General features: G+C 38.2%; 1 protein-coding gene and 2 long non-coding RNA genes across 3 annotated transcripts; 2 read left to right on the top strand and 1 right to left on the bottom strand.

Moving 5' to 3' along the window:
* Positions 1–9,155: 9,155 nt before the first annotated feature.
* LOC133832175 (protein FAR1-RELATED SEQUENCE 5-like) lies at positions 9,156–14,516 on the bottom strand. The gene is made up of 5 exons (XM_062262553.1): positions 14,331–14,516; positions 13,612–13,713; positions 9,469–11,208; positions 9,248–9,367; positions 9,156–9,197 (listed from the first exon to the last, which is right to left on the bottom strand). The coding sequence occupies exons 1-5, from the start codon at positions 14,514–14,516 to the stop codon at positions 9,156–9,158; spliced, it is 2,190 nt and encodes a 729-aa protein (XP_062118537.1).
* A 20,222-nt stretch (positions 14,517–34,738) lies between these two features.
* Positions 34,739–36,051, top strand: LOC133828958 (uncharacterized). Its single transcript, XR_009891413.1, has 3 exons — positions 34,739–34,827; positions 35,004–35,093; positions 35,732–36,051. It is a non-coding gene; the product is annotated as an uncharacterized LOC133828958 (long non-coding RNA).
* A 25,294-nt stretch (positions 36,052–61,345) lies between these two features.
* On the top strand, positions 61,346–66,941 carry LOC133828959 (uncharacterized). The gene is made up of 3 exons (XR_009891414.1): positions 61,346–61,414; positions 66,723–66,817; positions 66,903–66,941. It is a non-coding gene; the product is annotated as an uncharacterized LOC133828959 (long non-coding RNA).
* The last annotated feature ends 5,148 nt before the right edge of the window (positions 66,942–72,089 follow it).

The raw sequence follows: 72,089 nt of genomic DNA on the forward strand, positions 1-72,089 counted from the left end.
CTTCACCAACATACTGCAAGCTTCTCCAAATGAGCTCACTCAAATGACAAGTCCTTGGCCCTTCGTAGTCTGGGGAATTGACCTTATCGGGCCCTTACCCACGGGAAATGGGTTGAAATATGCAATTGTGGTCATCGAGTACTTCACGAAGTAGGTCAAGGTCCAACTTATTGCTACCATCACTTTCAAGAAGGGGCTAGAATTCATCATCAAGAATATCATTTGCCACTACGGGCTCCCGAGGAAGATAGTCTTCGACAACGGCTTATAGTTCGAGTAGCGTCCTACAAGCAAAAATTTGCAGATATTTTAACTCTAAAGTGAAGGATAGAAAATTTGGGGTCAGATATTTGGTGTTGTGAAGAGTATTCTTAGCCACCCGAGATCCTGGTGCTAGAGTGATGGGTTCTAACTAGGAAGGTTCGTACCAAGTCGAGAGCATTGTATGTCCAGGGACGTACAAGCTGGACCGGCAGAGTGGGGAGTTAATATCCCATTCCTGGAATGCTGAGCATCTCCGCCAGTATTACCAGTTATATGGGTAGTGCATTTTTGTTAAATTTTGTAATCATTTTGTAGCCTCTTAGCACATTTAATGGAAATCGTGTAGACAAAACACAGTAGAAATTTAAAAGAATCTACTGATATTTTAGTTTCCTTGTTGTTCTATTTGTATTACTCGTAGAGCACCTACTCGTTGGTTTGGACAAGTGAATGCAGAGTAGTTTTTGATCACTTTGGGGACATAGGGTTAGGATTTCCTCGCTGAGCATAGTGTCTCACAGAGGATGACCTAGGAAGCTAACCTTGTCATGAGTAGAGTAGGCCTCGTGTCAATACTCACAGAATAGAAAGATCTAGGGAACTAAGTAAAGTCAGGGAAGTCTATAACGCCCCAACTCCAGGGACCGCTACAGTGCACATTGCAAACAGTGCTAAACTTGCTAATCGAGTCATTTGGCCATAAATGTGTAACTAAGTATGATTAGCGGTTTAGGGATTAAAATTTTTGGTTAAGATATAACGTTTCACTATAACGTTTTCCATATACATTGGGATCCCTAAAACATAATTTCAGAGTCTATTACAAGAAAATATTTACAACAGGTCGTTCTAAGCGGCAAAACAGGGTTTATCCCTAGTTCCTCTTTCAAACCTCGCCCAAGTATTGGTCGAGCAGCTGCATATGTACACGTCATCACATAAGCTCTCCAACTCAAGGATGGTCCAGCTTCCTTTTTCCTTTACCTGCACCACAAAGCACCCGTGAGCTGAAGCCCAGCAAGAAAACTCATATGCTCATAAACAGTCATATCATGATATCAAATCATATCTGGCATGCCTAGCAAACATAGCTTAATTCAAGCATGCAAATGACTTTAAACAATGCTGGGGTATCCAGGATAAGAAATCATGCCCTTCTGATTGGAGAACCCTCAAGTCACACCTAATCAGATGAGTGACTGCCAAACAAGTCACTAGGGGCACAGATAAGAAATCCTGCCCTTCTGATTGGATGACTATCAAGTCAATCCTAATCAGATGAGTGTCGCAACAATTGAGGTTCCGATAAACCATGCTGAGGGACCAACAAGCAAGTCACTAGGGGCCTCAGTGCCTAAAGCCATGCATATGATGATCAAAATGATCATACAGAGCTCATAGCTCTGATCAGATGAGTGAATATCACTTGAGGTTCTGGTAAACCATACTGAGTGACTGACAAACAAGTCACTAGGGCCTCAGTGCCCATAGTCGTGTAACGACACCGTTACCTGGGCTTTCCTGCAATGGCTCTTATCAAATGAGTGACTGACAAGCATGTCACTGAGGGTCGGTTCCCATAGCCATGTGACTTAATAGTCACGGGGCTCGCTGGCCCTGGCTCTAAATGACTAGCCTTTGGCTAGATAAGCGCTTGTTTATATTCATCGAACTTAGGGTCGGTCTTGCATTAATGCTCTTTGAGTCATTCAATGTAGAAAGTCGATTTGATCTGATCGACATGGCTTGCGTGGAACACGCTAAGGCCGTCCTGACTAGTGAGTCAGCCCAATGTGACCAGTGCCCAGTACCACTGCCGAACCTGACTAATAAGTCACAGCTTCACAGTTGATACTAACACCTTTGCCAAATCTGACTAGTTAGTCAGAGCCATGCACAAGTAAGCAATGCTATCAATATGTCATTCATCCAAGAGTATAACATTAAGCATGCTTACCTAACAGTTGTGAGCATAATATTGATCAAGCACAAACACAGAGACTCAAGCTCTGACCAATCTCATATTCATCATTCATAGCATGCCCTAATCACATGTTTCTCGTGCATCTCATGCATCACATTTAACCATCCAGCATGCCTCAACAATAATCATATGCAAATGGGCAAAGTTGCCAAGCATTCATTATGCTATCAATGTTTACATTTAAACATCCAACATGCATCATAAATAGTCATGCATGTCACACATGGGGTGCAGTTTTCTTACCTTGGGTCCAAGCACAGGTTACCAACAAATGAACCACAAGCACGATCCTGATTCCAAGCCTCTAGTGAAAACCTAGTCACAACCACAAATGGTGATCCAATGAGTTCAAGTTCTAAAACCAATCCTTGAACTAAAACTTAGCCTTCAAGACATCAATCCTCACTAATCGGGGTAGTAGGAATGATCCCGAGGCCTAAAACCATGTTCCCGGGGTCAAAACACCCAAACGGGCTCAAAAGCCTACCTGAGCTGCGGCCCCCAGCACAACCAGAGGCAAGCACCGCGGCGCCCAACACCAAGGGCCGTGGTGCCCAGCAAGAGCAAAACAGGGCACCTACTTCATCGAGCAAGGGCCGCGGCGCCCAAGAACAGGGTCGCGGCCCAACTTCGGGGTAGCCATTTTTCTTCATTTTTAACCTTTTAAAACCTCCCAAAAACATGTCTAAACATTCCCAAATCATCAAATCAAATTTCTTAAACTCCCCAATGGTCCAAAATCACCAAAACCCAAAGCTCAAACGAACTAAAAACTCAACGATTCACAAAGTCCAATTCAAGCTTAAAAACTTTTAAAAACTTAAAACTTAAACTTGAATTACCTCCGATTGAGTTGTTTCCAACTAAATCCTCCGGCTAATAAGCTTCTAATTCTCCTTAGGATTGCTATGCCTCGATCCTCGCTTGATTCTGAGTCATAGAACTCAAGATAACTTCGAAAACGCGATCGGGAAACGAGAAGGGAACTTTTAGGGAGAGAGAACGTACTGAACGTTCTTTATATTTCTTAAAAGGTTACTTCAAGCTTAAGTAGCTTCCAATAAAACCTAATGATCGGGGTCCCGAAAACACTCCCGGGGACATTATAGTCAAAACTTTCAGAATTTCCCCCTGATCTTACTAACTCCCAATTTATCACCAAATATTAATTCCCATTACCCAATAACCCGGTAATACTCTAAATACCCCTTGACTTACTCCAAGTCAAGCTTAAATCCTGTTGTGACTTTCCCACTAGCTTACCTCCTAGGATCGTCTTGTGCTAGGTAACCCTGGCATAACCAAACAATAATAAAGCACCACGCCCATTTCACATATATGCCAAAAATGCCCGAAATGGCCAAAATATGAAAATCACCCAATTAATCACAAATGGGTTCACATGCATATTTAATATACCTAAACATGCATATTATCATTAAATAGCATAATAAATCAATTATGGCCCTCCCGACCTCCTAATCTAGGTCCTCAACCTTATTAGGAAATTTGGGACATTACAACTCATTGTAACGCCCCACGTCACTATGGCTGCTTCCTGGAATGACGACTGGCCCTACAAACCAACACGAGTCTTTCCAGCGTGCTTTGTCCTCACTCACACGCTTCCTGGGAAAACTTCCTAGGAGGTCACCCATCTTGAAATTACTCCAGGTCAAGCACGCTTAACTTTGGAGTTCTCAAGTGATGGGCTATCGAAAAGAAGATGCATCTTGTTGATATAGGTAGTACCCATCAATCCATTTAAGCCCTCTTCAACTGTTTAGTCCCATACCTACACAGTCTTAGAATCATCACACTTGACCTTCCCCAGGCGGTGTGGGATTGCACAGCTTACCCGGTCTTTCCCCTTACGGATCACGGGATTATGACTGTCACAATCACCCCGCCTTACGGGCCCGACGTCCCTGTCGGCCACACTTCCGGCTGGGTCAAGGCTCTGATACCACATTGTAACGCCCCACGTCACTATGGCTGCTTCCTGGAATGACGACTGTCCCTACAAACCAACACAAGTCTTTCTAGCGTGCTTTGTCCTCACTCACACGCTTCCTGGGAAAACTTCCCAGGAGGTCACCCATCTTGAAATTACTCCAGGTCATGCACGCTTAACTTTGGTGTTCTCAAGTGATGGGCTACCGAAAAGAAGATGCATCTTGTTGATATAGGTAGTACCCATTAATCCATTTAAGCCATCTTCAACTGTGTTGTCCCATACCTACACAGTCTTAGAATCATCACACTTGACCTTCCCCAGGCGGCGTGGGATTGCACAGCTTACCTGGTCTTTCCCTTTACGGATCACGGGATTATGACTGTCACAAAGTCCATGATTTAGGAAACTAAGCTTGTCATGAGCGGAGTAGGCCTAGTGTCACAGGACTTCGAAGACTAAAAATGTAAGTAGCACTAGAGAATACCTGGGTTACCTCCCGAGGACATTGAGCCCGGGGAGCTATGACAAGATTCCAAAATATCGAGATGCGAACGGAAGCATGAGTCATCCACACTCGAGCCCAAAGCCTCAAGTTGCCAAAATGTGAGCACCGCAATGTTATTTCTAGCACTGGGAATCATTGACCTGGGAAGCTAAGCTAGTCAACGAGCGGAGCAACCTTACTATCATAAGACCTGAAACCTAAGACCTGGAAAAAACCCCAGCGTCAAAAAAATCCAAGTAACGCAAGGATAGACCTAAGGTATTCTTATGAGGACCGCACGCACCCAAGGAATGAAAACCAGATCCCAATCCTCAAGATGTGAACAAAAGCCCAAGTCATTCGTACTCAGGCACAACCCTAAAACACCCCGACGATGAGAAATCCAAGTAACGCATGTGTTGACTTAAGATTATCTCCTTAGGAGTACTAACCATGTCCCTTAACCTCGATATGTGAACGAAAATCTAAGATAATAATGATTGAACATTGCGAGGCCTAGCCTAAGGGCAAAAAAATCGGTTGCATGCTTTGGAGAGTTAGAGCCAAGGGACAACGAGTTCACCACTTCCACATGGCAAAGGCCTTAGTTACTGTACTCGAGGGGGCAAGGGTAAAAGCCCAAAATAACATCACGAGAAGTGACTGTCTAAGTGCATTTGACCTCCTAGAGCCTAAGTTGTTGGGACTCAAGGATCAAGGACGAAATTAAAGTTACTCCCTAGGACGACGCGCCTAGGAAGCGTCGGTACCGAGATAAAATCCTTAAAACCCTTTAGAGAAATAGACCTCCTAGGCCCGAGTGTTTGGTACTCGAGAACGTAGGACCATCGAGTGTTTCATTTGAGAAAGCATTAAAGTTAATCTTGATGACTGCGAGCCTGCGGGCAACACTAAACGCCCAAAGTTTCTAAACACAAAGAGGAAGATCTTCAATCTCTAAGTATGGAAGATTGCCTAAGCCCCAAGTTTTTGGATTTGCACTAAAAGTTATTCTCGAGGACTATGAGCCTGGGGGACAACACTAAGTGCCTAAAATTGTCCAAATACTAAGAGAAGTCGATAAAGACTTGCGCGACCAAGATTTGAGCACAAGACCTAAGTCTCTAAGACTTGAGGCCCACAAATTGTGGGCAAGTTGAAGTTTTGGACTCTCGTGCATTATGTTACGTTGAGTTGCGTTAAAACCCAGCCAAATCAGTAAGACCAAATTAGAATGATAGTAAAGAGGCAATAATGGCAAGAAAAGTAGTGCAAGTTGCATAAAGGTTAAAAGTATTTACAATTGTGCTCGGGGGCTCGAGCATGAAATTCTTTATACCCCAATAAAAAAAAGGCATGCATGCCTACTTAATGAAAACAAAGAAAAGAAAAGAAAAATCACTTCGGGCCTTCCCCCGGAGGAACTTCCGCTACCACCTCAATGATGGGATTTGTCTCGGGAGCCCGACCAGCCGTAGCAACTTCCTTTTCGTGAGCTGCCTTGGCCTCCTTGGATAGAAGACGCTCCCCATGCATCATCTACATGTTTAGCTCCTCCGTGAATGACAAATCCATGTCCCTGTTGCTTTGCCATGCTAAAAACACGGTGTCATCCACCACGATGTCGAGGTCCTTATCTGGCTCCTCTACTTAGAGCCAGAGTTATTTGTTCTCCCAAGTGAGGCTCTAAGCATGGGAAGCGACTTGCGCAGCTTCTTCCTTGGTTTTGGTGGCCTCCTCTTGGACTCTGGCCAGCTCTGTGGCGTGAGCAGAAGACTCCTCTCTGCTCAGGCAGAGATCCTCCTGGCTCAGGCGGAGCTTCTCTCGAACAATTGCGAGGTCCGCTGATAGCTTGTCGTTTGCTTCCTCCACAATTTGAGTCTAACCTGCTATGTCTTCCAGCAGCTTCGCAGAACTGTCCTTGAGCGATGACAACTTTGACTTCTCCGTGGCCAGCTGGGTTTCCAATTTTAAGGCGCGAGCCTTGAAGTTCTCCATTTTCTTATGGAGTCATGAGTGCTCTGCCAACGAGACTGCAGTCTCCTTGAGTTGTGCCATCTCCTTTCGAAGCTCCTTCAACTCGAAGGACCTCATGGTAACGATGTCCTCGATCCATTGGTTGAAGGCTGCACTCTGCACTAAATTAATGCTTGTTAGATCGATGAAGAACTTAGATAAAAAAAATAAAAAATGGGAGTTAAAGATTTGAGACTTACCCTCAGGTAGATGTGGCGATTGGTAGCTATCAGTGAGATCTCATTGTCGCTGCCACAACGAGAAAAGTTGCGGAAGAGCATGTCGTAGAGGGATCCCACCAATCCCTAGAGTAGCTCCACTACAAGCGGAGCTGGCCTTTCTCTAACTCTCCCCACTAGGAGAGGCTCCAGCTCCTCGCAACTGGGAGAAGCGACTAGACCATGCATTTTTTCTTCCCAAAGGTACTCTACGAGGACTTTGAAATCCTGGTTGCCCTCGTCAATATGGGCGTTGAAGTACTCAACCACCCGTTTGTTCCTTTCAAAGTCCTCTCCCTCGTAGTGCTCGGGAAAGACTACAAGCCAAGGTGTCCTAACTAGAGAACAATCACACACTTCAGAAGGGATTTCATTTCCCTTCCGAGAGGACCCCTAATCTCGAAGAGGGGAGACCTCAAGGTCAATGTCCTCATTAGCAATCACTGGCTGCCTAGGAGTGGCCAGTGTAGCTGGTGGAGTTGTAGGAGCCACTAGGGCTGGAGGCATAGCTGCCGGGGACAGAAGCACCACGAACGATGCCTCTAGAGTGTCTATTTGAGAGGGCCCTGACACCCTCTATCGCTTTTGCCTGACCAATTTGGACAGGCCCATGCTTTCTGCACAAAGAAACAAGTAGGGTTAGTCCTTGGAGAGAAAAAAAAAAAGGAAAGAAAATTTGTAAAGGAAAAAAACATGTATGAAAGAAATAAAAGAAGTCTCCTCGGGAGCCCCACCACAATAAGGCTCCTCTGGGTGGAGAACAAAGTTGGAAAACTCATGGATGAGTCGGGCGATCTCCTTGTCGTGTTGGTGTCATATTGATAAAATATTGCGTGCATGGACGTCACCTCGTCCAGAGGTACGAACCCTTGGGTGTTTCCGCCTCTTTGGATGGTGGAGAAATACGTCGATAAGCTCTTGATAGTCATAGTACTCCTCATAAGTCCAAGGGAGCCCCAAGATTTTCCCACACTCAAGGAGTGATGGCGAGAATAAGGAGTGGTTGTGACTAGTTCCCTCCATTAAATTATGGGCATAGTAAACAACGATTGGAGGTTTGCCTTAAGGCATGGAGGATGACTCAATCCTAGCCTCGAGAACTGCCTCAAGCTCCTAGTCCTCTCTCGCTTTTGCAGTTGCTTTAATTGCAAGTACGTTCTCTATGAGCTCCTCGCGAAGGCGTTGTTCATACTTGTATTGAGCCTCCGCTGCAATGTACTCCGCGTGTACTCCATGTGGAGCCTCTCCTCGTGAAGTGACTTATTCGAGTCACAGAAGCTTGTGAAGGCCATGGGGCTTATCCTTTGCCCCTCTCAAAGTAGGCCATACAACTGAAGAAGAGCCTATGTGACGAGGAATCTGAGTCTCATCTCTTAATCGAGGAGGGCATTCATTGTAGGCGTCAATGAAAGGTGTGTTGCGGAAGGGACCTTAAAAGAAATTGTTAAGGATAAGGAGAAACTATGAGCAAAGGTCTAATAAACTAAATGACTCGAGGAGTAACACTTCCAACCCTGGCAAAGTCCAGGAGAAGAGTTGGGTTGGCTCGTGTGGGGAAGCCACTTGCCCAGAAGAATTGGTCCTTGTAGTCCCTCACGTGGTTCTCATTACTGCACGGAGCCTTGTACTTCATAGCCCGGCCAACAAGCGATATCCATTCGAGGATAATAGGAATGGAGCTATTCCGAAAAACTTTAAAAAGTCGACATAGTACTGATGCAGTGGCAAGGTTGCACTAGTGTAACGTCCAACTACCTTAGAGTCCTTACCATGTGATTTATAAATGTGCCATTATCTCACTAATCGAGGTTTTAGGTTGATAAATAAAGCATAGAATAAATGACAGATGTGACAATATAAATACTTCTTTCTGATGCAAGGAAGCTATATTTGCTGATGAAGATGACATATTCTCTTGAAAATAATTAGAAGACAAAAACGGTATTCCACTTCCATTATTGATTTGATCATTTGCTTTTTGTTCATGAAAATCCTATAGCACATCAAAATACGGTTAGAAGAGAGACTATGAAAACAATTATAAATGACAATATTTAAAACTAAGTTAACATTACCTGTTGTGATGGAGAATCTTCCTTAACCATCTTTTTCTTATTTTTGGCTCTCTCAAGTGCACCTTTAATTCTTCTAGATCCACCATGAGCTTTTCTTTTAGTCTTAAACCCTTTAATTTGATCACTTAGTCCATTATTGTTCTTGTTTTCAATATCATTATGTCTGGTAGTAGAAGTTGGAATCTCTTTCCCTTGAGCTCTATCATTTGCATCCAAATCTATAAAAATCTTACTAAACGCAGAAACAACAATTTTGTATGCTTTCTCATCTTCATCGGCTTTTGTTGCTAGCTGAGTTTGCATTCTACAAACTTCTTTGTAATGTTTTGCCATTTTTGCTTTTGCATCTTCAACAGACACACTCTTGCTCTGCATAATTGAAGAAATTCCATTTTTTTTGAATGCATTGTCCATCTTTTTAAAATATATTGAGAACGAATTTTTGTGACATTCCTCCTATATGAATATACCTTCAAAATATGTGCACACAAAATTCCTGCAAAATCAAATTTCTTACAACCACATGTTACTGTATCATTAGAAGAATCATATGTAACAATATGCTCATAAACCTTTCCATGAGGGGTCACTGTATACTCTGACACTGTTCTATTCTCACTTTTAATGTTCATAGCACAATCATAAGCCTTGCAAAATTCTTTCTCAAACATTCTGAATAAAGCTGGAGTGTAAACAATTGATGTATGCTTCAAAATTTCTATTGGCAAAGACAATGACAATGAAGTTTGAGTTGCTTTAAAATCAGCCTTCAACTCATCATATTGACGATCCTCAACTAATCTTTGAAAATGCTGAAAAAATCTTGGTATTTCATGCTTGTAGCTAACATAATTCTTAATTACATTATTCATACTTTCACTCCGCTGAGTAGTTTTCATGTCTGCACAAAGTGTCTCTCTTCCATATACCAATGCCCATTTTTCCTTCAAATTGAACATTTTTTTTAGCCACTTATTGTCTCTAAGATCATATTTCTCAAGCATACTATTCCAAGCTTCAATAAAAACATCCTTCTCATCATAATCATAAATACAACTACTAAAATCCTTTGTGAATTCTCTAAAATTTTGAAAAACCCCACTAAGATTTTTTGCAGCATTCTGCAATATGTGCCAAATGCATAAACGGTGAGTTGTTTCTGGCCATTGAGACTCTAAAGCTTTTTCCATTGCTGCATCTTGGTCAGTAAGAATAGTCTTTGGCTTTTTTCCTGACATTGTTTTAGCAAAAGTGTCAAATAACCAAGCAAAAGTTTCAGCAGTTTCATCGTATAATAGTGCAGCTCCAAAGATAATAGTTTGCTTGTGATGATTCACCCCAAGAAACATTGCGAACGGTCGACACTCTTTATTTTTTTTGTAAGTTGTGTCAAAGGAAACAACATCACCGAAATAGAAATAATCTGTCATCATTCTTCCATCTGCCCAAAAGATATTGGTTATCATGTCATCTTCATCAGCTTGCATGGCACTAACAAAAGCAGGGTCTTCTAATTGCATACTTTGAAGATATTCAAGTATACCACCAGTATCTCCTACTCTCATTTGAATTGTTCGTTTACTCTGCAAATAATTTTGACAATCAACAATAGTATATCCAAGGTTCTCGCACCCACCAACTCGCCTAGCCATTAAATCATAACTTGCCTTAGGAGTAATTCCTGAGATGTTAGTTAAATCAATTTCAACAGCTTGGGCTACAGTCAATCTTCTTTGAGATCTATGTAAATGACTTTTGCTAGGACTTGATGTCACATGTGTATGTTCCATAACAAAATCGACCACACGATATTTACTATTTTGACGAGAATTGATTTTCATTCTTGCCAAACAACCAAATGTCATTTCAGCACGATGAGATTTCACTATAACATCTCGTTTATCTTTTTCTCGATGACCTTCACATGAGCAACAAAATATTCTATCTATTATCCGTCCGTCTAAAAAATCTTTATGCATTTTACTCCTTCTAATACTAAAACCTATCTTATACGCATATGCATTATAAAAATTATAAGCTTCCTCTTCAGTATTAAACTCCATACCAACCTTTGGTATTGCCTCTTCATCAATTTTAGAATGAAGAGATTTTATATCAACATTTGAAGACAATATCCCATCTTGACTTTCAAAATCTATTTTTCGACGTGATTGTAAATCATTCTCCACCAAATTAGTATTGTCCATCCTCTTCAATAAAAAGACAATAAATTTTATAAATTCATGTAACAAATAAAATATTAGACACTATTTTGATAATTTTATTAGAATACACTACATGACTTAACATATATATATATATATATATATATATAAGAACAAAAAGGTTTATACAAAAATCTGATCGGAATTTTAATTTATAAAATTTAGCCATCAACTCAATATATAATAATTTTTCAAACATATCTCTCAATTTCAAATATTCATATATAAGTCTATATTGATGTAAAGATTTACCCTTTAATAAAGAATTTTAATAGTATTTAAAAGAAATATAATATGGTTCTTAGAGTCAAGATTGATTTTTTTTTTTATACATATAATAAATAAATCAAATAGAACAAAAAGTAGAGATATATATATATATATATATATTACTAACCTTTCACAGTATGACCATATATGTAGAATTTTGTGAGTGCAGAGAATTTGCTTTTCGTAAGGGACTGTAAGGCAGAGAAATCTGATAGTTTTTATTGATCAAATTAAAAAGAGAAGCTTAATAGGACTAACAGTAATAAAAAAAGGAAACTGGAATTTGAAAGGGTTTTTGTAAATAATAAAAATATTAATAAAGAGAATTAATTGCAAAGAAGCCATACTGCACTAACGGTGGTGTTAAAAGTATACGAGTTAATAAAAAATCTGTTAAATGTATATGTGGCATTTTAATTGAGTTGTCCACATATAAGTGGTTGGGACATGAATTGGGACATGTAAGTGGGACAGAAAATTTGGTTCCCTCTATCTCTTTGCCTTTTGTTTCCCTTTTTTTTTTAATGTGAACACAAGCGATCATAAAAGAGATTCTACTCTTTTATTTGTAGAATTTTCTAAATAAGGAAAACTCTCCATTTCATGATCTAGTCTAGGTACAAGCCCTTCTTCATGAATGCACACTCTTCTTGTCATGCACACACATGCACACCATCATGCATGCAACACACATTCCCAGACATGCACACACAATATAAAAAAAAATTATTGTCACCTATTCAAATTAACAATTTAATAAAATAAAAAAATCATTCAAATATTCACAACATACACATTTCTATAAAAATAAATAATTAAAAAAAATTTGGTTCGCTACGATTCACTAAGATGTCTATCCACATCATCAATCTGAATCTAGATCACATGCATTTAGAAAATACTTAGCGAACCGTACTAGCAACCATTAATCAAATATTTCATATTTTAATATGTTGCTGACTATTTTATTTATCATTTATGATATTAATCAACTCGTACTTATACAAGATCATACTCTCATTAAAGACTATGTAATTTTTTTTATATTTATAATAATTATTCAGTAGTAATACAAATATTAAATTATACGAAAAATGTATTTTTATTAATTTTCAGTAAATAAAATACTTTTACATATGCTTTTAGGGCATAAACCCTAACAGTTATTGCCGGAGTTATGACAACACCAGCAACATTTAGTGCCAATATCGGCGCCAAATAAAGTGTGCGTTGGTAAAAGTTTATAATTTAAAAAAAAAAAAATTGTTAATTAAATTATTTATGATTGTTTCTAAAACTAAATTTGGAATATTTTTTATTGTAACTCAATTCAAAGCATATTAAAATAACTAATATAGAATATGAAAGTCATTCAAAAATAACAATAAATTGTTACATTGATTGATGTTTTAGTTATACATATATTGATTAAGTTTGCTCTAATTCTTAAGAAAATCTACGATGATAACAATATAAATAAAACGTAAAAATTCCTAGAGGGCAGAACTATTGTCGTCATCATTTACTAATGGGTCTTCAAGAGGGGGTTGAGGTAGTCCTAGTGTGAAATGAAGAGGAATTTGTGCAAGTTGAAATCCAATAACAAGCTAATGAAGTTGCAAGAATGAGCTGCTGAAGTTGTTGCATCTCTTGAAACATGGTCAACATTAAACCGTTTTGTTCATCGAGTCTCGTGTTCTGAATTTGAACTTACATACGAAGCTGAATAACTTCTTCATTGACCTGCTGACTAGAACTCGAACCAGGCTAGTAGTTCATTTTGTGCCAACTGCCTTCAATCTAGGCAAAGACCTATATCATCTTTGATAATGAGACAGATGGCCTGGTATATCTGTCATAGTGTTTATGTCTGGAGGAACACAAGCTGTTGTGGCATCAACTCCGCAAAAAGCAAGAAACTCGACAAATGGGTACTAGGTTGGATTATCAAATCTTATCCGTCTCAACCTAATCAAAACAAAATTGCATAGTTGAAAAAAATTGTAAGTTAAAAATATATATATGAATACTAAATGAAATAATCAAAATAAAATTGCATTTTTATTGATAAATTGTAACTTATAAATATAAAAACTAATTGATATAATGTAAACTTACATATTTAACTTCAACATATTCATTTCTCCATTCATCTTTTCTGCGATGGAGTTTTTCAAAATTGTCTATGACATTTGGCAGCTTGCCAATTTCTGGATTAGCCTAGTAAATATTTAGTTTTAAGTGTAGTAAGTATAATATCTTTCTACATATTTCCGATATATTATAAATGATATAATAATGTAACTGATCATGAAAGTGAGACACAATTGATTTGAATCCCCATCCTCTAGGAATTTGTATTTTCTTTCTATTCTCCGCATTTTGAGTAGAAATTTCCTTTAAAGAAAATCACAGTTAAATGATGATATCAATGTAAATACTTATCACTTTATTTAAATAATTAAATATCTTCATACTTTATGTTATTCGATATTTCAGCAGTAAATTAGGAAAGTCCAATCTTCATGGGTGACCCCTCTGTAAGGTTTTTATTTGTTTTCTTAAGACCTAACTCTTCAATATTTTCTAACCTGAAGTCTTTCGTATCATGTCTCCAATTACGTAATCCATGAAGGCAGAATTTTCACGTAGATAAACAAATTTTGTCACCAAAACATTTAACCATTAAATATTTTTAATATATTAGGAATATTTTAAATTCTAAATAATTGAAATATAATAAATAACTTACACCAAATTTTTCCAAAAATAAATGTCACATCTATTATGGGCAAATCTTTCCAACTAATACACTATGGAGATATGGTATTTCTAACAAAGAAATGGCACATGTTATTAAACATGTTGCCGTGTTTCTTAACAGGCTTTGTTGTGGTCAAGTCAAACTCAACAGTCAACTTCGAAACCTTCAACTTGCATATTTCATCCTTAACTGCCTTCCCACTAAATCCTTCTCCAACCGCCCTCTTGCTAGAACCTCCTGTAGAGCTCGGAGCAAACATACTACATGGACAATATATATTAAATTAGAACTTCTTTACTATAAAGACCCAACCTTACAAGAACAAAATAATGCAGAAAATAACATTTAAAAATTTTAATAATCTCCAAAAAAATCCACAGAAAAAAAACTTTTAAAAAAGTCATGTGTGCACACTTAGACAATTACATTGTTTTCGTCAACTTAAACATTTGCTATGAATAAAAAGAAATAGTGCCCTCCAAAGAAAAAGAGTTTCCCAAAAGCCATTTCAAAAAAAAACTAAATCCCAAAGATCAGGCCACATGTACACTTTAATAAGCAGACTCAGGCGCTCACTGCTGCATCTTGCCCTTACCTACAACATGAACAACTAGGTAAGCAATTAAGCTTAGTAAGATTAATCTTTCAAACAAAAACATATTACGACCCAAGGATGGGGTTCTATTATGAGTAACTGAAGAATAATTCACTAGGGTATCAAATAACTTCCGAACCATATCAAACCGAGTATAAAATTCAAACCAAATCATTAGCTTAGTTGTACTGAACAACCAACTAAATTCAAAATCAACGTGTGCGTGCAGAAAAACCCAGAACAAGCAGATATAAGATATAAATGCATAACACCATTCTACAATGGCTACAAAAATTACTGAAGATCTACAAAATTATAATGAGGTGTTCGAGCACCTCTTAGATCACAACCACTAAATTCACGTGGTACTTACTACCTGTTTAATCATTTCATTGGCTGACCATACTCCCCCTACCACGGTCACCAGTTTGAGTGCCAATATTACCTAGTAATCACTAGATTTACAATAGAGCGGTCCCAGTAAACACACTGGATTTCACAATAATACAACAATTAATCATCCCGGTAGTTAGCCGGATTCACATATCAATAATTAATTCACACACAAACTGGACTCCCCCTGACTACCTTGGTGTAACGTCCCAAGTTTGCTAAATGGCTTAGTGTCTTGATTAGCGTGCCGAGAGGGCAATAATTGACTTAGTTGTATTATTATGTGATTAATTGTGATATATGTGTATCAGTACATGATTACTTTAATTAAATGATTATATGACTAGATATGCATACCTAGGAGAATTAAGCATGCACGTGGGCCCGTTCTTGTTAATAAGGGGATATTTGTAATTTTGGCCAGTTGAGGGCATAAATGTGATTATCTGTGTGTTGTGTTTGAGATCACAATATTGTGGAGAAATATTTGAGATATTCGGCATGAGATGATCCTAGCGAGCCAAGTAGCGGTTTAGTCATAATGGGGTCAAATACCCGGCTAACGGTGAGCCTAAGGGTATTTTTATAATTTAGTACATTACTAGGGTTTATCAGGTAATGGGAAATTCTTTTGATGAGTATTTGTGATGTTGGAATTAATTGGAGAATTATGAGATAGTTTGGAGATTCGTTAGAAGTGGTGGTTGATGACCACTTTGCCCCTTGAGGGCACTAAAGAACCTAAGTGTGACTAGGGGGTATTTCAGACGTTTTCTAGCCTAAGGAAGGATATACTCACAACCTAGTAGAAGCAAAGCTCAAGATTGGGATTTTTATTTTGAATGGGATTTTGATCTAGGGTAAGCTTGGGTTTTGTTGATGTTGGTGTGTTAGTGAAGTTCTGAGGATGAATTTTCAATTTGGGGTGTGTTTAGATTGGATTTTAGGGGTTTGAATTCGAAGATTACGCAGGTGGGAAAACCCAGAATTCTGGGTTCGTAAGGGAATGTCCTAGCACTAGAAGTGGGCACCCCAGTGCTGTGTAGGGGAAGCCCTACGGGGGCTCTCTCACTTGGTTGGCTCCCCACGCTACCCTTGGGCGCCCCAGCGCTATGCAGGGGAAGCCCTAGGGGGACTCTATGACTTGGTTGGCGCCAAAACGCTACTATTGGTGCCCAGCGCTAGGTCAGTCTCACCAAAACCCATTTTTAGAGCTTGGGAAGGCTTGGGGAGTCGGGGGATGGTTCCACCACCCTGTTGGGTGGGATTGGAAGTCCCGAGAGCACAGGATCGGTCCCAGAGTTTGTTTTTAGGGATTGAATCTTAATGAGGTTATTATCTATGGTTGACTAGGTTACCGCTAGGGCTCGGGACATGATCGTGCTTGAGAGTTGTTTATATTTAACTTGTGATTGGACCAAAGGTAAGGAAACTGTTTGTGCCCATAGAGCCGGGCATGGCCCGATTATTCGTGTTTAATGTTGTATATGAATATTTGTAGTTGTTATGATATGTTTGGAAGATTATGATTGATTGGCGAAGGCTGGGATCGACGAATGCTAGGAACGACGATAAGCATCCTGAATGCAAGCTGAACGACAACAAGCATGCTGAATGCAGGCCGAACGGCAACAAGCATGTTGAATGCAAGCTGACATGGCATGGCAATCTAGGGTGTTGTGCTTGTTAGGAATGAGTTTCCTAATACGCAGTGGAATGGTGGTGGGTAGGCCCAGTGTACAATAAATTTTTTGTAACATATTTAAACTACTTTTAAATATGCAGATCCATCAATATACATACATTAATCATAAGCAAGAAAAGAATAGAAAACATACCTCTTGACGCCTATCAAGTGTCCTTGCTAACTTTTTGTAAAATGAATGAACTTCCTATTCAAGCTGCTCCCAGGTACTCACACTAAGATCTTCCACAACGTTCTCTACACCTCAAGAAGTGTGTGGACACTTAGAGAATAAATGATGGTATATTTCTGATTCAACTTGATGTACTCAATACATGAGATCAAGAGAATAGGCCTGAGATTGGTTACATATCTTTTTCAGGGAGAGATAGAAAAGTATCGTAATATTTCTTAGAGCGAATAAATTCTGTCTTCTTTAGAATGAATATTTTTATTTTCTGATAAGTCTAACTTAAATGGAAAATATTCAAATTTAAAAAATAAATATGTAACCAATTTACAATTTATTTTTTAATTAATTAATTATCTTATTAATGAAAATATCAAAAAACTAACTTTTGAATTTTTCATAAATTAAGTAATTAAATAAATAAAAGTAAAAAAATCTATCCTTGATTTTTTACACTACTCACGCCGTGTAGCACCGTATAACTTAGGGATATTTGATTTTTCCACAATTATTTAATTATTTATTCAAGCTACCTTATCAGATAAAATCCAACAACCTGATAATTAATTCAAATTTGAATTAATTATCTTTTTAACTAATTATCAAATATAATTAATTATTTGAATAAATATAAATCTTTTAAATTCAAATCCAGTTTGAACTTATCAGATTATTATCTCCCACTCAAATAAATATATTTAATTAATTTGACCAATTAATTAAAAGCAATTTTAATTAATACTAATTTCGAAAAATTAAATATTAATTTTATTATAATTTTGAAAATTATAATTAATTAATTATTTAATATAATTTCAAAAATTATATATTAATTATTTTTTTAATTAGGACTAATTTGAAATTAATTAATTAATCACTATTATCACATAATTATATATTTGGCCCAAAGAACAAATTTCTTTTTAAATATGTCTTTAAACCATTTTTCCCTTTATATCAACGCTTGCCTTCAATAGTGTTGATAGAGGCGCTATGGGGACCTATGGACCTATAATTCAAAGCTCCAATAAATTTGAGATTATTAATTAAACTCTTTAATTAAATAAACTTACTTTATTAATCTCATGATTACTTCATTATAAATATGAGACTGTACTCTTGTAATTATAGACATTTCATTTACTGAGTAATTTATAATAATAAAGTGTCCATTAATATAATCATTACATACAAATTAACCCTCTAATAATTGTTCATAATTAACTGGGAATAAAATTACTGTTTTACCCTTTTAATTATATCTTGTTTTCTTTAGTACCATTGACTTTACTAGTGAAGGTTAATTCATAACTAAATTATGAATTTGAGCTCAATATCCTTTTCAATCCCAAAAGTCAACCCTTAAGAGAACCATTATTCAATCTCTTACGAGAATGTATAGATTTCATATATGTATACTATGTCCTCAACCATTTACATTAATGACTTCCCAAAACAAATGTTTCTAGCTTGATCATTCTGACAGACCCTGACGAGTGAATCAAAGAACTCATATAACATAAACAGGAGTTCATAGTTACTTCAGGATTAAGATCTATTTGTATATGATCATCAGTTGATATATTGAATTAATAATTTAAAACGGTATTTAACTAAGTATTAATAAACATATCTAGTCCAGTTCTATATATTCTCTAATATATAAAGCACCTCCACTAAAGTGTCCTACTACACTAGTAATCCAAATCTAGATCACATGCATTCATAATACTAGTGGATCGTACTTGCAATAATTAATCTAAAGATTCCATAACTTTATTTTACTGCGAACTATTCAAGTTCATTTATTTCAAACACAATCTTATCGTACCAATACGTGGTTGAGATTACATATATGAACTTAGGAATTTTTCTAATATTTACTTAATATTATGACAGAATAATATAGTCCATAAAATATATGCATAACAAATTCAAAGTATTTATTTATTTCTTAAAATAATGTCTACTACATATGCTTTCAGGAGACAATTCCCAACAGTGCTCACCCGTTTGGTGAAGACCGCAAACCCAATGTCTGGTAAAGCACCTGGGTCGGCATTGGTTGTATGTGAATGGCCTATTATATGTTTAAAGTTGTGCATTTACTGGATTGAATTGTCATACGCTATGTGTGGAGTTTTCTTGCTGGGCCTTGGCTCACGGGTGCTCTATGGTACATGTAAGGGAAAAGGAAAGACCGACCAAGCATGAGTTGGAAGGCATGGAGCGAGGCGTACATGTTTTGCCTACCTGGCCGCCACGGCCGGGGTTGTTTTGAGGGACATGCTATAGACATTTTACTTTGTCGCTTAGTTTGACTGTACCTTAACTTTTGATTTGTAAATAAATTTTGTAACAGTATTTGGGATCCCAATGTATCACTTTTTTTAGCTTTAATGGATGTCCAAACCTTTTATTCTTAATTTTCATTAAATGAGTCTTTATCTCGATTTAATCACATTTTCAGTCAAAAATCTCGATTAGCGAGCCAATGCCACATTTTAAAATCACATGGTAATGAATCTATGGTAGTAGGGCGTTACAACTTGGTATCAGAGCGTACCAAGGTTTATAATTCTTGGAGATTGATTGAACATGTACGCTTGCTGCCAGAGACAAGCTGGACTCAGGGTTGGTCGATATTAAGTGAATTAAATGTTTAATTGCTTGTCTGAGTTGCCATGTTTGCTTGAGTAATGTTTGCTTGAGTAATATAGATAGATCATGAGGAATATATTTGTATATATGATGCCAGGGCGTGGCCCCTTTGATTTTTATATGTTTATGCTATGCGTGCATTGTGGTGATTTGATGGGTGTGTTTGACTGATTGGACTTTGAGGTGGTTTTTAGATGTTATTATCGAGCCTAATGTGCGATGTCATTGATTGCAGGCATATTGTAGTTATGCATCGGTGATCGATTAGAATCCGCGGCAATATGGACGAAGATGACAAATAGGGTCAGGACCCTCCACCTTTCCCACAAAACTGGCAACACATGTTTGCAGAAATGCAAGTTGGACTTGAGCAAGCCCCTCCTTGGGATGTTGGGTTACAGATCCAAATGGCTGTGCCAATAGTGTCAGCCCAGCCTGTGATGGAGAAAAGGTGGGAGCCTTTGTATAAAAGGTTTAGAAAGCAACACCCTCCCACCTTTGAGGGTGGTCCAGAACCATTGTGGGCAGATCAATGGATGAACATGACTCCTTATATCCTAGATTTCACGAGGGTGGAAGGGAATAAGAGGGTGTCTTGTGCCAGTCACATGTTGAGGAAAGACGCACGCTTCTGGTGGGAAGTTGTGACCCAGATTAGGGATGTGACCGTTATGACCTGGGATGAATTTAGAGGTGTCTTTAATGAGAAATAGTACAGTGTTGTTGTTCGAGTTGCGAAGGTGAATGAGTTTACTAATCTGACTCAAAACAGAATGACCGTCACAGAATATGCCATGAAGTTTGATCGGTTGGCAAAGTTTGCGTCGGGGATGGTGCCTACAGACAGGCATGGAGGGATCGTATTGTACAGGGGCTGAATGTGATGATAGCCCGTGGTGTTATGATAACACTAGATCCGAGGACTACCACTTATGCTCAGGTAGTGGAGAAAGCCCTTACAATTGAGGGGGGTTGAAGATCAAATATGGAGATAGGGCGCCGTGAGGCGTGATGCTTGGAGGACTGTGCCTCCCTTCACTGGTTCTAACTGGGGTAGAGGCTCCAGTGAGCAGTAGAGAAAGGCCCCAGATTCTTTTGTTCCTCCTGGTCAAGAAAGGAAGGCATTGAGAGATTTTAGTGGCCGTCACGGTGGGAGAGAGAACTAGAGAGGCTTCCCAGAGTGTCCACGGTGAAGGCGATGATATCTAGGGGAATGTAGAGTTAGAGGATGATGTTAGGAACAAGTTTCCTAATACGCATCGGAATTGTGGTTGGTTGGCCCAGTGTACAACAAAATTTTTGTAACATATTTAAACTACCTTTAAATATGCGGATCCATTAATATACATACATTAATCATAAGCAAGAAAAAGAATAGAAAACATACCTCTTGATGCTTATCAAGTGTCCTGTTATCTTTTCGTAATTTGAACGAACTTCCTATCTAAGCTGCTCCCAGGTACTCACACCAAGATCTTCCACAACGTTCTCTACACCTCAAGAAGTGTGTGGGCACTTAGAGAATAAATGATGGTAAATTTGTAATTCAACTTGATGTACTCAACACATGATATCAAAAGAATATGCCTGAGATTGATTCTGTATCTTTTTTCAGGGAGAGATAGAAAAGTATCGTTATTTTCTTAGAGCGAATAAAAGAGTGTCTTTTATTTTCTGATAAGTCTAACTTAAATAGAAAATATTTAAATTTAAGAATAAATATGTAACCAATTTACAATTTATCTTTTAATTAATAAATTAATTATCTCATTAATGAAAATATCAAAAACTAACTTTTGAATTTTTCATTAATTACTTAATTAAATAAATAAAAGTGAAAAATCTATCTTTGAAAAATATGTGGCTCATGCCACACACAATCCAAGGACTATGTGTGTTGTGTAGCACCCTATATTTTGGGAATATTTTATTTTTCCACAATTATTTAATTATTTATTCAAATTACCTTATAAGATAAAATCCAACAACGAGATAATTAATTCAAATTTGAATTAATTATTTTTTTAAATAATTATCAAATATAATTAATTATTTGAATAAATATGAATCTTTTAAATTCAAATCCACTTTGAATTTATCAAATTATTATTTCCCACTCAAATAAAGATATTTAATTAATTCTACCAATTAATTAAAACCAATTTTGATTAATATTAATTTTGAAAAATAAATATTAATTTTATTATAATTTTTAAATTATAATCAATTAATTATTTAATATAATTTCAAAAATTAGACATTAATGAATTTTATTAATTACAACTAATTTGTAATTAATTAATTAATTAATCATTATTATCACATAATTGCATATTTGGCCCGAAGAACAAATTTCTTCTTAAATATGTCTTTTCACCATTTTATCATTTATATAAACTCTTGCCTTGATTAGTGTTGATAGAGCCGTTGTGGGGACCTATGGACCTATAATTCCAAGCTCCAATAAATTTGAGAATATTAATTAAATTCTTTAATTAAATAATATTAATTTATTAATCTCATGATTACTCCACTATAAATATGAGACTGCACTCTTGTAATTATAGACATTTCATTTACTGAGTACTTTTAATAATAAAGCCTCCACTAATATAATCATTACATACAATTAACCCTCTAATAATGGTTCATAATTAATTGGGAATAAAATTACTGTTTTACCCTTTTAATTATATCTTGTTTCCTTAAGTACCATTGACTTTACTAGTGAAGGTTAACTCATAACTAAATTATAAATTTGTGCTCAATATCCTTTTCAATCCCAAAATTCAACCTGTTATCCCCAAAAATGGAGATTGATGACATGGCAATAGAGGTGACGAATGGCAGTACATGGTCCGTAAAAGACACATTAAATAGTCAATAAATACATTGACTCCTCAGAGTTGTGATAGTGTAACGACCCAAATTCACTAATTAGGCTTAAGGGCCTTGATTAGTGTGCCTGGAGGGCATAATGGAGATTATGTGTGATTTTTATGGTTAAGATGCATGATTATGATTTTAAGCATGTTATATGACTATGTGTATTCTGTTATGTGATAATTATGATATGTGAATCGTACCACGTGGGTGTGGTGATATCAATGTGATGCACGTGCCGAGACGGTCCTAGAAAGCTAGATAGTGGTAACTGGTGATTTGGTAACCTGCGTAACTGTTAGTAACCATAGAGAGTAACAGGTTTTGCTGGAAAGTGGTAGAATTGTAAAGTAAGTAAAAAGACAAGTGTGCCCTTGAGGTTTAGTTAGAAAGGGATATTTGAGGAAGGCTAAAGTGGTCTTTTGGCAGTGAATAGATGAGCTTCAGCTGAGGAAAAGTTAGTCACGTATAACACTTAGGAAGATTGATTTATGCTGAAAATTAGAGGAAAATCTAGAAGAAAGGAGAAGAAGAGGGAAGCTGAAGTTGGGTGACCTAAGAAGAGAATTCTGATGATTCAAGGCAATTAAGCTAAACCTAGGCCAAGATTACTCAGAGGTAAGGGTCTATCTATGATTTGTTTAAGTCTCAAGTCTGTTTTTTGGAGGATAAGCATGAATTGAAGCAAGTTTGTGGCTTGTTTTGCATGAAAACTCAGCTGGTTTGTCAAGGGGAAACTCAGTTTAAAGCTTGGATTGGAGGAAGCTCAAATTGAATTTCTGATTGAGGTAAGGGTATTAAACATGTTTGCAATCTCGTAGCTGTTATGATTTAAGGATTTAGAGGTTTGGTTTGTACTTTTCTCCACTTTTGGTTTAAGTGTTGAAATCTGAAACTTAAGTGTGAATTCTGAGAATAGTTGTGTGATTGAGTTAGATTATGATGTTTGTAGGTTGTTGAAAGGTTTATTTGGGGTTTTGAGTTGGTTTTGAGGCTTAGGTATAAGTTTGGGGTGATTTGGAGTTATTTGGGTTTGGGAAAACACAGGGGAAAAACCCAGAATTCTGGGCTCGCGAAGGAGCGCTGCGGCGCAAGGTTGTTTCTGGGCGGTGTGTGTGCTCTCTGACTTGCTGGGCGCCGTGGCCCTATAGGGCAGCGCCGTGGTGCTAGGCCAATTTCAGGATGTTAGAATTTGCAATTTTGAGCCTTTGCTCCGGGGGTTCGAGGGATGTCTTTGGTGCATTGTTTTAGGGATTTGAGGGTTCCGAGAGTGTGGGATTGGTTCCGGGGAGGTAGCTTTGGATTGATTGGTGACAAAGGATGTTTCATTTGTGTTGTGATTAGGACTTTAGAGAGGCTCGGGGTAGAGGACCGTGCTCGCGGCTTCGTGGCATCAGAAACCAGTGAATTGAAAGGTAAGAAAACTGCACCCGGGTAAATGTTGGTGATGGGACTAAGTGCTCCCAAGAATTGTGTCGTGTCAATGTTGGTATCACGCCAAGGGACATGTAAAAGCGGCCTAAGAGTGCCGTACTTGATATTAGCGCACAAGGCGCGGGTTGGCCACTGGGAGCCAAGAACAACGGGATAACAGAAGGAGCAGCCTGAGGGAGCTAGCCCTGGTTATCGTTTGTGAATTGTGAATGTTATGAATTGAAATGCCTAGTATGTGGAATACTTGACTATACTAAATGATGATGTATCTGAGTTTATGTGGTGCAATGTAAGATATTGACTTGTCTGCTAATTGTTCATGCTCTGTTGTTGTTGTGTTTTCTTGCTGGGCCTTGGCTGACGGGTGCTACGTGGTGCAGGTAAAGGCAAGGGCAAGCTGGACCAAGCCTGAGGTGGAGAGCTCCGAGGTGGAATGTACATAGCCAGCGGTTCGACTGCCACGGTCGAGGAGTGGACCAGGACAGGGATCACCTAACTACTAGTTTTGCCTTAGCATGGCCAATTGTTGTATATAAATCCTGAGTCTTTTGTAAACGATCTTTGAACTTAATATTTTTGAGATCCCATGTAACAGATAATACTTTTTAATGGAAATGTGGCTTTTGAGACCAAAACGCTTTTAACCCTAGTTCCTTAATAGTTTCAATAACACGATTTCATTTAAATGACTTGATTAGCAAGTCTGACACTTTATAAACACACAGTGTAACGGTCTTGGCTATCCAGGGCGTTACAACTTGGTATCAGAGCGTCCTAGGTTTATGGGTCCTGAAGACTGGCTGGGTATGTACATTCGCTATGGGAGACAAGCTCAACTCAGGGTTTGGTAATTGTGTATGCATGATTATGTGCTTAAGTGATTTGAGTGAGATGTGATTGTTGATATCTGCTTGATGAATAGGGAGCATGAGATACTGACAAGGCCTGGCCCTTGACTATTGCATGATGTTATTGAGGCGTGCTTATTAGCATTGATGTGCATGTGGATGAATATCTGGATAAATTGCTATATTTTGATTGCTTGTGAATGAGTGGAGTTTCAGTGATGGGTTATGGAAAGATTATTACCCTGTCATCATAGCCTAATTGTCGAGTCGTTGATTGCAGATTGACTTGAATAGTTATGCGTTCAAGGAAATCCACACGACTAGCCGGCAGGTCAGGGGCTAGAGATGATGACCAGGGCCCAACCTCTCCGCCAGTCCCTGAAAACTGGCAGCAGTTAATGGCAGAAATGCTAGCTAGGCTTCAGAGCCAAGATGAACAGATTCGAATTCTGTAGCGGGCTCCATCTGGGAGTATTGCCCCTACTGTGCCACCGGCGTTAGTACCTGTGGTACAGCCAGTTGATGTTGGGAACAGGATGGAACCGTTGTATGAGCGGTTCAGAAAGCAACAGCCCCCGACCTTTGAGGGTGGACTAGATCCACTGAAAGCTGAACAGTGGATGACTTTGATCACTACCATTCTTGATTTTATGAGAGTGGAAGGACATGACAGGGTGGACTGTGCCACTTATATGCTGAGGGATGATGCCCGAATCTGGTGGGAGGTGGCATCACAGACTAGAGAGGTTGCTACATTGACTTGGGAAGGGTTTAAGGATTTGTTCAATCAGAAGTATTATAATGTTGCCATCAGGGCAGCGAAAGTGAATGAGTTCGTGGGGCTGATTCAAGGCAGTATGACAGTTACAGAATATGCCTTGAAATTCGATAGACTTGCAAAGTTCGCACCGGATCTTGTGCCTACTGATGCAGCCAGGCTAGACAGATTTGTTAGAGGACTGAATGTTATGATAGCCCGAGATGTAAGAATTACCACAGTTCATGGAGTGACTACTTATGCCCAGGCTGTGGAGAGGGCTCTTACCGCTGAGGAAGCGGAGAATAGGATATGGAGGGATAGTGCAGCAAGAAGGGAGGGCCGCAGGGCGGTGCCTCCATACTCTGGTTCTGGTAGGGGCGGAGGCTCCAATGATTTGAAAAGAAAGACTCCTGATGCTCCAATCGCTCCTAGGTTTGATCGGGGAGGTCGGGGTACTCAGGGTGGCCGTCAGGGAGGCGGTGATTCGTGGAGGACTTACCCAGAGTGCACGAGGTGCAGAAGACGCCATCCGGGCGAGTGTCGGGCCAAGGCCTGCTATGTGTGTGGGGTGGTGGGACACCTCAGAAAAGATTGCCCGACGGTGAAAAAGGGGGGATAGGAAAGGTGGACAGCTTGACTCCAGCTCGAGTGTTCACCCTGACGCAGGTGGAGGCCGAGGCTAGTCCCTCGATAGTGACAAGTCAGCTTTCTAGTGCTGGCACTCCCTTTACTGTTTTGATTGATTCTGGTGCTACGCATTCATTTGTATCTGATAGGGTGATTGATAGACTGTGTAGGCCTAGTGAGTATAGTGCTTCAGGGTTTGGGACTATATTGCCTACAGGTGAGCTGGTAGTATCTAGGAGGTGGATTAGAGCACTGCCAGTGATAGTTGATGGTAGGGAGTTATCAGTAGACTTGATTGAGTTGAGTATGGGGGACTTTGATATGATTCTAGGTATGGATTGGTTGGTTAGATATGGGGCTACCATTGATTGTAGGAAGAAAATGGTGACTTTTGAGCCAGAGGGCGAGGATCCCTTCGTCTTTGTGGGAACGGTGCATGGACCCCGCGTACCCAGGATATCTGCATTGAGAGCCAGAGATTTGCTACAGGGTGGATGTATAGACTTCCTGGCCAGTGTGGTGGATACCACCAGAGTTTCACCAGTTGGACCGAAGGACACCAAATTGGTTTGTGAGTTCTTGGATGTGTTTCCTGAGGATTTGCCTGGGTTGCCGCCGCGTAGAGAGATTGAGTTTGTTATTGAGTTAGCCCCAGGGACAGAGCCAGTGTCGAGGGCACCATATAGGATGGCACCGGGGAAATTGAAAGAGTTAAAGATACAGTTGCAGGAGCTTCTGGATTTGAGGTTTATTAGACCTAGCTACTCGCCGTGGGGTGCTCCAGTTTTGTTCGTTAAGAAGAAGGACTGTACTCTGAGGATGTGCATTGACTACCGAGAATTGAACAAGTTAACAATTAAGAATAGGTATCCCCTACCAAGGATTGATGACTTGTTCGATCAGCTGCAGGGTAAGACGGTGTTCTCAAAGATTGATCTTCGATCTGGTTATCACCAGCTGAGGATCAAGGATGAGGACATACCTAAGACGGCCTTCTGGACACGGTATGGGCACTATGAGTTCTTGGTCATGTCTTCTACAATCCAATGACTCAATCCAGGATTGGATTGATAACGGCTGACTATCCCTACTGCATAACAAATGTTGGGTCTAGTACACAACATATCATACATTAGACTGCCTACCGCTGAGGCATAGGGATATTGTCTCATATCTTCCTCTTCTTGAGGTGTTTTGGGACACTTCTTCTTATAAAGGAATATTCCAGAACAGGTTGGTATATCATCCTTTTTGGAGTTTTTCATATTAAAGCGTTCTAGCACCTTATCAATATAAGTTGCTTGAGACAGTGCCAAAGTTTTGTTTTGTCTATCTATAAGAATTTTAATGCCCAGAATATACTTGTCCACTCCCAAATCTTTCATTTGGAATTGTTTAGCTAACCAGTTCTTTACCTTTGATAATGATGTTACGTCATTGCCAATCAGTAATATATCATCAACGTAAAGAATGAGGAATACTACTACACCATCTTTGATTTATTTATAGACACAAGGTTCGTCACCGTTTTGTTCAAAACCAAACTTTTTAATTATGTAATAAAATCTAAGATTCCATTCCATTTCTTGATTCATGGTGTCTTGCAATTTGTCATTGTCAGAATCATTCATTGCATCTTGAAATGTCAATGGATCATCTTTGTTTGTGTCAGACACAAGCATTTGAACTTCGTGTTCATAGCGTATGGGTTACTTACTAACCCTCCCACTATTGTTGTTGGTGTCTTTGCAACTTCATTCAAGACCATCTCCTCCAGTACAACCTTACTGCAATAAAAGTTGCATTTGTCGATACAAATGTTTTATTTTCTTTTAGACTATAGAAAATTCCACCTGTAGTCTCTTTGGAATATCCCATAAACATGCACACTTCAGAAAAGGATTCCAACTTCCTTGTCTTTCCTTTTAGTACATGTGCAGGACACCCCCAAATTTGAAAATTGTGTAAACTAGGTTTACAATCATTCCATAATTCCATGGGCGTCTTCTGTATAGACTTAGATGGAACAACATTCAATACGTAAAGAGTACATTGAATTGCATTGCCCCAGAATGACAGTGGTAATGAAGAGAAGCTCATCATTGATCTAACCATATCTAGTAACGTTCTGTTCCGTCTTTCTGAAACACCATTTTGCTGTGGCATTCCAGGTGTTGTGAGTTGGGATTGAATACCATGCTCACGCAGATGTTCCTCGAATTCAAAATTCAAGTACTCTCCTCCTCGATCAGATCGAAGAACTTTCAGTGATTTACCGAATTGTTTTTTAGCCTCTGCTCGAAATTCTTTGAACTTTCCAAAAGTTTCAGATTTTCTTTGTATTAAGTATAGGTAACCATATCTTGAATAATCATCAACGAAAGTGACAAAGTATTCATAACCTCCTCTTGCTTGTACATAAAGTGGACCACAAACATCCGTATGTACCAGCTGAAGTGGTTTTGTACACTACAACAATATTGAGTATATATTACATTAAAGAATAGCATATATTTAGAAGTGCTATTATTAAGTGGGGATTAAAAAACACGGAACTGAATAGTGGGGATTAAAAACACACGGTCTGTTTTTGGCGCCATATGACTAAAAGCTCAGGCGGCAAAATGAATTTCTGCCAAATTCCCTTTCTCTCAGACTTTCTCTAAGTTACCCTTTCTCTCAGCCTCCATCTCTCACTCACAAAGCCCTCTCCGCCCTCACGAAGACTCACCGCCCTCAACTCATCTCTGCCTCACCGCCCTCACCGACCTCACGAAGTCTCTCCGCCCTCAACTCATCTCTGCCTCACCGCCCTCACGAAGTCTCTCCACCCTCACCGCCCTCAACTCAGCTCTGCCTCACGAAGACTTGCTCCAGACTCGAGCTCTTTCTCCACCTCATGAAGTCACGCTCCAGAGTGGAGCTTCTCTGCCTCACGAGTTCTCTGCCTCACGCCCACGTAACTTTACAGCAAGAGAAGGTACTGATTTCCCATGGATCCTTAGTATCGATAATGATTTGTTCTTCTTCTTGTGTGAAGGAGCCTTTCTTAATCTTAATAAACCCTTCTCTGGTTCTCATCACTGGTGATCTCACAGGTTTCTCTCTCAATCTATCTTCCTTTATTTTTATTGAACTTTTATGTTTTGGCTGATATAGCTTCGTGGGTTGTTGAATTATTTGGTAGTCTGATATGGGTTTCTTCTATATTTGTAATATTTGCTTCATGTCTGAGATTAGTATCGTGGACTTTTATAAATATGTAATGCTTAAGGAATTAGATTCTTCTTATGCATGACTGTATCTGGTGAAATTTTCACTTTTTAAAAAGCATAACACAAATTTCTTGTCTTGTTTGGGCAGAGACTAACCTTTCTAAAGAAGTTACCCATTCTTTTTTTAATTAATGGCATTGTTGTGTGTGTTTCTTTTCGGAGAAATTTGTGCTTTTTATATGCTGTCAACTGATATAAGTTTTGATGATATGCATAGTCAGATTTGAGAGTTGAGAGTCGTGTTGTACTTATAAGAGTTTAAGTTATTTTGCTATGTTCTCACTGGTTGATAGAGTACTGTTGCATGCTCCCCCTTATCCGTATAGAAATCATAAGCAGTTTGCTTTATATCAATATACTCAGTATAAATTAGATTATGATTCCCACTAGCCTGCGTTAAGCCATCTACAGACATGATTTGTCAAATCGAACACTGTCTAACTTCTTGTTGTTATCTCCACTAGATGGCAAGAGCAAGGATTTTTTAACAATGAAGCAAAATGAGGTGGTCTGGTCTCAAATAGTTTATCCATCTTAATCTACAGCTCTTCCCACACCTTTGTAATCCTGCACTCTAGTACTCATTCTATTCATTTATATTTACAAATTATTGAAATATATATATATACATATTTAAAATATTATACATCTCACAATATAAGAAAAGATGATGTAAACTTTAAAATCACTAATTTTTACAGATAGAGCAAAAGAAACAGAACCTGCAAGCTTTGGGACAGAGCTCCAACTGCCATGGCCATGAGTGGTGATATGTGTAAGGAGCTTGTCATCTTCTTCAGGTGACCAAAGGCCTCTCTTGACTTTCTGCTTGTTGCAGCAACGATGGCCCATATCCACAACTATATATTATATACTTTCCCAAATATTTAGAAAGCTTATTAATAATGATGATCAATACTAGCTAATCACTTGAACATTTTTCACAAGGAAAAATCATTCCAACTAACCTCTCACAACTCTCTCTCTCTCAATAATTTTTACATTCAATCATCTTATTGATATCCATATATACACTAGTCCTATTATCTTGCTTGTATGACTCAAGTAGCGTGTATTAATTATGCAGTTTTGAACTCACAAATAAGAAAGATTGGTTGATGCATGCCAAAACCTGCAGCTTAGCAATGAAACTTTTGAGATATAAACTGAGGACTTATATTTTAGTTAAACACCATGGATAGCTATCACTTCATTGTTATGTTCTTTCACTATTGTTGAATCCTACAACTAGCATCCTTGGAAGAAGGTGAATGGTCAGAGACTGATAAACCTTATTCTCTTTTGCAGAATTTGAACCACAAAAATATTGTGAAATATCTTGGATCATTCCCAGGAGTTTGTAAGAAAAGATATAAAAGAGTGGTTAAATTGGCTTCGAAATTACATTGGTTATGATGGGTGCCACCTCGACTTTTTGAGGTAATGTATTTCTCAACTTTTTCGGCTTTACATGTGTTTCAAACACTTCCTGCTGATTTCTGTGCTAGGATTGCTTATTCATAGATCACAATGATAAAGCTGGATGGAAAGCAATGTATATGAGATTAGATCCTCATCACCATTCATTTAAAAATAAAAATAAAAATAAAAATAAAAATTCTGTTTGTATTGTTGAGAGCACTGTGTGCTTGTGCATTTACAGGTCATCAGTGACTTTTACAATAAATGAACATCATTCTTTCCATCTTTGAGATCTATCCCATTTTTGTCTTTTTGAGTCAAAGATGCTGATATTGATATGAATGAAGCATAACTTTATAAAGTCATGTCTTTAGACGGCTCTGCTAAGGACATTAATATTCTATATGCTCCAGTCAATTTCATTTGTTTAGTACTATACTCAACTTTTCTGACTGAACATGCCATCTAAATGTAACATGTGTCACCTTGACGTTCAAAGGAGACTAATTTAAGAGGTATCACAGTGACTTCTGTCAACTGCAGATGTCAACTGCAGATTACACTAATTGGAATGATAGGATGTTTGGGAAAGTTTTGAATGGTTCTATAAATTCAGAATTATATTTCTATTCATATAATTTAGTAGAAGTTTTTGTCTTATATGTTGTTCACAGGGGCTTCTCAGGTTCTTATGTAAAAGAATATATTGAAGCTTCAAATCCTGCATTTGCTATTGGAGAATATTGGGATAGTTTAGGTTATGAGCATGGCGACTTGTGTTACAATCAAGGTAAGAACTTAAGGCCCGAAAGAAAGTCTTCACTTAAGGATTTTAGTTGTTATGTTTGCTCAATGTTGAGAGATCTATGTGCATTCACGTACAGTTTATTTACCTGCTACCTCACTGTTTTCAGGGTGGCATTTTTTTTTTTTTTAATTTTTTTTTCAAGTGCCTACAAACTTGTTGAATTGATCTTCCAGATTGGGGCATAGAATACAAGATTTCTAAAATACCATGTTTGATTATTCATCTGGGGTCTAGATGTCTGGAGACTTTTTTGGCTACCCAAGATGGGTTAAGATTTTGATCTTGCTCTACCAATACGTACGTGGACCTAGAATTATTTTACAAAACAATGAGTTAGAAATTGAAGCAAGGGAACCTGAATCATGTTATTTATGTCATGCACTATTTGTTAGGCAGCTAGAAAAGATCAGTTTACTTTATATAATATACACTCTTTTATTTATTTATTTACTTTTGTGCGTGTGGGGATGGAACACTCAAATTATAGATGCTCATAGGCAAAGGATAGTCAATTGGATCAATGCCACATGGGGTACTTCATCAGCATTTGATGTCACAAAAAAGGTGATGTTTCTGCTTTCTCAAGTTTCTCATAATATCTATTTTAATTTCCCAGATATTTCATTTCTTATTTTAATTATTTTCAATGAAAGATGTAAACTCTTGAGGTATTGCCCTTGTGCAGGGAATCCTCCACTCTGCTCTGCATAATCAATACTGGAGATTGATAGATCCTCAAGGCAAACCAACTGGAGTTATGGGATGGTGGCCTTCGCGTGCTGCCACATTTCTAGAGAACCATGATACAGGATCAACACAGGTCTCTCTCTTACATGCATTTAATTATTCAGAAAAAGGCATAAACATGCACATTGGTAATACGATCTGTAGTATGAATAGCCAAATTTGCAAGATTCGCTAGAGCGATTGTCTACTACTTATATGCTGCTCTCTATGCTTTTTCCTACTGGCACTTCTTGATGTTGGTTAAGAAGCCAAACTTTTATCCTTGATAAGAAAATACTATACAAATTTTAGTTATAACTTATTTATATAGTGATATCTATATCTAATGAGCTTGAATTGAGGGAAATTGACTTTCTATTTTCTTCCAGGGTCATTGGCCATTTCCACGAGATAAGCTTGCACAGGGATATGCCTATATTCTGACCCATCCTGGAACAGTAAGTTCTTTGCCACTCAATTGCTTGAGTGTAGCCTTCATTCCATTAAAGCTTCCATAAAACTTCACCTGGTGGACATAGAGTACATAATCTTTTCTTGAGCCAACTTAAACTCCTTGTTCCCTTTTTGCAGCCTTAAGATGAACTAGTATGAGAAATAACTTAAACCCTTAATTTCATTGCTAAATTATAGTCACAGTTTTCTTTTCCTTTTACTGAGAAAAACAAAATCAATAAAAGCCAAGTATTATATATGGTAATATGCATTTGGGTGCATGTTATATGGTAATATGCATCTAGCTATACATGATATGTTTCTTGAATTTTGTTTGTCTTGTTCATGCAGCTTCTAATTGATGGTAACTTATTATTTTAATAACATAATTGCTGGTGCCTTTTGTGTGTTTATAATTTGTTTTTGTTTGCATATTGTGTGTTTATTTTCTTGAGTTATTTGATTCCTTCTAGCTTTTCCTTTATTCTGAAGTTGTTTAGAGAGAAATATAAGGGAATTATTTTCTAAGTAGTTGCAAAGAGCAACAATAGAAATAGAAAACAAATTAAGAAAACAGGGCAAAAAAACAACTAGATGATTCTTTTTACTGCAATATGTGGAAACTTTTCGTTTGAGCAGTAGTTTTTATTCCCTCTGCCCCATCCGTTATTCTCATAATAGAGGGGATTTAGAGCAGTGATTGGTAATCCACCGCTTCAAAATAAAACCAAAACTTCCCCATTAGTTAGTTACAATGCCCCAGCACTTGTACTTTCTCTCTCATTCATCACCACTGTCCTATACATATACATAAGAGCAATGATTGTGCTTAACATCAAAACTAGTACATAATAAGAGTTAATTATAAATGAATTCAGTATGTCTTTTAGCATTATTACTACTTTTTTTTTATTATTATTATTATTATATGAGAGTGTTCCCTAGCTTAATATTTGAAACTAGTCCAAACTTCTTCCCCTTTTTTCCACCTGTTATTATATTTGGAACCAGTCAAGATTCCCTTTTGTTAAAAAAAATGACACCCAACTTATATGTTGAGGAAGCTGAGCTAAATTAGACAAATATTTGTTGTTGTACTATTCTAAAGGGATTAGTGTAATATTAGTAATAGTGGATATTACTATTGAGGTACTTAGCTGCACAAACCAACCATTTGAGTTGCCTCTCATGGATTCGTTAAGACTCGCTATTAAGCACTTGCATGACAGTTTTTTTTTCTTTTTTGTTTGAGAAAAATAAATTGTGATTTGTATTAATGATGTTGTGTGCCCTCTTGAAAACTAATACAAGCTTCTGCCTATTGTAAAGGAAAGTGGCCGACAAAGTCGCAGCTGCTGGATTCTTTGTGGCCGTTCCTGACTTCTTGAAGGGGGATCCTTTTGTTCGTGCAGATACTAAAAGGCCTATGAGCGTTTGGATTAAAGATCATAGCACGGTTGGTTCTAGTGTTTTGATTCATACTTGATAGTCCTTAATATTAGTAATAGATACTTAAGATTGTTTCTGGTGAGTTAGTTGAAAGTTTTCATGTTGTGGGCTCTGCAAAATTAATTCTAGATTCAGCTAGGCCAATAGTTGCTATTTTAGCATCTAAATCTTTCCTAACTGTCAAGTTAATTTAACTTCTGGAAGCATTTGTTGTACTCTAGTATTAAAACTCTCTTAGACTTGTTCTGAAACCTTTTGCTTGTTCCAATAGGGCGAGGGATTTGAATTTTCCAAAGTAGTGATTCAGGATTTGAAAAATAGAGGCTATTCTGCAATAGGTGCTGCAGGCTTTTGTTGGGGTGGTAAGTTTGTTGACATACTTCTTTGTTTTCCATTATGGTATCTAGATGACATTTTGGCAAATTCGACAATAACTTGTGAACAAATTCAATCACGAGCAGTGACTGACTTTGTTAGTTCAAACCATATATCTAGTTGTTACTTACAGTAAGCTGATCAAGATTTTTTCTGTTCTCAGCCAAGGCTGCAATTCAACTCGCAAAGTGCGACTCTATTAAGGCTGCTGCCCTCTTACATCAATCTTACGTCACTGTGGATGACATCAAAGGTACTACATAGTGATATACATAGTGATATGATACTTTGAAACAACTACAAATTATAAGATAACTTTTAGTTCAAACGCTTGTGTATTTCACTTCACCAAAACTCCAATTTTTGCATTTTATGTTAAACTTGACTCATTCTTTCTCAACTCAAAAATATTAATCCATGATTCAAATACTTTCAGAGGTCAAAAATATCTAATTTGTTCATGAAATTGTTTAAAAATCATGCTTTAAAGTTTAATTAAGTGCTTGTTCTCTTTGTTTAATTAACCTTGTTCAATCCCCAAATAACATTCAGCCATTTACTACAATTCAGAGTTGTTTAAGTTCTTGGCACAATGTTCCAGTGATATTTCATTATAAGTCTGTAAAAATTATAGTATAGCATTCATTCATTACCTGGGCTAAATACATGTTATTTTGGATTCCAAGTGGGTTAATGAAATCTTTTATAGGTCTTTGTTAATTTTTAAGCATCGCCATTTTTTTTTGTCTTTAGCACATATAATCATTAAGCTGTGCAAAATAGCTAGTGGTATGAGGTTCATCTCATCTGATGTTCATGCATATCTATGTAATAATCTATTTGGTTTTGAGGGAAATAATATGTGTCTAATGTCCATATGTGCTGTTTTAGGTTCAGATCACTTCCAGGACTTGTCAACCAGACCCAAAGGGATATCATAGAATGTGAGAATTTTGTCTTCTGGACAAGTGCACAAAGAATGATGAATTGAAGGATGGAGCAAGTTTCTTGCATGGTTTACTTTTGTGTATCTTGTAATGTTTTTGTTTTTCATTTTTGAAGTAAAAAATGTTCAAGAAACTTTATTATGTTATGCTTTCAAACTTAAGTTAGAACTAAGATCTCATGAAGTAGACATATTCATGGTTTGAATTAGTTATTGTTTAATGTAATACTTATGGTTTATCAATATATTGAGAATTACATTTTATGATTAATTTTGAATTTTTTTTTTATCAAAATACAATAATGAAAATCTTTTAATTAAAAAAAAACCATATAAGTATACTTATCAAAATAAAATTTAAAATTTTATTACTAATGTTATGATTTAAAAACATATTATAAGCGTAAAAAATCGTTATGGTTTATATAATAAAACAAATTAAAAATGTTATCAAAATAATCAAATGTAACAGTTGAAAAGTGTTATGAAAAAAGTACAAGATTAAACTTCAAATTTATAACCAAAAGCTCTATCTAAATGTTATTATTTGAATATTATAGCACCTAAAAATGTGTTATTGAATAGTTTAAGATAACACCGAACATAACATTCAAAAACTGTTATAGAAAAGACTGGACTTTTAATAACAGGGGCTATGTTAGCATTGTCAGAAGTGCTATCAATAGTCCTGGTTAGCAGTTTTTAAGTGTTATGAATACTGTTTTTTCTTGTAGTGGTAGCTCTTAAACCTTAAGCAGAGAAAGGTCTCTTGGTCATCCTGCCTTCTAAACAGGATTCACAAACAGGGAGAGATCCAATAGATAGTTCTCTTAAAGGACCATCCTTTACAAGCCTATTAATTTTTTCTAGACCAATATGGCCCAATCTCAAGTGCCACAGATATGTTTCACTATCAGAATTTTGTCGTTTATTTGATCTAGGATTAGCTGTTTTAAATAATTCAGAATTATGTAAAAGTTTGCCATTCATTATAAGTATGTAAAAATTTTTTATCCCAAAGCATTTGCATAACAAGTAAATAGATCATTTCTTTAAATAATAACTATTTTATTAATATAAGAAATAAATGTCATGAAAAAATAGAAATAAGTTTCCAAACATTAATAATCAAAATTTCCCCTAGGGAAAATGGTAAATTTCCCCAATATTCCCTCATAATCTCTCTAACTTCAAATATATCTCCAATTATTATTTTCATAACCCAAATAAATGTCTATTTCCCAAAATACCCCTTGACTCGCCCCGAGTCCCGTTGTGACTTTCCCGCTAACTTGCTCCCAAGGATCGCCTCGTGCCGTATGCTGCAAATATATATCCACATAATAATGTGGTCTTAACTGTTTATCACAAATAATTACATTTATACCCTCAACCGGCCATAATTATAATTATGCCCTTACAAGCTAAACGTGGCCCACATGCTTATCTAATACTCATAAACATGCATTTCACATATCCATATAATCATAGGATCATGCATATCACATAATCATGCATCTTATCAGTAATTCACATAACTTCCAATTATGCACTCCCGACACACTAATTAAGGCCCTTAAGCCTTATTAGTAATTTTGGGTCGTTATAACTATACCCTCCTTATAACAATTTCATCCTCGAAATTTATTCGAACACATCGGATAATAAACCTCATACCTCTGACTATAATTCCAAGGTCAAGTTTGTTTACTTTTTACCCTCTAATAACACTCTTACGAGAGTAGCAATCTTGTTCCACAAGATCTTTTTTGAAACCCCTTTCATGCATATCAAATCTGCTGAAATCCCAAGGTCTGCTTATTTCATCAACGGTCGTTTTATTGTCTTATCATCGATACCAGAAATACTCATAAGTCATCACCCTACCAGGGTGAGATCAGCTTATAGGCCCCTGGCCTAAATCTTGATACAATCTCAAAATTCTTATCGAATCGGGAGTTAGAACTCCCCTTTCTTTCCTAGAATATCATACTCTTCTTTGTCTTCACTACTTGGAGAAATAAAAATCTCTCATACTGGAACTTTGCACTCCAAAGTTTATAACTTCCGAGCTCTTATGTCCTTTCAATTCCAACAACCTCATTGGTTTTCCCCCCGAACCAATATTGAACCGCAGTACCCTCCACCTTTCATTTCTTTACTTAGAATAGTACTCCTTGCTTCCTTTCTTACCATATCTTATGTCGTGTCACCTTAGCTGTAATCCAACACTCATCACCGTGACTATTTCATCGAAGGATTATACTTTCCTTAATATCTTAACATCTGCACATTCAATGCATAATCCCTTAAAATAACTGTTAAGTCTTCAGATTGCCATTCTATCTGTAACCAACCAATAATTCGAGGTTCCAACTGTATTCTCTTCGTTTGCTAATTTATTTCCAAAACTTGGAAAACTAAAGGGTTCCAACTCAGCATTATCAATACTCTGTCCCATTACAAGAGTCACATGAACCAAATTACATTAACTCAATCTGCTGAGTTATAACCTTCCATGTCCCATCACCTTACTTATAGCCTAATGTGGTCCATTCCTTTGATCCTCCACTATAACATTTTACCTTCCAATATCCAAACATATTAAATTTTGTCACCCATTTAAACCTCCCGGTTATGATATACTTTAGGTGGTGGAATGATATCCATCTAGAACTCTCATCTCCACGCCAAATTTCCATCTGACCACTCATCTGTTCCTTGTACCATAACTCAAATTACACTAATAGGGTTCTTCCCCGTCTCCACAAGATCATCACTCTGGATTCGATTGTCCAAAGGGATATGTATCTATCCATCACCACTCACAGATGTTATACCAATCTCAATTGTTACCTTGTTCATCCCACTATAATCTGTGGCATTCTGTTTAACTGGCACACATCTTCCCAAGTAAGAGGTCTGCTTCCAATTAAATCTCCTCCTCGTATAGTCGAGGATTTCTAACATCAACCATCCATTACGTCTTACTAAATCTTGGTGTCAGGGTTATCTTTCTTGCAAATGACCAAATGCTCAAATCCCTTATGCTATGCATTCATTGTTAACTTAATGTTCCATGTATATCAGCCATGTTCCCATTCTTTCACCTCCTGCGAGGCTCGAACCATCCTCTTGTCAATCTATGCCTGGGCGCGTCTCAGCCTGTGATGTACCACTAATAGTTTCATGCCTTAACAACAATAAGGTCCTTCATGTTACCCCTTTGTATCCATCCATTACATGTAGATTCCTATATCACAAAGTGCTAACCAATCCTCACTCTGTCTTCTGAACATCTGATATGAAATTGTCCATTCAGTCTAACTTCAAGTTTTTCTGTCATTCTAATCTCTGGTGTAGCTGCCTTCGAAGATACTTACGTAGTAGATGACGTGTTTACCGGTCTCGTTGTGCTCCCTATCCTTCAGACATTCTTCAGTAGCTTTTCTGTGGCTTCAGATTAAATCTTTTCATATCTGACCCGTTCCCTTATTGTATCATTTCCTTGAATACCCTCGGCGAGATCGAAACTGACACTTTCTGGAGCCTTACCTGTGACCCTACTTCTTTAGTGTTAACATCACCAGTGTAGTAGTCGTTCGCATTCCGCTTCTAACTAGAGAGTATTCCAACATATCGCCAATAGACCTGAAGGTGACTCGTTCACACTGTTCCTATACTTTATGCTTGTATAACTTACCTGTGTTACTGAAGCTTAAACCAGTTAAGAACCTTAGTTAATAATTCATCACACCCTACTTGGTACAAGTAGTAATTCCTGAAATGTCTTTTTCCTTGATCCTCAGCTGGTAATAACCAGATCGAAGATCGATTCCTGAAGACATTGTCCTGTTTTGTAACCGGGCATTTATACTCTTCATATTTAACAGACGATGTCAACGATTTCCACAGTACGATGCTCCGTCTGATCCATCTCGAAGTCAAAACTTCTTCAACTGCACCAGTAATTCTTTCTGTCCAACCAGTACCATCCTTCATAAGGTCCCTGATACCGAACTTATCCGTAGCCTAGTCCTGAAGCGTACCCAATCACTCCTTGCATACCCATCTGAATCCCTACTGATCCTCTCAGTTTCCATTCAGTCCAGTTAAAATACTCCTAGTGATATCCTCTACAATCCATGGTTGTCTCTTAATAAATTAACTCTCACTCCAGCTAATGTCAAGGCTCCCATATGACAAGCTCTATTACTTTCACTACGAACCTCTTTATTACTTGTGTTCCAATTCTTCTTTCAGAAGTTTCTAATTCCTCCTCAGCAAGCACTAATTTCTCAAACCCCTCGTATACTACCCTTGAGGCTTATACTCCATGTCTGAACCTTTCCTGGGAGATACTTAACACCAAACTCTTCTAGCTCGTTATATAACCAAAAACATGAACTATCCAGTCAACTGTTCATCTTCGAGGAACTAGCCCGGGCTTCAAATGTAACAAGGCATTCCAGTCTTCCATTTTCTAGTCATGGGCAATCCACCCCAACATATCGAACCATTCTATGTAGAAGTCGTGCCCTTACCTGGCATCTTTCCAGATGGCATCTACTACCTCTGGTGCATACTAAATAACCTCACTACATCCCATCACTGTCCTGACGGCTACCTTGTAAACCAGACCCCTTCCTGTAAAAACCAGGAGCGTGGAACTATCCGGGGTTCTTCTATTTCAATTACTGAGAATCTGTCCTTTCTAAATTCCACCAATGGGACTACTGTTATCTACATCTCTCGCCCTACGACACTCACGCTCCATACCTCATTCCACATATCTCAAATAACATGCCCCTACCTACTGCCTAAGTACAGATGAAGATCTCATACACTGGAGCAACCCTGATGCTCTGGAGCATCCGAGAGTTTAATCCTTAAATGGGTCATCATTTCCGGCTACAACTGCCTGTATCAACTTCCAAAACAAATTATCCAATTCACAAAACTCATTGACATACATTGTCGTTACCTTACCACTCCAAACCAAGCTTATAAACTTATTAGTCCCTACAGTTCAGACTACGTCTTTATAACCTCTTTTATCAAATCACCATCTGAGTTCTTCCCAACCCGTCATGCAAACATCTCAGTCTGAGTACCATTTCCGGGCATCCTTTTGTCACAAATACTTAGTGTAACCCCTCAATCACGACCTCCCATCTTCATATAACCAAGGATGGAATTAGCTTTGCCCATCCACTGACCAATTCTTAGGCAAATCCAAACTTTTCTCAAAACAAGAGGATAGTGCCTTTTGAGCCTTACATATAGCACTCTTATCTGTCTATATCCTCATATTAAACCAACACTGGTAATCCCACTATCAAGGTATACAAAGCAGCTCTTTCCCCAGAAAAGTCTGCTATTCACCTATCTAGTCTCAGCTATTAGACCCCACAGCTTACTCACATACTAGCGAACATCTATTACGACCTTCAGGGGCAGATGGAGGTTTCCAACCTCGAATATCATCTGCAAGCCCCTCTATAACAATACCAAGTCCACTTAACCATTCTAGGCGCAAACAATTTGAATTCATCCGCACTAAACCCCTCAACCCTGATGTTCATACTTCGAACCATCCCACGACCATGTCCAAACAACCACAATAATCATGCACACATAAAGCATAATAAACACTAATCTACAATACTATGCATTTAGCTACCAAATTTTATTGCTACCAGGTACATTCACAGTTTACCATGTTTGCACATACCAATAAACATATATAACATATAAGTTCGTTTTAGACAATTCACCGCATACAATCAGTATACAAACCATTATCCAAATATTCATTCACATGCAACAGCAATGCTGATCAGCACACCTCAATATCCTCACATAATAGTCAAGGGCCAAGCCCTATCAGTATCTCATGCTCCTTATAATCATACGACTTAATACATTCATATTTCATTCAAGAACTTAAGCATATAATCTCATATATTCAATTACAAAACCCTGAGTCAAGCTTGTCTTTAGCGGCGAGTGTACATGTCCAGCCAATCTTCAGGAACCCTTAAACCTAGACCGCTCTAATACCAAGTTGTAACGTCCTAGATAACCAAGAACGTTACACTGTGTGTTTAAAATAGTGCAAGACTTGCTAACCAAGTCATTTTTAAATAAAAATGTGAATATAAAGTCATAAACAAGTTAGGTTTAAAAGATTTTGGTCATAAACAAATAATTTTCATTAAAATAAATCTTTGGTACATGGGATCCCAAATCAGGGTTTGAATGACATATTTACAAGCTTTTCAAGAGTTAAAAATAATCAAGGCCACTCTAATGGAAAAATACACATTTTAGGTTTCCGACCCTGTACAATCCCTCGACCGTGGTAGCTGAGCAGCTGACAATGGACACCTCTCCCCCAGAGCTCTCCAACCCATGGTCGATTCATCTTATCCTTGCCGTTACTTGCACCAAGTAGCACCCGTGAGCCGAGGCTCAGCAAGAAAACTATAACATCATAGCACAATCAATATCGATAACCAAATAATTCACAAAGTATAACCAAATGATTTACAAGACATTAATCAATTATCCAACAAGCCATATCATTCACTTAATTAGGGTTAATAGTCGATAAATCAATGACCTAACATCCAGATATTCAACATATCATATACATTAAGTTAACAATAATATACACATCATGCAATAACTAGGGTCGATGCCCTTAGGCCGCACCCTCTGTTTAATCCACTGTCTTTGGCTCACTTAGGCCAAGCCCAGTGTTCAACCCACTGACTCCGGTCTGCTTAAACCGAGCTCAGTGATTATTAAGCTGTCGTCAGCTACCAGTGGCTGAGCCGCGTCCTGTGCGCTAATATTAATTCTGGCACTCTTAGGCCGTTTATTCCATGTTCACATGGCATAATACCATCATACAATTTTGCATACAAGTATATGGAACCCTTAGTCCCAACATAGTCACACAACCGGGTGTAGTTTTCTTACTTTTAATTTTGAGTGCTTTGATTAAGAAAGATGACCCTCGAGCATGATCCTGTCTCGAGCCCTAGCGTACACCTAATCATAACCATGATAAAGGATTCCATCAATAAGAAGTGATTAAAGGTTTCCGGACCAAGTTCTAGTCTTTGAGACATCAAATTCCACCAAACATGGCAGTGGAATCGATCTCGAGCACCCTAGGTTAAGTTCCCGCACCTAAAACCTCCACAAGGCCAAAAATGCCTTTAAGAGCCGCGGCCATAGGCCCTCCATGCCACGACCCTCTAGAACAGATGTGTGCCAGAAAGGAGGGTGGGTCGCGGCATGGGAAGCTTAGGGCTGAGACCCGTGTGTGCTGTTTGGGGACCCAAAATTACTAATAAGGCTTAAAGGTAACGTCACACTTCTCCCCATAAAGGTAATGTCTCCATATCTTTAATGCAAAGAACACTGCCCCAACTCTAAATCATGAGTGGGATATCTCTGTTCATACTCCTTCAGCTGACGTGAGGCATAAGCAATAACCTTCCCTGACTGCATCAGAACACAACCCAAACCCTGATGTGAGGCATCACAGTATATTACAAACTTCTCCTGATCTGTAGGAAGACTCAGAATTGGAGCTGTAATTAACCTCTACTTCAGTTCTTGGAAGTGTTTTCACACCTGTCTGACCACGCAAATCTCTGATTCTTGCGTGTCAGCTCAGTCAATGAAGTGGCAATCTTTGAGAACCCTTCCACGAAATGTCTGCAATAACCTGCCAATCCATGAAAACTTCTAACTTTTGAAGCATTCTTTAGCCTTGTCCAATTTCTGACCGCCTCAATCTTGGCTGGATCCACTTTAATTCCATCTTTACTAACAATGTGCCCAAGGAAAGTTACCTGAGATAACCAGAATTCACACTTCTTGAATTTTGCAAACTATCTGTGTTCCCTCAGTCTCTGTAGAACCAAGCTCAGATGTTGCTCATGTTCTGACTCTGACTGAGAATAAACCAGAATATCATCAATGAAGACGATCACAAACTGGTCCAAATAATCCTTGAACACTCTGTTCATCTAATCCATAAAAGGAGCTGGGGCATTAGTCAATCCAAAGGACATAAATAAGAACTCATAATGCCCATATCTAGTGTGAAAAGCACTCTTCAGTATATCTCCCTCCTTGACCCTCATCTAATGATAACCAGATCGAAGGTCTATCTTAGATAATACCCTTTTACCTTGCAATTGGTCAAACAAATCATCTATCCTTGGCAGAGAAAACTTATTCTTGATTGTTAACTTATTCAGTTCTTTGTAATCAATACACACCCTCATAAAAACATCTTTCTTTTTCACAAACAAAACTGGTGCACCCCACAGTGAGAAACTAGGTCTGATAAAACCTGAGTCTAACAGCTCCTATAATTGTACCTTCAGCTCTTTTAATTCTACTGGGGCCATTATGTAAGGTGCTCTAGACACTGGCTCCTTCCTTGGTACCAATTCTATCACAAACTCAATCTCTTTGTGTGGTGGCAACCCTGGTAAATCTTCTGGAAACACATCCAGAAACTCACAGACTAGTCTGGTCTCCTCTGGTCCCACTGGCATGGCCTGAGTGGTATTAATCACACTGGCTAAGAATCCTATGCAACGTCCTTGCAATAGATCTCTAGCCCTCAGAACAGATATCATAGGTATATGAGGTCCATGCACAGTGCCAACAAATACAAAATGGTCCTTACCTTCAGGCTCAAAGGTTACCATCTTCCTTCAGCAATCTATGGTTGCCCCATACTTCACTAACAAATCCATACCCAGAATCATGTCAAAGTCAGTCATAACCAACTCTATCAAATCAACTGATAACTCTCTGCCCTCTACTATCACTGGCAGTGAACTGACCCATCTTCTGGATACCACTAACTCCTCAGTAGTTAACAAGGTCCCGTACCCCACAGCATAATAATCACAGGGTCTACACAGTCTATCAATAATTTTAATAGCAACAAAAGAATATGTAGCATCAGAATCAATCAAAACAGTATAAGGGGCTCTAGCACTAAAAAGATGACATGTAACTACTTAGGGTGAAGCGTCAGCTTCTACCTGAGTCAATGCTCAGCTTCTACCTGAGTCAATGCGAACAATCGAGCTGGGGCCGAGCTTTCCGCCTTCCTAGGTTCTTCCTTTCTTGCTTTCGGGTAATCTTTCTTAAAATCCCACTGTTCCACATAAGAAGAAATTCCTTGCCCTACACTCCCCCAAATGGTGTCTCTTACACCTAAGGCACTCTGGATAAGTCCTCCAGACCTCACTGCCACCCTGGTGGCCCATTGAAATACCACGTGGTCGCCTGTCACGGCCTGGAGTTGTGAAGGTATCAGGAGCCATCCTTTTCTGATCACTGGGGCCTTCGACCCTACTTGAACCCATAGATGGAGGCCTTGTCCTCCTAAACTCTCTTCTGGCTACATTGTCCTGCAAGATCTTGTTCTATGCGCTCTCAGCTGTGAGCGCCTTCTCAACCACCTGTGCATAAGTAGTAACTCCATCCACAGTGGTGATACGAACATCTCGAGCTATTCTAGGATGTAGCCCCTGAAGAAACCTCTCCCTTCTGGTCCCATCAGTGGGCACCAGCTCCATGGAAAACTTTGCCAATCTCTCAAACTTCAGAGCATATTCAGTAACTGACACACTCCCCTAAAGTAATCTGCTTAACTCTTCAGCCTTTACATCCCTGATGGCATCATTATAGTACATCCCATTAAACAGAGTTTGAAACTCTTCCCCACTCAAGGCATTGACATTTCTGGCCTGGGATATCACTTCCCACCAAATTTGAGCATCCTCCCGAAACATGTATGTGGCACAAGCCACCCTCTCATTACTAGACACCCTCATAATGTCAAGGATGGTGGTAACCATGCTCATCCATTGCTTAACCTTAGCTGGATCTGCACTGCCCTCAAAAATTGGAGGTTGCTGTTTTCGGAGCCTTTCATAAAGAGGTTCCCATTTATTTCCAACCTCTGCCAACTGCTCCACTGTTGGCAACGCTACAGATGGTGCCTCTAGTAGAATGTTCCTTGTGGGAACCTGTTGTTTTCTTAGGAGGTGGATTTCTTCATCCCGCCTCATAACTCTGGCTTGTAAATCAATAAACAGCACCTGCCAGTTATCAGGAACTGGCTAAGGAATCTGACTTTGGTCATTTTTCTGACCTTGTCTGTCCTTCTAGCCCTGATCTTCCTGGCCAACTAATGAATCTGTCTACCTTGGAATCATATTATCAACTTAAACCTTGCTTCAATAGTCAATGCGAGCAGTTAGGTAGTGATAACTGTTATATTATTTTATAATATACTGTTTTAGATTAAATAAATGTGACATAGAGTGTCACATATTGTAACATATAATAGAGAGTTACATTATTTGGATATATGCGAAATATCCAAACATGTAACATATTTGGTGTTACAAATTCATCACAAATTTGTAAATCCTAAATATCACCCATTATTGTGTAGATTTGTTGTTACACAATATTGAGATGAATTTCTTAAAGCCATATGAGAAATGGCTGATAGAGATGTGATTTTAACTCCCATATTGTGTATGGAAGTTACAAAATCAAGTGGGAATAAATTGGAATGTTTTGGAAAAAACTAAAAAACTTGGTTGCTGAAAATGACGAAAAGCGCCACGGCCCTAGTGGCTGACATCTTCATACAAATTCGGTTTTTATCCAATTTTGAACGTTTCCAACAGCCAAGTAACTCCCAAATATCTATTTTAATTCAATAAAACATCCAATTAATCATTGGTAACAGCCACGGGGATTGGTGGAATTTGAAATTCAAAGGGTGTCTCAAAACTTTATAAATATGAGCCTAATGCTCACTTGTAAGACACAACATTTCTATCCATTAGAGCACTTGGCTAGAAACACCTTGAGGATTGATTATTCTAGAAAGCATTTCCAATATCTGTGAGAGACCCCTTAGTGCTTGAGTTAGGGGGAAATAAGCTTTTGGACGAAGGTTTCAAACCTTGTTCAAGTTGGTGATCCCCAACACTCTTCACTTTGGTTGTGTGAGTGAGAGTTCTTAGTTCATTGTTCTTATTCTTGTTCTTTTATTCTATTGATTTTCATTTCTTCTATTATTCTATATTTACTCTTTTATATGTATATTTTGTTTTAGAGTGGTAATCTCATCTATATCTTTCATTCTACTACTTCTAGTTTATTTGTATCTTTTTGTCTTAGAGTTGTATCTTCTATTTCTATCATCTTCTACCTCTTTCTCTATATTTACATGTAATTTTTGCATAGAGTTGTAACACTTTTTAATCAATAATATTTATTTGTAATATTTAGTTTAGAATTGTAATTATCTTACCCATTTCCATTGAGGCAAATACATATTTTCCTAACATTCAAAAGCTTATCCCTTTTTGTTTCAATGGAAGGGGAGACCATCAAAATCATGAAGCAAGACCTAGTGAGGTTGGATAGGTTTGATGGATCCAATTTCACTAGGTGGCAAGACAAGGTGAAATTCCTTTTGACAACACTCAAGATAGCCTACATCCTTGAGTCATCCTTGGCACCTCTAGCCGAGCCATCCGACAAAGACACTCCCGAGGAGGTGTAGAAAAGAAGGAAGAGAGAAGAGGACAACCTTCTTTGTAGGGGTCATATCCTTAATGCCCTATCCGATAGGCTCTATTACCTCTACACCGAGACCAAATCGACCTAGGAGATATGGGATGCACTTGAGAAAAAGTTTAAGGCGGAAGAGGAAGGTACCAAAAAGTTTTTGATATCTCAATACTTCGATTTCAAATTTTTTGGTGATAAACCTATTCTTCCTCAAATTCATGAATTGCAAATAATTGTTAATAAACTGAAAGTTTTAAAGATTGAGCTTCCCGAGGCCTTTCAAGTTGGCCTGCATTTAATGCTCATGTTTATTAGATCTAATCATTTTGGCCTGCATTAAATACATTAATGTTGTTCTTGACTCTGAAGCCAATACCATACGACCAGTGGTCATATCACCTCTGAACTTGACTAATAAGTCACAGCTTCAAGATCAATACTAAACACCATTGTCGTTCCCTGACTAATAAGTCAGTGCCATACACAAATAAGAAAACCTGCTATGCATTTACTATGCAATCAATGTCCATATATAGAGCACTCAACATGCCTCATCAATAACCATGCATGTCGCATACTGGGTGCATTTTTCTTACCTCTAGTTCGAGCGTGAAATAATAAAAGGTGACTCTTGAGAACGATCGTTCCTTAAGTCCATTGGTAGTCACCTAGTCATAACCAAATATAAAATCCCCTCAATAAAAATAAATAATAAAAGGTTCATGGTCTAAACCCCACTCTCAGGACCTCGAATCGTACTAAAACGGTTAGTAGATTCAATCCCGAGCCTTAGGAAATAAAAACCCGCGCTTAAACCTCATGAAACACCCATCCTGTCACAAAAGAGAGAGGGGGGGGGGGGCACGACTTGACATAGTGGGCCGCGGTGCGCCCCCAAGACAGAGAGCCTCTATCTGGGTACCAAGGGCAGGCCGCAACTTGCCCTAGCAGGTCGCGGTGCGCCTGCTAGATAAAGCATAAGGAAAGGCTCTAAAATGGGTCTAGGTCGCGACTTGCTAGAACTCGGTCACGACCAAATCCCATGAACCCAGCTCCCCTGCCATTTTCTCAATTCAAACCATCCAAAACCTTCACCGATTCAATCCCAAAATCTCAATCAAACATTACCACAACATAACCATCATTCAACCAACAAAACCTAAGCTTTAAACCATTCAAAACCACACCAAATAATCACTTCAACAATCAAAACTCTCAAACCTTAAACTATCCTTAAAACAGAGCAAAACCAGAAACTAAGGCTGAAAATCTTACCTTAAGGACATAATTGAATCCCCTTCAGCTGTTGATCACAAACCTAAACCTTCAAGCCTTGATTCCCTAGCTGAATCCTCAAGTTAAGCTTTAAAATTCCAAAGGAAAAGAGAGAAAGAGAGATGATCGATAGGCGGATGAAAGTTACTCTATTTTTCATCCTACTTCCTTCTACAGCTTTGTAACTGAAGCATATCCCATGGTCAAAAGACCAAAATGCGCCTAAGCCCAATTAAAAATCTTTACAACCACCCAAGGGCAAAACTGACATTTCCCACTTATCCCGCTAATCATAATTTACGTCCTCCAATTCTCGTTATTCCCAATATTCTTAAATAATAATTAAATCATATCCCATTACCCATTCATTCTTGATAATGTATTAAGCATCAAATTACCCCCAGACTTACCCCGAGCTTAGAAATTAATCCCGTTATGACCAAACCGCTAACTTGCATTCTAGGATCGTCTCATGCCGAATAGCTCGAACATATCAATAATGCGGTCTCATCCATAAATCACAAACATGCACATACATATATGCTCTTAACAGATCAAAATTACGACAATGCCTTTCTTATAAGAAGTGGGCCCACAAGCATGCAATTAACATAATATCATCATATAATCATGCATTTAATCACATAATTTCATATAAATCAATTATGGCCCTCCTGGCCACCTAATCCAAGCATTAATCCACATTAGGGAATTTTGGACATTACAGAGGATGTCCTAGCCGGGGTGGCTAGAGACTTTTCTATTTCTGAGATTGATCTACTGAAGTATAAAGGTCGGATTTGCGTTTCTATGAAGTCCGATATTAGACGAGAGATTTTGAATGAGTCTCATACCAAACCATATTCCCTACATCCGGGTAGGATGAAGATGTACCAAGACTTGAGGACTCTGTATTTGTAGCATCCCACAAATTTCCTAATAAGGCTAACGACCTTTATTAGGGGGCCAGGATGACAATATATGGAATTATGTGCTTATTTTTTATATTTAATTATAATTATGTGATTATATGACTAGTTGTGCATGTTTAGAGATATTAAATATGCATGTGGGCCCGTTTCTTATTAGAAGGGCAATCTTGGTAATTTTGCCCGTTACGGGTATAATTGTATATTTATGTGATATATGTGTGAGACCACAATATTATGTGGGTTTATTTGTGTTACTCGAAATGAGGCGATCCTAGGGAGCAAGTTAGTGGGAAAGTCACTGGGCTCAATACCCGTCTCGGGCCGAGTCGAGGGGTGTTTTAGGTATTAGGCATTTAATTGGGGTTATCAGGTAATGGAAATGAATAATTGGAGATATATTTGATGTTAGTGAATTTAGGAGGGGATATTGGGGAATTTGACCATTTTTTCCTCGGGGACATTTTTGGTACCTCGAGCCTTGGGATTAACTTAAGTCACTTAACTTAGGGAGCTAAAGACAAAAACAAAACAAGTAAACACACACTTAGAAGCTTGGACCGACTCTCTCTCCTTCTCTTTCACTTTTGTTCTCTCAAATCTTTCATAAGCAAACCATTGAAGAACTAAGGAATTTTTGGGCTAGAAATCAGAGAATTGAAGCTTAAACTTGGGGGATTAATTCTATTACAGTTTGCAGGATTAATCATCAGTGGAGGTTGCTTATAGGAGGGGTGCGCCACGATCCACAGGGCCAGATCGCGGCCCACCTGGGCATTTTGGCCTTGGGGAGTTTGTTTTAAAAGGGAACCGTTTTCATTGGGCTCGAGATCGATTCCACTGATGCTAGGATACCCCAGAGGCTAGGACTAGGTTTGGAAGCCTTTATTCGATCATTGATGATGGAATTCTACTTTATGGTTGTGACTAGGTTACCGCTAGGGGCTCGGAACCGGGATCATACTTGAGGGTCGTTCTTATTTATGCTTACTCGAACCTGAGGTAAGAGAACTGCACCTAATACTTGTTATATGTGATTAGGGCTTGGCCCGATTATTGTCAATTATCATGATTAGGGCTTAGGCCCTAAGAACATCTATATTTAAGCTAATGCTTCATACGCTGGTTGATACTTGCTTAAGTGTTCTATAATTGTTGTATGCATTCCATGGTTAGGGAATGAAGCCCCGTTAAATAAGTATGATTAGTAACGTGAGAATGGTTATTCGATGGTGTTATGTGATTAATATGCATGAGTGCTTATTTGTTGGGATATGCCTATCCATATCTATTTTTGTATTGTGGTCAGTATTCCTAGATCAGGGCTTGACTTATTAGTCAAGAACGGCAATAGCGCGTTGCGTGCTGGTCGAAAGGCTAAGGCCTGAACCAGCAACGTATTATTATGTTGGTCGGCCCTATGGTCGATGAAACATTAAAGCACTAGGTACACTGAACTAGCTTTACAGCTAGTTACTTAAGACCAAGGGCAAAAGCCCCAGGTGACTCTATGGACACAGAGCTAGGGCATAGGGCCCCGAGATTGACTCTATGGTCAATTCTAGAGGGCAGCGGCCCCAAGTTGGTCCAATGACTATTTTTCTGTATCTGGATGATGATATCTGGAGGTTTATGCACATGTTGAGTTTTCTTGCTGAGCCTTGGCTCACAGGTGCTTTGTGGTGCAGGTAAGGGGAAGGGAAAGCTTGACCAGCCATGAGTTGGAGAGCTTCGGTGGCGGCGTGTACATATGTGGCTACTCAACTACCACGGCCGGGGACATCTCAGAGGAACTAGGGTTGTAGCCCTGTTTTTGCCGCTTAGGCTGGCTAAATGTAATTTTGATGTATATTCACCTTTTTAAAAGCTGGTTGTAATGTTTCGGGATCCCATGTTTGTACGAAACTTTTTATATAAAAGGCAATGGTTCTTTGACCAATTTGTGTAACCCTAACCTTTGACATGAACCTTAGTTACACATTTTAAACCAAATGACTTGGTTAGCAAGTCTGACACAATTTTAAAGTACAGAGTGTATGGTCCTGGATTAGGAGGATGTTAAAGTATTGGTGGCCAGGGATATAGAAGGACGTAGTGGACTATGTGGCCATGTGTTTAACCTGTCAGCAGGTGAAGGCTGAACATCAAAGGCCAGCAGGGTTACTACAGCCTTTAGGGATTTCGCAGTGAAAGTGGGAGGATATCACCATGTACTTCGTAGTTGGATTTTCAAAGACAGTGGGACAATATGACTCTGTGTGGGTGATTGTGGATAGGTACACCAAATAAGCCCACTTTTTGCCTGTTAAGACAACTCATGCAGTGGAACATTATGACGAATTGTATGTGAAGGAAATTGTGTGAATTCATGGGGCTCCGAGGTCAATAATATTCGACAGGGACCCTACCTTCACCTCTAAGTTTTGGGAGAGCCTACAGAAGGCTATGGGCACAGAGTTGTGATTTAGTACTGCTTATCATCCTAAGATGGATGGACAGTCTTAGAGGACAATTCAGATAATGGAGGACATGCTACGGACATGTGTGTTGGATTTTGGGGGAACTTGGAGTAATTATCTCCCTTTGATTGAGTTTTTGTATAATAACAGCTATCAGTAAACTATCGAAGTGGCTCTGCATGAAATGTTATATGGGAGGAAGTGTAGATCGCCCACCTATTGGGATGAGACAGGTGAGAGAAAGTACTTAGGTCCTGAGGCTGTTCAGAGGATCAATGAGGCAATTGAGAGGATTAGAGCTTTGATGCTCGCCTCCCAGAGTTGACAGAAGAGTTACTCAGACTTGAGACGCAAGATTGTAGAGTATCAAGTCGGTGATCACGCATTTCTCAGAGTTTCTCCCCTGAGAGGGGTGAAACAATTTGGAGTGAGAGGAAAGTTAAGTCAGAGGTTTGTTGGCCCTTTGAGATTCTGGAACAGGTTGGGGACGTAACTTATAGATTGGCTATGCCTCTAGCTTTATCAGGGGTTCACAATGTATTTCATGTGCCCATGCTCCGGAAGTACGTATCAAACTCTACACATGTGCTGAGTTTTGAAAATTTGGAGCTGGATAAAGATTTGTCTTATGAGGAGAATCCGGTTTAGATCCTAGGCTGGAAGGATAAAGTCTTGTGGAAGAGGACCATAGCATTATTGAAAGTGTTGTGGAGAAACATCAAAGTGGAAGAGGCAACTTGGAAGCTTAAGTCTGATATGCGGTATCGATATCCCGAGTTATTCAAGTAAATATCGAGGACAAAATTTCTGTAAGGAAGGGATAGTTGTAACATCCCAAGTTTGCTAATAAGTCTTAGTGCCTTGATTAGCGTGTTGGTAGAGCAATAGCTGACTTAATTATATTATTATGTGATTAATTGTGACTGTTATCCCAAAAATTTGAAAAGAATGATGTGGCAATGAAATTGGCACATGGCATGAGTTAGTGGGGTGATCTGGCTTAGCAATGGACCAATACATCAGTTAAGAAATTGGACAGATAGTCAAGACAAATACACCCGACCGAAGAGAATATTTGGTCTGAGGGTTGCTTGGCTCAGACCCCAGTTTGAAGACCCTAATAATTGATTTGAAGCCAAGTCCAAGAAGATTGAAGGAGAGATTTGGATTTCGGTTCAAGGGATAAAAGCAATAGGTCCGATCGGACCTAAGCTTAGGGGACCTCTTGATAGTTTGGCTCGAACGTGTCCAAAGAGAATGACTAAGGCTTAAGTTTTAGTCAAGGGGAAAGCCACATAATGGCCGATCGGGTATGCCATGGAAGAGGTAGGCTTGGGCTTGAACGAGGTGAGAAGGACGAGGAAAGTGGGCTCGGACCACCTTGGTCCGAGGAGAAGAGTGCAAGGTTCGATCGGACCTTGGTTGAACAAGGAAGGCTCGGACCATTTTGGTCCGAGGAGAAGAGCATTGTGTCCGATCGGACATGCCCATGGGAGGTGCCTTGGACCATTTTGGTCCGAGGAGATGGAATGGAGAAGATGGCTCGGACACAATGAAGGAGTATACCTCGGACTTGCCCGAGGTAAGGAGCAAAGGAAGTGGCCTCGGACCACCTTGGTCCGAGGAGAGCCAAACTTACATGACCTTTGGTCCGAGGAGAGCCATGCACATACCACCTTTGACCTACGAAAAGCTTGAAGGAGTAATCAACATGCATGTGAGACTACGTCAAACTTCCCGAAATGACTTCAGTGAGAATTGGTCTAAGCATCCGGGAATCTCTCACTCCTCACTCGAATTTAGGATCAGTTGTATTTCAAACATTTATTTTGTAATATAAATATAAGGTGAATAATAAAATATCCCTATCTAAAGGGGATATCAGTTGAGAATCCCAGGTCTATAAATAGAGGGTTGGGAGGATCGTAAAAGGACTTTTTTTTTGGCAAAATTAAGAGTTAACCTGTGTTCTAGAGAGAGAAAGTGTTTTTCCCTGAGAGAACCCCTTTTTGTATTCTGGAATATTTTGCACTGAAGAAACTTAGTTGACACTGTTCATCTGATCTTGAGTGTGAATACAGTAATAAAATCTCTAAGTGGATTAGGCTATTACCGATTATCGGGGCTGAACCACTTTAAAATCTCGTGTTATTTACTTTCATTGATAAAAACTGTCTATTGTCGTTTATAATTCTCTTGAAGGCTTGTCGTAGTTGACGTTCTTACGTCGTTGGCTAAAATCACAGTCAACATTTTGGTGCTTTCATTGAGAGCCTGAAGAGAAGACAGATAGTCCCTGAAGCAATATGGCGCCTAAGAACACCACCGCGGCCTCCAAGAGGGCAAGCACCTCCAGGGAACATGCAAGATCGGAAGGCCCCAGCGTTCAAGATCGTGAGAATGAGCCCAGGGTCGTGCTTGAGGATGTAGCTCCTGAAGTTGAGGAGCTCCAGGAGACCATGAGCGCGTTCCCGGAGGAGTTGGCCCAGTTCAATGCTAGGCAGGAAGCCTTTGCTGAGGAAATGGCCAAGCAGAGACGAGAGATGGACACTAGGAGCGAGGAGATCCGTCGCAGCAAGAGGAGGCCGACAGGCGACATCGCGAAGCTGCACTTGCTCTGGAGGCAGCTACGCAATTGACCCGAGCCAATGCTCAAGCTGTGCCTGGGGTGACACCCACCCCAGAGGCAAGGACCACAGAGGCTGGTCATAAGAAAACTGATAGGCCAAGCAGGAATGGTGGTAACCCACCTGGTCATGAGGAAGAGGGAGTCCGATCGCGCACTGTCTCAACCCAGAGAGGGAACTCTAAGACCCCCTCAAGGAGCCCCAGATCAGAGACTTCCAGGTCAGGAAGTCATAAGTCAGGCAGCAAGAAAACACCTTCTGAGCAGGGGCACAACAAAGCTCCTCATGGCAAGGAGACTTCCCACTTCAAAGATGGACATGGGCGTGATGAAGCTGACAGTTACCACACCAACTAGTCGAAGGAGAAGAATAATAACCGACGAGGAGGAGAGGATCAGCCGGCTCAAATGGGGAAGCCACCACGGCATCCCAACCAGCGTAATGGCAAAGAGCACGCTCCACCTAGTAGACCTTCCGAGAAGACTCAGAGTACGGTGTTCGACCGGTTGGGAAAGAACACTGCTTAGAAGGACCTAAGGGACGTCATTGATGACAGAAGGAGGACCGTTCCGGTCGAAGGGCAGGAGCCAATCCGTCCTACCAGTCGAGTAGAAATACTCGATGTTGATACGACGGATAGGAGTGCCCGACCAAACGGCCCCGATAGTGCGTCCCCAGCAGTGGCCCCGGGCATCCAAGCCCAGCTTGATGCTTTAACGGCGGCAGTCCAAAGTTTGTCAAAACAACCAGTTATTAATCCGGTAGACCACAGAAGTCGTAGCCCTTTTTGTGCTAGAATAAGAGTGGCCCAACCACCAAGGAAATACAAAGCACCGGTATTGCCAGTTTATATAGAAAAGGCAGACCCGGTGAGACACGTTGGGAAGTTCGAAGATCAGATGGAGCTGCTTGGGGTGAGTGATGACTACCGCTGCAGAGTCCTCCCCACAACCTTGTCAGACACTGCCCAGGAGTGGTACTGGAAGTTCAAACCTGACTCCATCACCTCTTGGGAGAGCTTTAGGAAGGAGTTCTGCAGGCAGTTCAGTACTGCCCGAACCCCTCCTGTTTATGCCAACCACTTGGTGGACATTAGGCAGGGTAAAGATGAGTCTCTCAAGAACTACATTCAAAGGTTTATAAGAGAAGCCAATCAGGCTACCGCGGTTGGAGATGAAGGGAAAATGGTTGCAATCTCCTCCGGTATTATTTATCGAAGTCCTTTATAGGACAGCATCCACCGCCATCCAATTTCAACTTTACAGCAGTTTTTAGACCGGGCAAACCTTGATGCCATTGAGAAAGGAGAGAACGGGTTGAACAACCCAAGTGGATCAGATGAAACTCCAAAGGATAGCGGAAATGATCAAGGTGGTAGTAAGAAACGTGGGAATAACGGGTCTGACCGCCGCAATGAGAAAAAAGCTAAGTCGGGATCGAATGACAAGCCTACGAAGTATGAACCTCGATTCACCAACTACACCACTCTTTCGGCAACCCGAGCGGAGATCTATCTAGCCAGCCATCAGGAGGTCGCTTACCGGAGACCCCCACCAATCAAGAAAGAAATGAGTAAGAGGGATAAGAACAAGTTCTGTCGTTTCCATGGAGACTATGGTCACGACACGAATGAGTGTAATCACCTTAAGGATGAGATAGAGTTTCTCCTCCGGTCGGGGAAGTTAAAAAAGTATAAGGCAGAGAAGACCCAGGGAGAGGGGAGTAGCAATAATCCTGGGTTCAAGCGGCAACGATCCCCACCTTTACAACCTGAACCTGTGGACTTCACACTAGATACAATATGTGGAGGACTGCATCTTACTGGGGATAGCCATAAGGCGAGAGAAAGGTATGCTTGCACCCTTCGTCATGAGTTGGGTGCGGCATCCACCTCCGAGGTCATGACAGTGGAGGAGCGACCATCCAAGAACCCAAGGTATGAAAGTGAGTCCCTCACATTCACTGAAGAAGATGCTAAACACGTGAGGTATCCTCACAATGACCCCCTTGTTGTGACAGTCCAAATAGCTAATATGAAGGTGAAAAGATGTCTGGTTGATACGGGAAGCTCCGTAAACATTATTTATAAGTCTTCTTTTGAAAAAATGAAGCTATCCATCAATGACTTGAAGCCATGCTCTCACGTCATTTATGGGTTTACTGGAGAGGGACTATCACCAGCTGGGACAATAAAGTTACCAGTCACCACGGGGGAAGCCCCCAAGCATGAAACCGTGATGACTGAGTTTTTGATTGTTGACTGCCCGTCTGCCTACAATGTGGTTATTGGTCGACCATTACTCACCAACTTGCATGCAGTAGTTTCAATTTGGCACCTATCTATGAAGTTCCTGACCAGCGCTGGCATAGGCTGCGTCCAAGGAGACCAAAGGGAAGCTAGAGAGTGCTATAATGCCTCGATAGCTAAGGCGAAGAAAGGTGCCAAGGAGAACAACATGATTGTGTGTGTTGAAAGAGAGGAGGTGGATGAGATGGATGTGGACCAGAGTCTTGTAGTAGTGAACGATGAAGAGATGTTGGAAGAGTATGGCCAGGAGAGCACTCCTAGTTTAAAAGAGCAGAAGGCCCCATTAAGTGATGAAGTCACCAAATAGGGCGTTGCCCAAAGCGAGGGAAGAGATATTGATCCTCGCTTTGGGGATTATGAGAGTGATGTGGGACCGTCCGAGGAGTTAGAGGAGGTCCCTATAGATGAGAATGACCCAACAAGAGGGGTCAAGATTGGGAAGAAGTTGAAAGCTGAGGTGAGAGTACAGCTGATAGAATTCTTACGAAGGAATCAAGATGTCTTTGCCTGGTCTCACAAGGATATGTGGGTATCTCACCAACTGTGATCAGCCACGTGCTCAACGTGGACGAAAGATATCCGGCGGTACAGCAGAAGAGGAGGTTGCTTGACAAGGTTCGAGCAAAGGCTCTTAAGGAGGAGGTAGAGTGATTGAAGGAGACACTACACCAAATACCTATTACCATAACACATGATTATAATAGATTTTAAAAAGAGTTATGGTAAATGAAAAAGATTTCAGGCGGCAACTTAAAATAAGGTACCGCCAAAATAACTTAGCTTTTTTTACTCAAACTTTTTTCAACCCGTGTACCCACTTCCCCTATACCCATTTCCTCAACCATTCTTTGGTCTTCCCTTTCCTCTCAGTCCCTTCAATCTTCAATGTTCTTCGTCTTTCCATTCCTGGTCCGTGCGTGGTGGTCTATCTCTCTCGGTTTCCCGTAGACTCGGTCTCTCGGTTTCAGTTCGTGGTCCGTTCGTAGCTTGCTCTTGCAAGTCAGCCCTCTTGCAGGTCAGCCCTCTTGCATGTCTTCCCGTAGCTTGTTTTGTTTTTGTTATTGCAGTGTGGGTTTTGTGTAGATTGTTGCTCTGTTTTATCGGACATTTGTTTCTAATTTGCATTTCTTCTGGCATTTCTTCTACATTTCTAATCTGCATTTCTTCAGTCTTGCCTAACCCGTAGCTTGCTCTTGCAGGTCAGCCCTCTCTTTGTACCAAGTTCTCCTTTGCTCTATCAATGGAGGAGCCTCTTCTATTCTGATAAATACCTCAAACCCACCAGCTGTTTCACTCATTCTCAGGTACACAAATTAGGCACCTTTACTGTTTTCATGTTTCTTTTGCTTAATTAACTTCTTTTATGTTTTTTTTTTACTTTGTTCACATTTTTCTTTGGTGTTGTAAATCTTGAATATGATAGAATACAGTCTTACTTGAATGGAAAAAGAAAATTGCACTCTTGTAAATGAATCAGGTGGTCTCAGAATTTAGTAGGGTGTCGTACTTGCTTTGCTATATGATGACTGATCATATGATGGTATTCTTAAATTAGGTTTTTCTTGTTTGACCTTTTTAAATCTGGTCTAGATGAAAAATGGTCTCTTTTCATTTCCAGATCCTAATAAAATATTAAGATGTGATCGAACAATTCAGTCTTTTGCTAAAACAGGGGAAGGTTTATGCTTAAAGTATGTATTAAATCTGTGTTGGTACATGCACCTCATAAATGTATACATGATATGTGATGAGATCTCTGTGTGTACATGGTACAACCTGTGTGTATTAAAAACTAACAGTTGTCCAATTCTTTAAAAATGATTTAACTAATTAGGTTTGTTCTCCTTTTAAAGAAATAGTTTGAATTAAATTGCATAAGTTTTCTGATGACTGGGTATATCATTTATTTATTTATAAACACTAAATTTTCACAACAAAATGCATTGCCTGACTTGATCATCTTGAAGTCAGTGTTACTCAAAAGTTGACCAAAGCATGAAATGTAATATCAAACTGGAAAAAATATAAAATATTAAAAGCTGCATAGATAAGGAGCTACAATAATTAATAAAATTCAGGTTATATTTATGAGTTGTCCGACATGGTATATTGGTGGTGAGAATTAAGAAATTAAATAAGTATATGAATATTATTATTTATCTCATACTGGTTTGGTTTGTCTACCTGGCTTATTTCAATTTGGCAATGACAATGTCAAAATGAGTTACTGTATCCTTGAAGGCTTCACAAAATTGTGATTTGAGGAAGAAGATCATATCTTGACAGTCTGGCGAATCTCTTAATTAAATGTTTGTGAGCCAATATTCTTAAGGAGTACACCATTAAGACCCTTTGAACTAATTCTTATATTCTGCCTACTTGCATTGTTTAATCATACTATTATTTATCTTTTTGCTAAAAAGTAATATTAATAAATTGATTTTGGTGCTTTACATGTGTCCTTGTAGTATTAGCGACACAGATATGAATATAGGTTAATTTAATAGAGGGATACCAAATTAGAAATCATCTATTTCTAGTGTACAAAACAAAACAAATAAAATTAATTTGTTACAGATATAATTGCTATATTTTCCTAGCTATTAATTTCCATTAATAAATTTCATGTATAAGATTTTACCATGTATATTGCTCTCTAGAAATAGAAATCTCTGTGTGTTTGAGATGAGATCTTTGGCTATTGGTCCTGTAATTCAGCTGATTAAGTTCAGTATTAGATCTAGACTAGCCAGGTTGCCTAAGCTGAAAGTGAGGACCAGTGAGGTGGCGTTCTTAGAGGCTATTACTCAGTTATAACTGTTTTTGTTTGGCTATTTGAGCTTGGTTTGTTTTCTTGCTGGTTTATTGCTTTTTTAGGTCCTGTGTGGAGGCGTTCTTAGGGGCTATTTCTCAGCAGTTTTTGTTTTTGTTTGGCTCTTTGAGCTTGGTTTGTAATCTTGCTGGTTTGTTCAATATATTCATTTTTTCCATAAAAAAAGAAAAGAAAATTGGTGGTTAAAAGAAGACATTACACTGTAAAATAAGCAGACAGACAAGCTCTGAAATAATTTGGTACCAAATAAATATAAAAGCTCCTCCTAGTTATGTTAAAAAGATAGTATTCTAATTATTTAACATAATAAATTTATTGTTTAGCTAAAGTACATGTAAATTAATACAGTAGGAAATCGCTTACAGTAGGAAACTTGCATTTAGTATACTGTTTCATACTGAAGTCACTGAACCATGAATGGCTCATATCATTGATGTTTCATTTCATTTCCATGTATAAATGAGAATACAACTCTTCTTTTTCCTGTGCTTATATCAGTGTTTGGTTGTTCTACTAAAAGTTCTCTGTCATTGTTAATTATAAAGTTCCATAATTTTGATAATGATTGTAAAACTAGTCTCAAAAACAATAAAAAATGGATATAAATATTTTGCAAAGTAAAAGAGAAATCACATCTGTAAAAACGAGCTTGTGTGAGACTAAATATGCTGATATGTATGTTGAGTCTACTTTGCTAAAGTTTATTTTAAGATTTTGGTATCAATATCAACTTTGACGAAGTGGGTGAGTTCAAATAATAAAAAAATGCAGGGGTCAAAACATGAGATTCTCAATGGTGTGCGAGTTATTAATACATCTTCTAATCAGTTTTTTCTAAGGCTTATTGGTAGCAGTAATAACACTCCCATGAAATATTTATATTTTCTTTATAAAGTTCTTTTAAAGATAGTGTTGTGATATTGGGTTTAGTAGGGAATTTTATTCCATGTAAGTAACTGTCTTTGGTATGTGGTGATGGCTGCACGGCTGTCTTATTTGGTAATGAAATTCTAATTCATTAATTGAACAATTTTTAGATAAGAATTATTTTTTCATATCTCATGTAATTGTTATTAATTTTAGACTATTTCAATAAAAAAAAAATATAGTAATAACACTCCCATGAAATGTTGCAGAGCCTAATTTCCTCATTAAACTTGGATTCTCGCAGGTAAAACCACAATGATAAAACTTGAATACTAATAAAACAGTCCCAACATGGAAAAATTACTCATCTAGTTAATTTTCATAACAATGATCAGAGTTACATATGAACAAACATGGAAAACCACAAGGTTTCTTTTTTAAAAGAAGGATTAATAAAGAAATAATATAAGATAAAACCACTCTTGTTACATTTATTTGATATTCCAACTTTTATTTTTGGTTGTTTGAGCTTGCTTGCCATGTTGTTTAGTTTGTTAGTTTATCATACATGCTTGTTTAATATCTATTGACAAATTTTAATTTTGTATTAATCTTTTAAGTATTGATTATATTCTTCAGGTTGGGGATCGAATTGGCAAGGAGCATTGCAAAGGTAATTTGCAAGAGGTACGGAATTTGTTCTTTTAACTCTTATTATTAATATCTTTAAAATGTTAGAGGAGTTTGAATATCTTAAATATTCATCCATAGAGAAGTAGGTTCTGAGATTAAAATTGTGTGCTGCGGTGATAACGGAAGGTTGAAAACTTGTGTGTATTAGAGAAGTAGGTTCTGGAAAATTTGTTTGTGTGCTGCGGTGATATAAGGAAGAAAACTTATTGTGTGTTGTTTGAATTTTTTGACTTGGTATTGATAGATGGTTAGGTAAGCTTTTATATGTATAGATTAGATTTTTCATTATATGTATAGATTAAATTTTTCATTTAGTCATAATGTTTTCATTATTTCCATATGTATAGATTAGATTTAATTGCCACAACCCAAGCTAAAATCTTGTCTTTGATCCAAACCCAATTAGTTAGTGGCTACCATTTTAGAATCTGATTATTAAATTAAAAACAACACTAGAATCTCTTGAAAGCTTAATGAAACTAAAGTACTAGAAATTAGTAATAGATTTAGACCAATAAATCTTTAGTGGGACTAAGAATCATGGTACTAGAAAATCAAGTAACTGCTATAACATAAAAGGAAAAAGAAAAAGAAAAGAAAAAAATAGTTTGGTGAAAAGTTCACTTCCTCTCCTCAGCATCAGTTTGATGATTATGACTCAGATTGCTAGCTGATCCTTTATGGAAATGAGTTCAGTTCTGAATCTTCTGATCAGTGCAGAGCCTAATGGGTTTGAAGCTCATAAAGTCCCCACTCATAAATTTATTTGCCCAAAAAAGATTTCAAATCAAACAAATATTATTAGCTCTTCATTTCTTCTGAGCACTCAAGGCTTTAGTTGAACCAAATTTAATAGTTTTGAATGAATGAATTACAAGTAGTTTATAAAAATTCACCATAAGTAAGGCTCAAGAATCAAGATGCACCTTATGTATTTGTTGTGATGTGGTGCTGCCCATATCAGTGGCTCATATATCATAAACCCATCGACAAAAATTTCTTAGCTTGGTCCCATCCCATGATTCTGTTCAACCTTAGATCACACATGGTCACTGTCACCATAATAATCCCATATTGGCATCTAACATCATAAAACATATAGAAACATGCTAGAGTTGCATTTTTGGACTTAACACCTTTCTACTCTTTTGTACAAAACCCCATTAATTAATTCTTTGCCCAATTTCAAGAGAGCTCATGCAAAAGCATTGAGAAATAAATTGAATAAAACATGTAGCTGTAGGGTCACCACGCAAAGGATCTTCAATTTCATCATCATTCTCAATCAAACTCTCAATATTATCACATTGAGTGTCATCAAATGGAAGCATTCAAAAGCATATTTAGAGATTTTGAAAGCCACGCTAGAATTAATTTCCATTAAAAAAGTTAAAAGAGGAAACCTTGAAGTTGAACAACACCAATGTACATCTCAACGACCAAAAACTATTAAAAGACAAAATCCCCAACTCAAATTCACAAGTGAGGGAAGGAAAGAAAAAATAAGTGTATAGACAAAAGAAAAAAAGAAAAAGAGAAAGAGAAAAACTAGAGCTTTACCAAAAGTATAGATGGATAAACAAGAAGATTGTGAGTGAAGTAGTACTCACAATCTTCTTCATGAAAATAACTGAAGCTAAAAAAATAACCTACTATTATTATTCTTCATGAAAGTGAACCTTTTAAACAGTAGGGAGCGCTAAAATGTATTCGATAAACAACCAGCCAAGAAGAAACAAAGAGAGAGACTATGAACCATACTTGAAACTCGTTTAATCATAACTTGCAAGCTAGCTTCTCATGTCCCATCCTTAATTTTCTGAAATTAGAAAGATTATACAGAAAAAATTAGAAGAAAATAACTATACTTAACTTTCTTTGATAATATTTTCTCTAATTAATCCACTAGACAACTACATACAACTATATTAAAGCATTAGATCATATATAAATCTTTATGATTACAGTTATTATATTAAAACTACATAATCATGCTATTTTAGATCAACATTTCTTCAGTAACATTAAGACCTTCCATGATTCTGTCATGCCTGAAAGATCTCTGCATAAGAATACAAGCATATACTGTATTATATTCCAAAGAAAACAAATTTTAGAACAACCAACTCATGTTTATTTCCCAAAAAAAAATAGAAAGAAAGAGAATATATGACGTCCTGCCAAAACAGCAGTGCCTTACCAACCATAACAAATATGCAAATAATTATGTTGTTCACTATCAAAAATCATATAAACTGTAATAACTAATAATCGCAGTACAGTCAATCAAACACACACCAGCCAATGTATTCTCAAACAAGTTTAAAGGGAATATTTAAATAGTGTCATCACCAATTGACAGAGCAAGAATATATGTCAAACACACTAGATTGCCTTGTTTTTTTGTTTGGAATGGCATGCAACGGTTAAGGTCTGAAGCTTGATTAGACAAGTGGAATACAATACCATAGACATTTCTTCACAAATAATTTGATTCAACCAGCAATTTAGCCTACAAAAACTCTGTATTGTTACTCAAACTGAAACCTTTTACATGCTTAAAAGATCATTAAAGGGTCCATAAGATCCATAAAAAAACGTTAGAAACAAATCAATCATTTTAAGTTAATAACTGAAGCTAACAAATATACCAATGGCAACCATTCTTCATGAAAATAACTGAAGCTAAAAAAATAACCTACTATTATTTTATTTTATTTTTATCAAGAAAAAGGTAATTTATTGATCAAACACACTGATTACAACCAGAAAACAAACAGAGCAAACACAGCTCACAAACACACTGAAAACAATCAGAAAAACAAACAGAGCAAACACAGCTCTCAATCAATACAGACTAGACAAGAATTGAGTCATTTGAATAGCTCTAGAAGTCCTAGCCTTAGATCGAAGCTTTAAGCCAAATAATCTAACTGAAACAGAGGTTTTAATTAGACTAGTTACAGTAGAGACCATAAAACAGCTGCTGTCAAAATGGCATCTGTTCCGAGTAAGCCATATGTAATAAACTGAAGCTGCTAGAGCTGTAATAGTGATCTGGTCTGTAATGTTCTTCCTGTCAGCCTCCAGCCAACTTCACCAGTCTGTAAAGATAGGAGGCCAACAGAGCCCTTGCAACCAGTCAAAAACAACCTGCACAACTCTCCTAGAAAAAACACACTCAAACCTACTATTATTATTCTTCATGAAAGTGAACCTTTTAAATAGTAGGGGGCACTAAAATGTATTCGATAAACAACCAGCCAAGAAGAAACAAAGAGAGAGACTATGAACCATACTTGAAACTCGTTTAATCATAACTTGCAAGCTAGCTTCTCAAGTCCCATCCTTAATTTTCTGAATTAGAAAGATTATACAGAAACAATTAGAAGAAAATAACTATACTTAACTTTCTTTGATAATATTTTCTCTAATTAATCCACTAGACAACTACATACAACTATATTAAAGCATTAGATCATATATAAATCTTTATGATTACAGTTATTATATTAAAACTACATAATCATGCTATTTTATATCATATAGCTATAAACCCAGCTACACAATTTATCATCTCTTTATGCTTTCTTTAGTTCTCAAGATAGCAAATTAGAATCAATCAAGTTTTCCATAGTATTGGACCTTTTTTAAATTTTCTCTTAAATAAAACAGTGAGTTACTAAAATATTACCCCTTTAATATCTAATTAATCTTAATAATCATTTGGTGTGCTAAAGTAAATTTTACCATTACCAATATAAATTTGTAGCTTTCTTAGTTAAATACTTAGAAAAGTCCTCATATGTTTCTCTAAGTATAAACTTTATAAGTCCTAAGTTATAACTGGATTAGTTTGAAAATTATAATTGGAAAACTACATCTCCAAAAATTCTCAAACTTCACAGAATTAACCTTGGCTATATCAAGCAGTTTCTTGTAAAATTTTACACAAAAATAATTATTTTTACTTAGTGACATTTATTTTCAAAAATCTTACTTTAACGCTGTCTAGGAATAGGTCAATCTTTTTAACAAATTTTGAGACTTTATAAAATCTATTTGGTTTATTAATCTGGTCCAAAATTTTTTAGGACCATAATAGGCTGTGTAAAAAACACTCACACCAAAAATAAAATCATTTTAGGAATTTTTACTTGGTAAAACGGATACTCAAAGTTGTCGCTAAAATTAAAATCAGTCTGCAGAAAAATTGAACACATCTGTTGAATATGAATCTAATAATTTGGATACAAGCTAGAGTAGAATGAAATGAAGCCTAGTCTAAAAATGCTTAGGATAGTACCAAACAATAGTTTTTTTCCTGTGTAATCATACACACATCAAAGATCTATTTCTTTTTCCAGTAGTAAAGCAAACCTAGTCAAGTGCATCAAATTTGAAGTTGTCCACTTCACATGCACCCTAGATAAGAATTAGATAACAAATATTCACTTGAAACCATCAAATTAATGGAAAAAAATTCAGTGTTTTTATCTGTACCCAAAAAGAAATAAATTATAAGTTAATCATTTTGGTTCCAATATCCTCCAACCTCCTAACAGAAACTTTGGAGAGCTAAGTAAACATTAGTGATAAAAATATTTCTCATCACATTTCTGTTAAAAAAAATTAGTAATTAGCAGAGCTTACCTGAGAAAAGTCAAAACGACTAGACCTGCTGGGCTTTGTTAAAATAGTATCCACAGTCTTCTTGACACTGTTTTTGACACTAGTAAGAAATGAATGAATTGCTGAATTCTTCCTCTCTTGATTCTCTTTAAATGTTCACCTTCTCTGTTATTATTCTATTTCTCTCTAAAGTTCTATTTTATTTTCTGTCTTAATTCTCTCTCTAAATCTAAAATAACCCTGTTCTTCTAGAAATGTTTACCACTTATTCTGAACACAACTCACCATACACGGTTATATAATCAAACTGAGAACTAATAATGATCTATAAACCACAAATCTGGAATCAATTATAAATTTATATCCATTAACAATCAGAAAAGGTACGAGACCATAAAGAAATCCCAAACACTCTACAAGGAACTATAACAAATTTGTAAATTGGAATTAAGTAATTAACTCCACTCTAGAATCTTCAGCAAAAGTGATCATTTAACTCTGAACAAGCAACTCTGCCCCTGAATGAAATTCAATAAAGCTTTAAACTTCAATAACCCAAATATATTGAAATTCAACCAATGCATGTTTTCTTTTAAAAGCATGCGTGTGAATGACCTTGTCATGACCCTGATATTACAACCGCAAATAATGTGATTGTCTTGTCTAACAGTTGTTAAACCCAGACAAAAAACAAGATTTTAGTAAGAGAACAACATCAAATACAAATTCATTGGAGATGGATAAAAGTTGGATCCATCTTAACAGGTTAGTAACCAAAATCATATAGTTTATTTTGGATATAAGTTGAAGTGTTAGTGCTTGATTATTGACGTATGCTCTAAAATTGTAGAGTAACGGTGGAATATGAGCAAAAAGCTAGAGAGTTTGTTGAGACAGCCATGACGAATCTTGGATTTCCAGCCAAGATTCTTTGTCCATGCAACAAATGTCACAATCTAAGCCATCAACTTTCACACGAAGTTGTCGAACACTTAGTTTTGTGGGGCATGGACCATTCTTACAAAACATGGTTTCATCAAAATCTGGAACTACAGACAACGCTGATGAGGATGCCTTGACAAAATTGTTTGGTAACCAAAAATCTGGTCGTTTAATCGGACAAGGAAGAGACGTGACAAGGTCAAAGCTAACTGTTGTTAATATGTGTAATAGCAAGATCTCCAAGTTAGAAGAAGAGCAACATAATATGAAGCTCAAAATGACTGAAATGATGAATCTACTTAAAGAACACTTGGTGGTATTTCTATCTTGCACTTATAAATCTTAGTTTTCTTTTCTTCCAATAAAACTTATCTTGGTTTTATATTTAGGTTGGTGGTAAAGTGACACCAAGCGAAGGACAGTCTCGCAATGTACTGCAGTCAAACAATGTTCAGTCCCCTAAGGTAAATTATAAAAGTTGTTATTGTTTTAAATTTTCATTTTAGAAGAACAATTACAGAAACTAATATATTGTCTTTAAAATAAATTTGGTAGAGTGTTGCACTAGGAAAAAGACATAACTTTACAGAAGGGAAGAATGCTTGCTACTTGCTTGACTGGGCAGATGCAATTGTTGCTGAAGATCGTTGGGATTCTAGTGATCCAAATATAACTGTACATGGAAAGCCTCTTGGACCAGACTTTATGCGAGTATGGGTTGATGTTGCTATTGTACCAGAGTCTTACTTATTTCGTCCTAATCATGCGATGCTTACAATACAAGAAGCAGTTGGTTCCACAGTTGCATGGCCTTCTAAAAAAGTTGTTCCAAGAGGTACATTTTTATACTAAAAAAATAACTAATGTCTTATAATTTAGTGTTTTGTTTCTTTGTTTGCTTTGGTGTAGTTTTGAATCTATTATTTTGTATGTGGTGTCCTTTCTTGGATATAATTTCCATAGCATTTTTTTAGAAGTAATTTGTGATGCTAGATAATAACAATAAAATATTTCTTTGTTTATTTTGCAGATATGACAGGCGAAGTATAAAAGGATACTTAAGACTCCTTGAAAGTAGTAACTTTTAGACTGTTTGAATACTTAAAGAATATTTTGTTGTTAATGACAGTGTTGCATGTTTTAAACTAAATTATGGATTGTTAATTCAATGTAGAATGTTCTTACTTTTTGTTATTTGAAAATCAAGTTCATTTGATGATGCCAGTATATATTAGAAAGCTAATTTTAATTATATAAAAAAAATTAAAATATAATAGAATAAATTAGTGTAATATAAATAGAATATATAATGAGAATTTAAATATATCTAAATATAACAATAATAGGAAAATTGAGTTATAATATATATTACAATAACACTTTTTATGCAAAGAATTATGTTATGGAAACTTTATTATATAACACAAATAATGTGTTATACTAAAGTGTAGTATAACACAAAAAATGTGTTATACTAAAGTGTAGTATAACACAAAAAAAGTGTTATAGTAAAGTGTAGTATAACACAAAAAAAGTGTTATACTAAAGTGTAGTATAACACAAAAAAAGTGTTATAGTAAAGTGTAGTATAACACAAAAAAAGTGTTATACTAAAGTGTAGTATAACACAAAAAAAGTGTTATAGTATCGACTATAAATAACATAATTCAACACTTATCTATATATTAAAATAACACAGAAATTGTGTTATCGTTGACAGTACAATAACACATCTGTATAACACTGATAAAGTGTTATGGTAAGTACCCTGACCTACGATAACACAGTATGTCTTAACACATCAGAAAGTGTTATCGTAGGTTTTGATAACACATTTTTGGAGTTATTAAAAGCATTTTTTCTTGTAGTGAGAACGAGTTTATTAGAGAGGCATACTATCCAGCTTGGGTTTCAAACCCAGTCTTGGTGCCCAAACCCAATGGAAAGTCGAGGACTTGTGTAGATTTGACTGATCTAAACAAAGCATGCCCGAAGGATTGCTTTCCTTTACCAAGAATAGACCAGTTGGTAGATGCAACCTCTGGTCACGAGACTTTATCCTTCATGGACGCGTATTCGGGGTACAATCAGATCAGCATGCATCCTCCTGATGAAGAGCATACCAGCTTCCGAACGGATATAGGGCTGTATTGCTATAGAGTGATGCCCTTCGGATTGAAGAATGCAGGAGCTACCTACCAGCGCTTGGTGAATGGCATGTTTCGTGACTTAATCGGCAAGAGCATGGAGGTGTACGTAGACGATATGCTGGTGAAGTCAAAGGAAGCTAAGGGGCACGTGGGAGACTTAGAGGAGTGCTTTGCAATATTAAGGAGGTATAACATGAAGTTAAACCCCCTCAAGTGTTCATTTGGAGTGGGTTCCGGAAAATTCCTTGGGTTTATTGTTAACTCCCGAGGAATAGAGGCAAACCCAGATAAGATCAAGGCTCTCATAGAGATGAATTCTCCGACAAGAATAAAAGATGTGCAAAGCTTGACTGGGCGGATTGCGGCTCTAAGCAGGTTCGTTTCAAAATCAACAGACAAGTGCGTCCCGTTTTTTAACTTGCTTAAAGGAGGCAAGAAGTTTGAGTGGACCGCAGAGTATGAACAAGCTTTCCAGGCGATAAAGGAGCATTTGGCTCAACCTCCTGTTCTTTCTAAGCCAGTTGATGGAGAAGACCTATTTATGTACCTAGTAGTCACGGAACACGCTGTTAGTGCTGCCTTAGTACGTGAGGAGGATAAGGTGCAGCACCCGGTATATTACGTTATCAAGCGTTTGATAGGAGCGGAGTCCCGATACCCCATGATCGAGAAGTTGGCTTACTGCTTGGTACTTGCGTCACGAAAATTGCGGCCGTACTTTCAGGCACACCCCATCAAGGTCCTTACTGACCAACCTCTTCGCCAAGTTTTGCAGAAGCCGGAGTCGACTGGTCGGCTACTTAAATGGGCGGTCGAGCTAAGCCAGTTTGAAATCAAGTACCAACCAAGGACTGCTATTAAAGGTCAAGCTTTGGCAGATTTCATCGCCAAGTGTACCGGAATCGTTGAGGACCCCGACCAGCAGGAGAGTGTTGCTGGGCTAAAAGAAGAAATTCCTACTTGGTAACTTTTCATTGATGGATCGTCGAATGAGCACCATTCAGGAGCTGGGATTATACTAGTCACACCAGAGAAGCACCGAATTCATTGTGCACCAAGATTCGGATTTAATGCTTCTAACAACGAAGCGGAGTATGAGGCCCTCTTAGCAGGCTTGCGACTGGCTAGAGATGTACGTGCCCGGTCGGTGGAGATAAATAGTGATTCCTAATTGGTGGTTTATCAAGTATTGGGGGAGTACCAGGCAAGGGGCCTACGCATGGTGGCATACTTAAACAAAACCAAAGATTTACTAGCCCAGTTCGAGGAGTATACCATCAAGTTAGTACCAAGGGAGCAGAATTCCAACGCCGATGCTCTAGCAAAACTTGCTAGTGCAAAGGATGCCGAAACCCTGAATATAGTACCAGTAGAATACTTGGCGGACCCGAGCATTGATAGACAAGAAGCCATGCCGATTACGATAGCCGACACCTGGATGACTCCCATCATTGCTTACCTTGAGCAAGGGACCCTCCCAGATGGTCGTAACGAAGCAAGGAAGGTTATGAGGCAAGCTGCTAGATACACCATGGTGGATGGAGTGTTGTATAGGAGAGGATACTCTTTACCTCTACTCAGGTGCATAACGCCCGACCAGTCAAAGAACTTATTAGCTGAGGTGCACGAGGGGTTTTGTGGAGATCATGTTGGGGGGCAGAGTCTATCTAAAAAGATCTTGAGGCAAGGATTTTTCTGGCCTACTATGAACGAGGACTCTATGGAATATGTGAAAAGGTGTGACAAATGCCAAAGATTTTCTAAAGTGCCCAAGCGCCCCCAAATGTTTTGAAGCAAATGCAAAGTCGGTGGCCTTTTGCAGTGTGGGGTATTGATCTAATTGGGAAGTTTCCCAAGGGAAAAGGAGGAGTGCAGTTTGCGGTGGTCGCGGTAGATTATTTTACTAAGTGGACTGAGGCCGAACCATTAGCCACGATCACATCGAAGAAAGTATTAGACTTTGTGGTTAAAAACATAATATGTCGCTATGGTCTACCTAAGAAGATAGTGTCTGACAATGGCACCCAGTTTGACAGCGACATATTTACCGATTTTTGCACTCGGCATGGCATCACCAAAAGTTTCTCCTCGGTTGCCCATCCTCAAGCCAATGGGCAGGTTGAAGCGGTGAACAAAACGTTGAAGGACACTCTAAAGATGCGCCTGGAGCAAGATAAGGGTGCTTGGGCAGAAGAGTTACCAGAGGTCCTTTGGTCATATAGGACTACTGCTCGGACGGCAACTGGTCATACCCCACTCTCTTTAGCATATGGGTATGAAGCCATGTTACCTATGGAGATAGACCCACCTTCTCATAGAAAGACCATGTACAACCAAGAGGAGAACCGTCAGATATTAGCAGAATCATTGGACTTCCTCGAGGAAAGAAGAGAGGAGGCAAACCTCAGAGTAGCAGCTCATGAGCAAAAAGTGGCACGCTACTTCAATTCCAGAGTGCGAGATAGAAAGTTCCAGGTCGGAGATTTGGTCCTAAGGAAGGTGTTTGTTAGAGACCCAACAGCTGGTGTGCTAGGACCAAACTAGGAGGGACCGTATCAAATTGAGCAAGTCTTACCGCCCGGCACCTACAAGCTTGCTCGGTTGAATGGAGAGCTGATCAGGAACTACTGGAATGGCGAGCACTTGAGAAAATATTATCAGTAAATACTGCTTGCAGAGTAGTATCTTTGTATCAAGTGCTTAACTTGTTATGTAAAGTTTTTTTTTTGTGAACTGGTTATTTGCTACCCAGTCACATTATTTTGAACAATGTTATTTTGTTTGGAACTCGTTGTTAGACACGTTTTGTCACTTATTATTATGAGTAATAAAAGAGACCACGCGCAGCGTGGTCGAATCTTGCTAAAAAATTTGCATATGTGTTGATTATTTTTGCTTGGCAGTGCTCAACTGTCATAATGATTTAAACAAAACAGGTCTTGTAA

This window comes from Humulus lupulus, chromosome 4 (genome assembly GCF_963169125.1).
Source record: "Humulus lupulus chromosome 4, drHumLupu1.1, whole genome shotgun sequence".
Classification (NCBI taxonomy): domain Eukaryota; kingdom Viridiplantae; phylum Streptophyta; class Magnoliopsida; order Rosales; family Cannabaceae; genus Humulus; species Humulus lupulus.

Bases quoted from the DNA above. Each gene is read 5' to 3' on its own strand.
- LOC133832175 (XM_062262553.1), bottom strand. From the start codon at position 14,516: ATGTTTGCTCCGAGCTCTACAGGAGGTTCTAGCAAGAGGGCGGTTGGA. The intron at 13,714-14,330 runs GTTAGAAATACC...AATATTTACTAG, and splicing joins ATAACATGTGCCATTTCTTT to GCTAATCCAGAAATTGGCAA. The intron at 9,198-9,247 runs GTTGTTTCTGCG...TGCAAATGATAG, and splicing joins ATGAGAAAGCATACAAAATT to AGCTCAAGGGAAAGAGATTC.